The sequence below is a fragment of the Carettochelys insculpta genome, chromosome 32 (assembly GCF_033958435.1).
Source record: "Carettochelys insculpta isolate YL-2023 chromosome 32, ASM3395843v1, whole genome shotgun sequence".
NCBI classification, from domain to species: domain Eukaryota; kingdom Metazoa; phylum Chordata; order Testudines; family Carettochelyidae; genus Carettochelys; species Carettochelys insculpta.
Genome location: NC_134168.1, coordinates 7,150,155 through 7,222,018, shown reverse-complemented (window position 1 = coordinate 7,222,018; position 71,864 = coordinate 7,150,155). Strand labels below are relative to the sequence as shown.

General features: G+C 44.5%; 4 protein-coding genes and 1 pseudogene across 4 annotated transcripts; 2 read left to right on the top strand and 3 right to left on the bottom strand.

Moving 5' to 3' along the window:
- The first annotated feature begins 4,418 nt into the window (after positions 1-4,418).
- Positions 4,419-5,363, top strand: LOC142004857 (olfactory receptor 5V1-like). The gene has a single exon (XM_074982538.1). The coding sequence runs from the start codon at positions 4,419-4,421 to the stop codon at positions 5,361-5,363; it is 945 nt and encodes a 314-aa protein (XP_074838639.1).
- A 21,771-nt stretch (positions 5,364-27,134) lies between these two features.
- LOC142004856 (olfactory receptor 5V1-like) lies at positions 27,135-28,106 on the bottom strand. Its single transcript, XM_074982537.1, has one exon. It carries the CDS (start codon positions 28,104-28,106, stop codon positions 27,135-27,137), a length of 972 nt encoding a protein of 323 aa, XP_074838638.1.
- Positions 28,107-42,487: 14,381 nt separating this feature from the next.
- On the top strand, positions 42,488-44,393 carry LOC142004855 (olfactory receptor 5B21-like). Its single transcript, XM_074982535.1, has 2 exons — positions 42,488-42,532; positions 43,407-44,393. Exons 1-2 carry the CDS (start codon positions 42,488-42,490, stop codon positions 44,391-44,393), a joined length of 1,032 nt encoding a protein of 343 aa, XP_074838636.1.
- Positions 44,394-55,126: 10,733 nt separating this feature from the next.
- Positions 55,127-56,098, bottom strand: LOC142004785 (olfactory receptor 5AP2-like). Its single transcript, XM_074982475.1, has one exon. The coding sequence runs from the start codon at positions 56,093-56,095 to the stop codon at positions 55,127-55,129; it is 969 nt and encodes a 322-aa protein (XP_074838576.1). The 5' UTR covers positions 56,096-56,098.
- An 11,682-nt stretch (positions 56,099-67,780) lies between these two features.
- Positions 67,781-68,759, bottom strand: LOC142004743 (olfactory receptor 5AP2-like; annotated as a pseudogene).
- Between the last annotated feature and the right edge of the window lie 3,105 nt (positions 68,760-71,864).

Here is a 71,864-nt window from a genome sequence, read left to right as displayed (position 1 = left end):
ATGAGGAGGAGTTGCACTCTATGTGAGGGAGCATTTTGAGCGCTCAGTGCTCCAGTATAAGGAGGGAGAAAAGCCCGTTGAATGTCTTTGGAGAATGTTAGGGATAACTTCCTGGCACACGTGCTGATGGAACGGACCAGGGGCTGTGCACAACTTCACTTGCTGTTCACAAACAGAGAAGAACTATTAGGTGAAATAGAAGTGGGTGGCAACCTGGGCTGCAGTGATCATGAGATGGTAGATTTCAGGATCCTTACAAAAGGAAGAAAGGTGAGCGGTAACATAGAGATCCTCAATTTCAAAAGAGCAGACTTTGAATCCCTGAGGGTACTAATGGGCAGAATCCCCTGGGAAACGAAGATGAAAGGGATGGGAATTCAGGGGAACTGGCAGTTTTTTAAAGAAGTCTTGCTGAAGGGACAGGAACAAACAATCCCCCTGAAAATATGACAGGCAACCAGCTTGGCTTAATGGGGAAATCCTTGGTCAGCTAAATCTCAAAAAGGATGCCTATATGAAGTGGAAACTTGGATAGATGCGTAAGGAGGAGTATAAATATACAGCTGGGAAATGCTGGGCAGTAACGAGGACAGCGAAGTCACAATTGGAACTGCAGCTGGCGAGGGACATGAAGGGTAACGAGAAAGGTTTCTACAGACATGTTAACAATAAGAGGGTTATCAGGGAAGTTGTGGGGCCGTTACTTGATGAGATTAGTAATCTATTGACAGGTAATGTAAGAAAAGCTGAAGTACTCAATGTTTTTTTTTTGTCTCAGTCTTCACAGGTGAGGATAGTAAGGTGATAGACAATGCAGCATGGGAAGGTGGAGGGCAGCCCTCAGTGGGGAAGGAATGAGTTAAGAGCAACTTAGAAAAACTAGATGTACACAGATCCATGGGTCTGGATTAAATGCAGCCAAGGGTACTGAGGGAACTGGCAGAAGTCATTGCCAAGACTTTGGCCATAATTTTTGAAGATGCTTGGAGATCAGGAGAGATTCCAGATGGTTGGAAAGAGGTAAATGTAGTGCCCATATTTAAAAAAGGAAAGAAGGACAATCCAGGGAACTATAGACCAGTTGGCCTTACCTTAGTACCTGGGAAAATAATGGAAGGGATCCTCAAATAATCCATTTTGGATCACTTGGAAGAGAGGAAACTGATCAAAAATAGTCAATGTGGATTCACCAAGTGCAAGTCATTCCTGACCAAACTTGTCAGATTCTGGCTATGTCTACACTAGCCCAAAACTTCGAAATGGCCATGCAAATACATATTCAGCGCTTCATTAGCTTGCGGGCGGCCGCGGCACTTCGAAATTGGCAAATCTCGCCACCGCACGGCTCGTCCGGACGGGACTCCTTTTCGAAAGGACCCCGCCTACTTTGAAGTCCCCTTATTCCCATCTGCTCATAGGACTCTTAGGAGTCTATGATTCTATGTGAGAAATCAAACTACCAGGGGTCAACTGTCAATACTTTTACTCCTAATTCTTGTGAAGTGGGACTAACTCACGAAATCTAGTAAAAAAATTGTGAGCCTTTAGAGTGCTAGAGGACTGCAAGAGTTTGGGAGGAGTCCTTGAACAAATGAACTCAGGGACAGATGGACAGACAGGCTCATAGATAGATAGATAGATAGATAGATCCCAGGAGGCATCATGTTGCCATCCACACGGTTGTTTGTGAAGGATCTATATAGGTTAATGAGGCTTTAGGGGAAAAAAAAAGTATGCCTGAAGAGGAGATTATCTCTCACCAGATGACCCTCCATGGGAACTCTCCTCAGAGCCTGTAAGAAGTGGTTGCTATGACACTACAAGCTGAAGTGACCAATCCAAATGTCTCCACACTCCATCTGGGGATTTGTCCACAAATTGGTCTGAGAACCAGGTTTTGAAACAAAGGGTTTTCATCCACTGCATGCACTACATAAGACAAGGCATTGTCACTCCCCACACAAGAGGCCTCCTGAGGTCTTTAGCTGAGGAACAAAGACTGAACTGGGGAAAGTGCTGGAGCTGGGTGTAAGGGCTTTCTAGCCTGTTTATGGAACCCAAGAAATCGAAGCTGTGAAGCAAATGTGGCTTCTGCCTTGAGAATCTGCCAGTTTGCTGGTGTCGTCAGTCAGGGTGAGAAACTGTTTAGTCATCACCAGATCAAACCATTGTGTTATGCTCAGTTGATATTCTTTATTCACCTGCTGGTAATCTGCTCTGATCTGTTTCTGATCCCTTATAATCTTTTAAAATCTATGTGCATTGAACTGAAATGTCCGGGGAAATATCTCATCTTGTCGGCATGGTCCCCTTCACATTGAGAGAAACAGAAGCCAGGTAACAAAACTGTATTGCTCGGGGTTTTGCGCAGAACATGGTGGTAAGCTTATATTGGCTGCAGAGTTTGTGTTTCTCTAGCTGTAGCTTTGGTATTGTTGGTTCATGCAAAGATTGGTTAGACCACCTGTTTAGACCTGCTGCTGGGTGTGTTCCTGCTGTGTGAATGCTGGAGGAAGTGTAGGACTGGTTTCGTAGAATCATAGACTCCCAGAGCTGGAAGAGACCTCAGGAGGTCATCAAGTCAAAGCAGGACCAGCCCAACTAAATCATCCCAGCCAGGACTTTGTCAAGACAGGAATTAAAGACCTCTAGGGATGGAGATTCCACCACCACTTTCGGTAACCCATTCCAGTGCTTCACCGCCCTCCTAGGTTGTGTTTATTCTGCATCTGTGAAACATGCCCGGTATTTCGAAATACTTTTTGAAATACTGGAGATGATGTTTCAGCTTCCCTCTCTACCTCATTGCAGGCAGAGTAAGTGGTGCCTCAAAATAGCCTATTTTGAAATTAACCTCAAATCACGTATCGCAAATTGCGTATCTTTTTTCAAGTTTAGCCATGGCTCTAGTGACATAGCTTTTCCTGATATTGAAACTAGACCCACCCCCCACTGTAACCAGACCATTTTGCCTTGGTCAATATAGGGAGAAAGTGAATAAAATTACACGGGTGTTTGATTTCTTTCTCAGGGTACATTGCTGACAGCTCGAATCAAACCTGAGACCTCTGGAGCATAGTACACAAACCTCTACTGCATGAGCTAACAGCCAGTTACCTATTAGCTAAGGGTGCAGAGCAAGCTTATTCTCTCTGACGTGGTTTCAGTGCTACTGGGGGCAGGGTATCACATCCGAGAAGTGTGGATTTCAGAATCACATCCTCCTTTCTGGATAAATGTGAGTCTCTCATTTCCCTATTGTTGTGGTTTTGGTTATTTTGTGCTTACAGTTCTCTCTATGGGGTTAGAGTCAGGTCAGGAATCATCCTATGGTGTGGGTTTACAGTGTTTTTGTGTCTGTCTGTTGCTCATCTTCATTTATCCTCTTTCCCCCTTTGTCCCTGCAGTGACAGAAAACAGCTGCAGGGGCCTGCCTACAAATGACATCCATCGTGGAGTTTGGCTATGTGCCTGATTAGATATGTCTGTACAACTTCTAGACAATGTAATTCTCCAGTCCAGCGGACCTACACACATAATCTTTGATTGAGCTAATGTGCTAAAACAGTAGAGTGACCTCCACCACGCAGACTTGCTGCCCAAGACAACCTCATTTGAGACACTAGGTATGTACACAAGAAAGAACATAAGAACGGTCATACCGGGTCAGACCAAAAGCCCATCCAGCCCAGTAGCCTATCTGCCGACAGTGGCCCGTGCCAGGTGCCCCAGAGGACACAATCAAGTGATTTGTCTCCTGCCATCCATCTCCAGACTCTGACAATCAGAGGCCAGGGACACCATTCCTACCCTTGGCTAATATCCTTTTATGGACCTAACCTCCTTGAATTTATCTAGCCCTTTCTTATATTCTGTTATAGTCCTAGCCTTCACAGTCTCCTCTGGCAAGGAGTTCCACAGGTTAACTATGTGCTGAATAAAGAACTTTCTTTATTAGTTTTAAACCTATGAACCATTAATTTCACTTGGTGTCCTCTAGTTCTTGTATCATGGGCACAAGTAAGTAACTTCTCCTTATTCACCATCTCCACACCTGTCATAATTTTATATACCTCTATCATGTCCCCTATCAGTCTCCTCTTTTCTAAAATGAAAAGTCCCAATCTTTTTAGCCTAGTATCTGTTCCAAACGAATGACTGTGATGTTGTGGTCTTACTGCTCATTTTACCCTGCAGCCTTGATTAACGATAGTGCATGTACATTTTCCCAAGCTAGAAACTGTAAATCCCAGGCACACAGCTCTGTGCTATTTTGAGGTGCATTTTGTATGTAGCAGCATTATTTTGAAATTAGCTATTCTGGAAAGTCTCTTCTGGACTGGCTTATTTTGAAACAGTGCTGCTGTGTGGACATGCCCCCTCACTGCATCTACTCCATCTTTTTCTAGATACGTATGATGGAGAAAGTGGAAGGAGGAAATCAAACGCCCATCACGGAATTCATCCTCTTAGGGTTTGGGAACGTTGGTGATCTGCAGCCCCTTCTCTTCCTGCTGTTTCTAGTGATCTACATTGTGAGTTTGGGTGGAAACATCCTCATCATAGTGCTAGTTGTGGCTGATGAACAACTTCACACCCCTATGTATTACTTACTGGGGAACTTGGCCTGCTTGGAGACCTGCTTCTCCTCCACCATTGTGCCCAGGCTTATGGTCAGTCTCCTGACTGGGGACAGAATCATTTCTGTTAAGGGCTGCTTGGTGCAAGTATATTTCTTTGGGGTTACTTCAGCGATAGAAAACCTGCTGCTGACGGCGATGTCTTACGATCGGTATGTAGCAATTTGCAATCCCCTGCGTTATGCTGCTCTCATGAACGGCAGGGTTTGTGGCCAGCTGGTGGCAGGGTCCTGGGTAATTAGTTTTCTGGGCTGTGCCATAGTAGATATTTTCTTGTTCCAATTAACGTTCTGTGATTCCAAGGAAATTGACCATTTCTTTTGTGATTTCACACCCATGTTAAAGCTGGCCTGTAGCGACACCCGGCCTTTGAAACTGCTGGCATTTGCTGTCGCTGCTCTTTTGACATTTGTGCCCTGTCTAATGACTCTGGCATCCTACTTTTGTATCATCGCTGCCATCCTGAGAATCCCATCCACTATGGGAAGGAAAAAGGCCTTTTCCACCTGCTCCTCCCACCTCATTGTGCTGGCATTTTACTACGGGATCACAATTACTGTCTATGTTGTTCCAACGGCCAACAGCGCTGAAGTACCAAACAAAATATTCTCTATCTTCTGTACGGTTCTGCCTCCCATGATCAACCCTGTCATCTACAGCCTCAGAAACAAGGAGGTCAAAGAGTCCCTGAGAAAAGCTGTTCAGAAACTGGCTGCTTTGTGAAGAAGGGATAGAATCTGAAAAGACACATTTTAGCATCTAACGAAATAGGGATGGTCTTGTCCAGTTTCATAGAATTGTAGACTGCTACAACGAGAAGGGACCTCAAGCGGTCATCAAGTCCAGTCCCCTGCCCACATGGCAGGACCAAGTACCATCTACATCATCCCCGTTAGATATGTATTCAACTTAAAAATATCACCGATGAGGGAGATGCTAAACAACCTGAGGCAATTTATTCCAGTGATTAACCACCCAGATAGTTAGGAAATGTTTCCTAGGCTACATCCACACTAACCAAAAACTTTGAAATGACCAGGCAAAAGGCCATTTCAAAGTTTACTAATGAAGCACTGAAATACATATTCAGCACCTCATTAGAATGCGGGTGGTTGCGGCACCTCGCAATTGACACGGCTCATCCAGACAGGGCTTCTTTTCGAAAGGACCCCTCCAACTTCGAAATCCCCTTATTCCTATGAGCAGGCCATTTTGAAGTTTTTGGCTACTGTAGACATGGCCCTAAAGTTCAACCTAAACTTCATTTGCTGCAATTTTAAGCTCAAGTTTCTCAGACACATGCACTTAGTATATAGTGTTACCCCTTCCTTCCTTCCGTCCTTTCTTCCTTCCTTTCATACCCTTCATCTTTCACTCACAGGTTGAATCTCTCTAATCTGGCACTCTTGGGACCTGACTGGTGCTGGCTGAGAGAATTTGCCAGACTATGGGAGGTCAGTATTGTCCAGCAGCATCTCCAACGCTTTCACTGCTTACTAAGTTTTTTAAAATACGTTTAGGGCTCAATTAGAGCAAAATAACAGCACAGGACTGGTGGCTGGAAACAAATTTTGTGGGATGGAATCTCAGCTACATCCATGTTAATTGGTAATCTGGCGAAGTAAAATTATACTGGACTGTGGATGTTCCCAGATGAGAGAGTTGCAGATTAGAGAGGTTCAACTTGTATTTGATAAAACTTGATACCATGAGAAGCATTCTTCATCAAAACGGGGATCTTTTTCTGGATAGGTGCTTCAGGGATATGCTCTTATTCATTCACATACACATAGGTACCACAGCCCAAGTTTTGCAAGAGTTTTAGTATTTTTTAAATTATCTAAATCTCTACCACACCCACTGCACCCAGTGATATCTGCCACTGGTTTGGATCCTGATTTAAATTACAGCTCTGATAAGTAGGTGAAAAGAGATCTTCTGCCAAAACTTCTGTTGACAGATCACGTCCATCCACACACTGACATGAATCAGAAGAAAAATCTGCTCCATTAATAGAGAGCAGCCAGGCTGCCTGGCCACTCTCTTGACAGAATGCACAACTGGAAGATAAGCAAGCAGGACTGGCCTGTGAACCAGAAGCCCCCTTTGTCAACAGACGGCCTCCTGGAGTATCTACATGGCTTTTTTGGCAACAGAAACTGTCGACACATGTCCTCTACTAAACTCCCAACCTTATGAGGATTCTCACCAGCAACCACAGGCTATACCACAATAATACCGATCCTGGGATTTTTCCTTGCAACAAGCCCTATTGCCAACCTTGTCCACATGTCTACCCTGGAGATACCATCACTGGACCTTACAAGGTTGTTCACAGAATCACAGGCACATTCTTATGTTCTTCAGCTAACATCATATATGCCATCATGAGCCAACAATGCCCACATGCTTTGTATATAGGACAAACGGTAAACAGGCTTTGACAAAGAAGGAAAGGACACAAAACGGCTCAAAAAGCTCTTAACTCACAAGCCTGTCAGCCAGCACTTTAATGGAGTGGGTCATTCTGTTAATGCCCTGAAAGTCTGTGTTTTTCTGAAAAGGAACTTTAAGAATCGCCTGCAAAGAGAGAATGCCGAGCTCTCTTTATATTCATATTTGACACATTAACATGTGGTTTGAACCTGGATGCCAATTACCTGGGTCATTATCAGGACTCTTTCACATACTTTGTTTTATCTGACACTTGACTCCCCACCACCACCCACGGTCCCTCTACTCTTCAGATTTGACCACCTTGATTACAATTTTGCTGATTTGTCAACCTCGATAACTATTTTTGGTTCTCTGTGCCTTAAATATTGAATCTGTTCTGGTATGGCTATGGTCTGAAGAAGTGGGTTTACCCCATGAAAGCTCACCACCTAATAAATGATTTTGTTAGTCTTTAAAGTGCTACTGTATTGTTTTTTCATTTTGATAGTATATAGACTAACACAGCTATCTCTCTGTTACTATCAACACATATGTTATTCCTCATTGCGGAGAGGTAGAATACTGTTGGGAGAAGTGCCAAGTTTTGTCAACAGATGGTCAACAAAATGCATTTTGTATGTAGATTCTCCATTAGATTTGTCAGCCGAACCTGAGTTTTGTCAACAAAACTCTCGTGTAGACGTAGCCATGGTCAAAATGTTGAAAATGTGTAAGACCTGATTCTCCACTCCCACCCAAATAAAAAAAAAAGGAACGAATTAAAATGAATACAAACCAAACACTCAAAAGCACTGAGATTTTGCAATTCTCAGCCAAAATATTGTCACACTGGCTTCCCCAACCAAAATTTGACACCCAAGTTTGGCCAAAAAGTGAATTAAAGAGTAAAATTTCACTGCCCTGACTGGGTATTTTGTTCTTCCTCCAAATTTTTGGATCCTGTTTGCTACCAATGAATATCAGCATCCACCTGCTGTTTATCACTTGTTGACTGTTCATTTTTTCCCCCTCTTCCTGCCCTCCTGTGGTCCCCTACCATAGAATTCTGAAAGGTACATGGATGGAGGTGTATCCAGTTTCCACAGTAACATAGCTGGAATCAACTTATCTATAACTGACTTACCTGGCTGTCCTCAGTGAGGGCCTTCAACTGGAGAAACTCTTCCATCCATCTTCTATACTCCACATGATAACGAGGAACACAGGGGCTGACTGTTGAGCCCTGATCATTTGATTTCATGTGTCTCCACTAGACGTGCAAAATCAAACCCCACAAGATTGCCACTAGCTCTTGTGGCAAGAGATAGGACAGCAGATAAGAGGAACAAAGCTCTCCTGGAAGCAGCTTAGACTGTGGATAAACAGAATACTTGAGCCAACACTCGTAAGGCTTGTGGGATAAAAATTAACTCACATAGGATATCTCCACACTAGCCAAAAACTTCGAAATGGCCATGAAAATGGCCATTTCGAAGTTTACTAATGAAGCACTGAAATACATATTCAGCGCCTCCTTAGTATGCGGGCAGCCGCGGCACTTTGAAATTGACGTGAATCACCACCACGCGGCTCGTCCAGATGGGCTCCTTTTCGAAAGGACCCCGCCCACTTCGAAGTCCCCTTATTTCTATGAGCATTCCTATGGTCCTATTTGAACCATGTGTTAATGTGCCCAATTTGAATATAAAAGCCAGCTCTCACCGTTAATTATATAATTATAATTATAATATAATTATTAGATAATTATTGCACCGTTCTGGAAAGAGAAGCAGCCGAGCTGGCTTTTATATTCAAATTCAGCACATTAACACATGGTTCAAATCGTGATGGGAACTTTCTGAGTCACTATAGGGGCTCATCTGCATACTTGGTTCAATCTAATTCTTGACCTTCCCCCCCACTCCTCCACTCTCTGATTTGCTCACCTTGATTATCTTTTTCTGATTTGTCCTCCTTGCTTACTGTTTTTGGTTCTCTGTGTCTTAAATATTGAGTCTGTTCTGGTCTGGCTATGGTCTGAAGAAGTGGGTCTGTCCCACGAAAGCTCACCTAATAAACTATTTTGCTAGTCTTTAAAGTGCTACTTCACTGCTTTTTGTTTTAAATGGACAAGTGATCACAGACAAAAGCTGCAGATGTCCAGGTGGGTAGGACACTACTCCAGTCTTTGTTCCCACGAGTGTACAATGCAACCTGAACTTGACAACCTCATTCCAACTCTTCCAGAAATATCTGAGCTCAATGAAGAGCCTGTGGCGAAGGAGCTTCCTCCAGCTCATGCTGCTCTCTCCAATGGAAAAGCACCAGGAAATGACAGAATTCCAGCTGAAGTCCTGAAGGCAAATAAGGCTGTGCTCTTCCCCTTCTTCTATGATTTACTCCTTGGAGAGCTTGGAGAGCAGGTGATGTCCCACATGACATGAAGGATGCAAACATCATCACTCTCTACATAAACAAAGGCGACAAGGGTGACTGCAGCAACTATAGAGGCATCTCATTACTGAGCATCACAGGCAAAGCATTTGTCCATGTCATTCTCAAACCCTTGCAGAAACTTGCAGATTGAGTCAATCCAGAAACACAGTGTGGCTTCAGGGCTGGCGGGTCATTAGTGGACATGAATTTCTTACTTAGACAACTACAGGGAAAAGGCAGACAACAAGGAAAGCTGTTATTTATAGTCTATGCGGACTTAAAGGCATTTGACACAGTCAGTAGATCTGGACTATCCAGAGTATTAACGAAGGTTGGCTGCCCACTGACCCTACTCAAGCTCGTAACATCCTTTCACAAAAACATGAAAGCAACTGTGCAATATGAAGAATCTACACTGGAACCATTTGCAATGAACAGTGGAGTCAAACAAGGGTGTGTTCTTGCCCCTACCCTCTTTGGCATATTCTTCTCAGTTCTACTAAATTGTGCATTTCAAAACTCACACAGTGATGTTTTTCTCCACACAAGATTAGATGGCTCTCTCTGCCACCTGGCAAGACTCGAGGACAAAACTAAGGTCAAGGAAGTCCTCATCAGGGAACTCACCTTCTTAGATGATGCAGCTCTCAACTCTCATAATGAAGACACACTACAGTCACTGATGGATTCTCTATCCACAGTTTGTAAGTTGTTTTCCCTTGACGTAAACATGAAGAAAACTGTTGTATTCACTCAAGGTATACCTCAGTGACCCAATGCCACTCTGGATAAAGCCCATTAGATGTGATTCAACAATTCTGTTATCTTGGATCTAATGTCACCACAAACCTATCCATTGATGAAGAACTGAACATCAGACTCGAGAAGGCAACCACGATTTTTGGCAGACTTACAAAACAAGCATGGAACAATCCTAAGCTGACAGTGAAAACAAAGATACTCATCTACCACTTGTGTGTATTGAGTATCTTGCCATATGGTTCTGAGGCATGGACCACTTAGTAGAATTAGGAGAAAAAAATGGAACCTCTTCCATCTTCACTGCCTCCACAGAATGATGAATATCAACTAGAAGAAAAAGTTCCAAATGCAGATATGCTGTCAAGATCTGGAATACCCAGCCACATAATGATCCTCAACAGCAGAAGACTACGATGGCTTAGTCGTGTGAGAAGAATGGGTGATGAATTTCTTCCCAAAGATACCCTCTTCAGTGAACTATAATGTGGGTTGAGAACTATGGGAAGATTGGGAAGTTTGGGAAGATTAAAGCTAAGGTTCAAGGATACATGCAAAAACATAAACAAATCAATATTGATCCATAATTTTGAGAATCTACATCGTCAAGTTGAAAGACCTGGCAATGATTGCTATGACAGGGCACATCATCCTTTAATAGTATACATGCAAGCCATGAAAAAAAATTCATCTTAGAAGGAAAAATTCTCAGACTCAAGAATTCGGAAACAGACTGACATGCGGTTATTGCAGTTGACTGTGCAAATTCAATATTGGACAGATAAGCCACAAGATAAGCTGTAAACTCAAACACTGTCAATAGATCCTCACCACCACTGCTAACCACCATCTCTCAAGATGAAAACGGGCCATAGGTGCATGTCTATACAGCATCTGGGCTATGTAATCCCCTGTTCTGATGTACCTGCAAATACTACCTTTGCTTCAGCTATTGTGCTAAAAATGACAGGATAGCTGTGGTAGCCCAGACTAGCTGCCCAAGTCACAGACGATGAGAATTGAAAGAGACCTCAGGATGTCAGCCAGTCTAGCTCCCTGCTCAAAGCAACACCAATCCCAACTTAATTGTCCTTGTCAGGGCTTTCTCAGGGCTGGCCTTAAACATTTTTACGGATGGAGATTACACCAACTACCTAAGTAACACATTTTTGTGCTTCTCCACCCTCTTAGGCTACATGTACTTTTTGTGTAGACAAAACACCCTGAAAACACACAATAAAAACACATTCTGTCAACAGAAATTGTCACTTTTGTCCATAGCCTTCTACCGCTCCCCCCTACAAGGCAGAATGCCTTTCCCAACAGAATCAGTTGACGAAGAAAGGCACGTGGGTGCTCTGGGTACGAGGGGGCCTCTGTGAACAGACAGGACTTCCAGGTCACCAGGCAGCCCTGTGAACTGTGCTTTTAGTCAGACATTTGGTCAGTATGTCCAGCCAAGCTTTTAATACCTACTCTTTGCAACCTCTTGATTATTTTATATCATCTACATGTGTTAATTTGACATTGATATGATGCAGCTGTCTCCATATTCGAGCCTAAAACTCTTTTTTTACAGTTCAGTAGAGCTCAGGGGCTTTAGAAGGAAAATGTCTCCAATTCAACAGGGGTACTGAACTTCTGGTTCTCTGACATTGGAAGCTCAGCCTCTTAATTACATGAGTCTTTATCATTTTATTGACAACTTCATTTTCCCAGTGGGGAGATGTAGTCATAAAAGGTTACCTATTCCATTTTCCACCAGTGAAAAAGACAACCAAACTGTGTTCCCTCCTCAATATTTAATGATCTTCTTTTTCTAGGTAAATGTTATGGAGAAAGTAGAAGGAAGAAACCAAACACTCATCACAGAATTCATCATCCCAGGCTTTGCAGAAGTCCCAGATCTGCAGCCCCTTCTCTTCCTTGTGTTTCTTGTGATCTACATTGTGACTTTAGCCAGAACATCCTCATCATTGCTCTGGTTGTGGCTGATCAGCAATTTCACCCCCCAAGTACTTCTTATGGGGAATTTAGCCTGCTTGGAGACCTGCTTCTCCTCTGCAATTCTGCCCAGCTTGCTGACCAGTCTCCTAACAGGGGACAGAACTGTTTCTATTAACAGCTGCAGGGTGCAATTATATTTCTTTGGAGTCCTGTCAATCGTAGAAAATACGATCCTTGCAGCCATGTCTTACGATCGGTATTTGGCAATATGCCACCCCTTCCATTATGTTGCTCTGATGAATGGCATAGTTTGTGGCCACTTAGTGGCAGGGTCCCGGATAAGTGGCTTTCTGAGTTGTGCCATAGCAAATGCTTTCGTGTGGCAGCTAACGTTCTGTGATTCCAAGGAAATTGACCATTACTTCTGTGAGTTTGTGCCAATGTTAAAGCTGGCTTGTAGTGACACCCAGACTTTGCAACTGGTGGCATTTGCTGTCACTGAAATTGTGACACTTCTACCCTGTCTACTCACTCTGGCATCCTACGTTTGTATCATTGCCACCGTCCTGAAAATCCCTTCCACCGCTGGAAGGAAAAAGGCCTTTTCCACATGCTCCTCTCACCTCACTGTAGTAACTGTCTACTACGTGATAGTGTTTGCTGTCTATGTGGTTCCAATAGTCAACCCTTCCAAGGCACCACAAAACATATTCTCCGTCTTCTGCACAGTCCTGAATCCCATGATTAACCCTGTCATTGACTGCCTGAGAAACAAGGAGGTCAAAGAGTGCCTGAGAAAAGATGTTCATAAACTGCTTTCTGAAACAGGGGTAGAACCAGAAAGCCAAACGTTAGCATATAGTAAAACAGAGATGAACTCATTTAGTTTCTTAGACATAGTCCTTAAGAACTGGAAATGCCATGAGAAGTCCAGTCCTAACCAATTTTTTGGAGAATAAGCTTTTGTTGACAAAGATCCACTTTGTCAGATACAGTTTATTAGGTGTAACAGGACTTTTCATTGTTCTTTTTGTGCATACGGACTAACATGGCTACCACTCTGAAGCTTGAGAACTTTCTTTCTTTCTTTCTTAGCTTAGCAGGCTCATAAAAGTCCAATATTTCATCAATAGAGAATAATATGCCAAAGACATGGTAGTTTTTAAGGTGCTACAAGATGGCTTGTTTTTTGTGAAACTAGAGACTAGCACGGCTTCCACTCTGAGGCTATTGTGGCCCCAAGTTATCCCTTCTTCCTTCTTTGTTTCCTCCCTTCCTACCTCCCTCCCTCCCTTCCTTTCTGTCACTCTACGACCTTTGAGGTATTCGTTTTTCATAAATTGAACACACATTTCTTTCTTCAAATCTCAGTATTGTAAGAAACACATTTTTTCACAAAACTAGTCTTCATATTCCAGACTCACTTTTCCATCTGCTCCATTTATGTGCCCAACCTCTGCAGGGACTTAAATACATCTAGAGCATTGTTAATCTCTTCATCTCCTGGTGAACCCAATGGCTTTCATTCCCATCCTGTGTTGTCAGTTACACCTCTGAAAACCTGGTGACAAACCTCGCAGCAATAGTTAGTGGACAACTTCAATTAGAAGGATACCTTGCAGGTCTGTAACTAGGTTAATAACATGAGAAAGCCTGTGGAGGGTCAGGAGTCTCACAGTCCTGACACATTAAATTTTGTGCCTATCCAAGCATCTTTTCAGGGTCAAGGTAACATGCAAAGTTTTATATCTCTGTCATTTCAGAGAGCAATATAGCATTTGATACTGCTAGACACATGAAAACAAAATATGTAATGGCAAATGAGAATGGGAAGTGATTGTCTATGAAGGAGTACTGCAGAAAGGGATCTAAGGGTCACAGTCAGCCACAATCTAGCTATGAGTCAATGGTGTGATGCTATTGAAAATAAAGCAAACATCATTCTGGGATGCATTAAGAAGAGTGTTGTGAGCATGACATGAGAAATCATTCTTCTGCCCTATTCCGTGAGCATTAGTTCTCAGCTCGACTATGCTGTTCTGGGCATGACATTTCGTGAAAGATGTGGAGAAATTGGAGATGGTCCAGAGAAGAGCAACAAGAATGGTGAAAAGTCTAGAAAACACAATCTATGAAGGAAGACCAAAAGAACTGGGCTTGCTTAGTTTAGAAAAGAGAAAACTGAGAGGGGCTGTGATAGCAGTTTCCAAGTACCTAAAAGAATGTTACAAGGGAATGTTAGCCTTGGAAAGTAGAACAAGAGGCTATGGGCTTAAATTACAGCATGGGAGGTCTAGGTGGGACACTAGTAAAAACTTCCTAAGAGTCAGGATGATAAAACGTTGCTGTGGAATTTGTATCACTGGAGATATTTAAGCACTCTTTAGATAGACCTTTATTTGGAATGGTCTAGACAGTGCTTGGTCCTGCTGAGAGGGCAAGGGAATTTATTTGATGATATCTTGAGGTCACTTCCAGTTCTAGGCTGTGTCTACACTAGAAAGCTCTTTCAAAAGATTTTTGGAAAGAAGGGGGCTCTTTTGAAAGAACCCGCAAACCATCTACACACACAAAGCATTCTTTCGAAAGACTGAAAGAATGCGGTGCTCTTTTCAAATCACACTTCCTTTCCTCTTTCAGAAAGACCACCCACTTTTGAAAGCTTCTTTTGAAATAAAACGTGTAGACTCTCCACAGGGCCTTGGTTTTGAAATAAAAGTCTTCATTTTTTATCCTAGGCCCATTCTTTTGAAATGGGGTGGGGGGGGGCTATATGGACTCTCTCTTTCAAAATAGCCGATCATTCTTCTGATCCACTTTTTCGCATGTGGATGCACTCTTTTGAAAAAAGCTCTTTCAGAAAAGAACTTCTGGAAGAGCTTCTTTCAAAAGATCTCTGTAGAGTAGACATACCCCTTGTGGTCTATCATTCTGTGGATTGGCACAATTTTTGAAGCTGTTCCATTCTGATCTCCCTTCCTAACCCAACTAAAAATAAATGAATGCGTTAACATGAATATGAAAGGACCACTAGCACTCAAAAGCATGGAGCAACTTTACAAATCGCAGGGTTGATATTGTTACTGGGGCCTCATTCTGACTGGACATAAATGCACTATGCACTTAAAGTTATTTAGAGGGGGGTCTTGAGATACATCACGGATAGGAGTCTTAAAGTTGTGCTTTAAAGCAAAATAATTTATAATGAGGAATTTCCCACCTCCAGAAGAAACCATGTAAATAGGGAGGGACAGGTAAGTGTGTAATTTTGCCTATGTAACCATTTAAGCCATAATGTATGACTCACTTACCAAACCAGACACTTAAAGCATTTAAAGCAACCTTTAGAGAAATGATCCTGAAACAAAATATGTTTTAAATCATTTTTTTCCCTATGAGAAAGGAGAGTTGCAGAGGATGCTGGGAGGGTACGCTAATTTTCTGTTTTCCAAATGATGTAACGACTTAAGTGAGAGGAAATATGGCATTATGTTCCCCAATGTTACAATGGTGTAAGTGAAAAATGACTTATATAGGGGTGACTTGTAACAAGGACTGAGTGTACAACCAAAGTTTGACCAAGAATTGAATTAAAGAACACAATCTCACAGAGTCTTTGGGGCATTTTTTGTTCATCGACTTCTTCAATTCTTTTTTGAGCTCAAAAAGTCCATCATTCCATTGCTCTCTTTTTATCTCCTGTTGCCGCTGTCCCTCAGATGCAGGGTCATGTGGCTTCATAGCTGAAGATATATAAATTGAGTGACCTTCTGTAGTGGGCACTTTTGAGATAAAAGGTTGATTTGTTCAGCCTGAACTGAAGCTTGAATTTAACTCAAGTTTGCTCAATATTTTCAATGAAAAACTGTCATGACTTAAATGCTGGAAAGTGAGATGCCCCCATGGTGAAATTTAACCTGCTGGTTACAGAGTGTATGGGTGTGGGGGGGACCCACATTCAATGACCTTCACTCCTCCATATTGGAAACTAGTCCACTGCTCTATGGAATCCTTTCTTCAAGAAATGCTCTCCTTGTCATTCTCTCTGTCTCTCTCTCTCTCTTCTTGGATTGGTTCCATGTGGTATAAATTTATTAGCTATTAATAAGGTCTTATCTCTGGCTGCCAAAGGGTGCATATTAGCTTCCTCCCTATGGAGTCATCTTGCGTATCCTTTCTGGCTGAATGAGTATTCGCTCTCCTCATGAATCGTGATGAGAAGTCATTTGAGTAAGAATTGCAAATGAAAAAGTCACTGGCAGAAAATATCCTAAGGTCCCTCAGATAATTCATCAGCATCCAGTGGATAAGGAAGGTTGTACACCAGGTTTCTCGGAGAAAAAAACAAAAAATGTTCCAGGAAAACAGACCTTTAAAGATGCTGGTGAAGTATAACTCTGGTGGAAAGGCAGATGGTGATAAACATCTAAAATGGGAGTTGTGGTGCAGTGAGCAGGGCAGGGCAGCATTCAGATATTTTCTCTAGCTTTCTACAGTTAGCAAGGCCAAGTCTGCATCTTCCAGGAACAGCACAATGCTAGGGCAGGCAGGAAGCGGGATGGTGGGCTGTTTTAAATCATCTTGATCCCTCGGCAATAACCTTCATGCTCTCATGCATTATCTCTGTTAGAGTACACAGACTCACAAAATAAATGAGACAGGGGCCACACCTGAGCCTTTTCTGGGCTAGGAGATGGCCAGAAGTGAGGGATACTTCTTTTGTGTCTACAGCTTCCACATAGATTCTATATTCAAGTAAGGAAAGGCAAAACTCTATGCCAGCGGTGGCCAACCCATAGCTCTTGAGCTGTGTGCGTATCTTTGAACAATGAAATGTGACTCCTTCCTAACTCATAGGAATAAGGACCCCGGCATAGACGAGCTGCACAGCAGCAAAACGCAAAGCTTTTCGAAGTGCCGTGGCCACCATCATTTCAGCACCTCATTAGTATTCTTCAATTTGGCCATTAGTGTGGCCATTTTGAAATTTTACTAAGTGTAGACACAACCACTGTGTGGAATAAGTCCCAGACACATCATTGTGGAACAGTTTATTTTGGAATAATAACTCTGGAATGAGTGATTCTGGAATAACTTTTCTGTGCAGACCTACACTTTGTGATAGAGGTGCATGTGTGTCTTTCCACCATGTGTGAGCCCTAAAGCTGTGACAGCAAGAATGTCAATTAAATCATCAGCTCTGGATTACTTCTCTTTAAGAAGGGTGCAGACAACCTGAAGTTAATTTGAATATTTCTACTGCTCAGTTCTTATGCATGGCCACTGCATTCTCTTGGTCTTTGTCGACACAACATCCCCCTTCCAGAAGGAGAATGCAAATGAGCGAGAGCAAAAATTCAAATGAAGGGTGGATTTACATACCTCACACCTCATTTGCATATTCTCACATGACTGCAGTTCCGGAGACACTTTTCCAGAAACATAAATGGATGTCTAGATGAGGTTCCCTCAGAAGAATCCCCTGCCCCTGTTTCTGGAAGAACCTACATACCTCATTTTTGTCAGGAATTAGGGTTCTTCGAGAAATGGGAGGTTCTTCTGAGGGAATCATAACTACACAGATATATTTCTTTCTGGAAAAGTCTGTTCTGAACTTACAATTGCAGAAGAATATGCAAATGAGGTCCAAGTTTTGTAAATCCATGTTTCATTTGAATCTTTGCTCTCACTTATTTGCATTCCACTTCCATAAGGGGACTGCTGTGTAGACACTGCCTTGAATACAAGGAATTTTACCCAATGTTTTATGTTCACCATAGGGAAATATGGTCATGCTGTCATAGGCGCATATAAGCAGGAGGCACCCAACTCTCTTTGACATTAGAAGGCAGATGGGAGACCAAGAAAGTCCCTTAGGTTCCTTTTAAAATCACAGCCAATGTCAACAAACAGATTTAAACTTTGCTCCCATGACTGCTTAAGGATCTTCATTTGAAGTTCTAGGTCCAGGGGTCAATTTGACCTCAGAGCTTCAGCCAAGATATTTTTTTTAATTTGAGAGCAATTAATTTTCTTTTTTCTACAAAATAGAATTGATAAGGATTCCTTCCACTTTTCTCCTTTTCTGAAAGATCTCAACAAATTCAATATCTTTATTAATGACCTGGATGTGGGGGTGGATTGCATTTTCTGCAAATTTAGAAAGGCTGATGGATATGAGCTTATTTAGTTTTCAGAAGAGAAGAGTGAGAGGTGATTTGATAGCAGCCTTCAACTTTCTAAAGTGGGATTCTGAAACAGTTGGAGAAAGGCTGTTCTTAGTGGTGATGGATGGCAAAAAAAAAAAAAAAAAAAAGAGCAATGGTCTCCAGTTACAGAGGGGAAGGTCTAGGTCGGATATTAGAAAATGTTATTTCATCCGGAGGGTGGTGAAGAACTGGAATGTGCTACCAAGAGATGTGGTGGAATCTCCATCTCTAGAGGTTTTGGCTACCTCTACACTTACCAAAAACTTCAAAATGACCATGCTAATGGCCAGATCAAAGAATACTAACAAGGCTCTGAAATACATCTTCAGCGCGTTCTTATTATGCCACCGGCTGCATCACTTTCAAATTGCTGTGTTTCGCCCTCACGTGGCTCGTGTACATGGGTGTCCTTTTTGAACGGACCCCACCAACACTGAAATCCCCTCACTGAGCCCCCTCATCAAAATAATTCCGTAGGGTCTGTTGGACCCAGACCCCCTCATTGTAGGCCTGAAAGCTAAGATTTTCAAAAGAGCATAGATCTTTTAGGTGCCTAGCACCCTTAGACTTTCAAATGCAGTTGGTTGCCCAGCTCCCATAGGTTCCTATAAAATGTACAACCCATGTGAACAAGGGATTTTAAGTTTGGTTCACATGGTGGTTTAGGCATCTTCTGGGCCTGCCTTTAGAGTTCTGGATTCACAGATCTGACTTACCTGGGGGCTTTAGCTGAGAATTTTTTTATGTTCTTGGCATTTCATTTTCTTCTTGCTATAAAGCAGAGGTCATTGAATCCATTTCCCTGGTCTTTCATCAGGATCAATTGGTTCTCCAGGTCTTTCTTTCCACTGAAGGTCTATCCCTTGGCATTAGGAATAATTTATCATCTGACACTGAATGAGAGGTGATTGGAAAATGAAATGTCTCTCTTTTGGGACATTTAAACAATTGTTTTCCTCTAGAACTGGGATGTTTTGAAAGTTGCACTAAATGGATATTCTGAAAAGATACTCACACCAGATACATTGAAATCACATTACTCAAATGTTTCGGTTTGCTAATGTTGGAATGATTCATTTCAATAATTGCAAACCATTACAATTATCAGCTAAGTCTCTGAGGTACAGCATTGTTAGCTGTGCCTACTAGATTTTATTCCCCGCCCTTGATTCTATATTTTCATTCCAAATCCCATCTGAAGAAGTTCGTTTTATCTATGAAAGCTCATGACCTAATAAATGTGTTAGTCTCTAAATTGTCACAGAACTGCTTGTTATTTATAGTAATTGTGGAAGTATAACATTGTATAAGTATAACGTTGTATAAGGGGACATGCTGGATACATGGTATATGAGAGGGCATGCCAAAACATGTTACAAAGTATCTGAGGGAGCACACGTAGGGACAATTAGCTTTTGAATGGAGAAGCAATTAAGATGGAGCCAGCACGTCTAAGAAGCAGGCATCAGAATGGAAGGTGTGAAGGGCAATTAGTTAAGTTAACTGGAAGCTGTTATAGGAGATTGTTAAGGGTGGCAGGTAATTAAAGATACCTGACTGGTCTCAGGGATCTCGAAGGGTGGTGACTAAAATCTTTTTCTTCTTTTGTCTGTAACTTGTCTGTAACTTGTTCTCCAAAAAACTGTATAAATTAAGAGACACAAGCCCCACTCGGGGGGCTCACTTCTAAATGTATTAGCAGAGCGGCTTTGCTAATAAAACAGAGTGGTCTGATAAATTGTGAGTCTGAGTCAAACTTTGACAATTTGGAGGTCCCACCGAGATGGCAAGCGGCTTCGCTGAGGCTGTGTGATCCCTGACTGCCTTGCAGGACGATCGTGGCAGCCGGCGCCTGGACGCTTAGTCCAAGCGATCCTCCACAAGACAGAAAGATACACAGCAGCAGCACAGTCTACGCCATTGAACTTGTTGGTTCCCACTCTGTTCTGGTAGGGGTCTTTGGATCCAGCTTCTGGAATCAGACGTCTCAGGTAATTATTATTTTTGTGCTTTAACCGGTTTGAGGACTGTCTTGTCTTTGTGTCTATCCGTCTTCCCTGTGGTGTGTGTGTGAATCTGGGAGCCATCTCTGTCCGGAGACTGGCTGACCAAAGGGTCCCCGTCCCCACGGTCTGAATAAGTGGAATCTGCACAGCTGCAGCCGCACCACGCCTTGGGTATAACCCCTGGTGTGAAAGCAAGGGCAGTTGAGGCAGTAGCCTGTGGGCTCCTTTCTGTGTGTTGCACCGGGTACCGCTCTGCCGAGCCCGAATTTCCTTCTTGTGTGAGTGCTCTGTGAAGTCCTCCTGGATGGGTAATCAGAAGTCTAAGGTAGAACAGTTCCCTAAGGGAACTCTGGCTTATTTTATGTATTTTAGGAGGGGTCCGGACTCTTGTAGGTTTCTTAAAAAAATGGTCCAAATTAGCTGTAGAGAACCCCAAATTACAGTGGCCACTGTTAGGTTCTTGGGACAAGGATCGAGTGGACGCTTTAAAAAGCAAACTCGTCCTCCCAAAAACCAAATTGGAGAGAGGAGAAGTAGACTGCTTCATGCAGTGGTGGGAAGAGGCAAATCGTAGATGGACTGAGTCAAAACTCACCTCTCTTAAAAAAATTCTATCAAAAAACTAAAAGTTCAATTGGATGCAGTCTCTCCCACCACTAGTCCGAGCGCTCCCCTTTGCCCAGTCCTGTGCAATGATCTGGATCAAACCCGACCCCCACCATACTCCTGCGCAAATAAGAAATCAGAAAAAAAAAAATCTTCAGTGACTACAGATAATGAAAGTGAAGAAAATACCCTCATTGGCCTCGCAGCTCTGCAAAATATTATGAAGAAGAAATCCAAAGCAGACTGCAAAAATTCTCTTGACATCTCTTCTTGAAAAAGAGAACCTGATGGGAGGTTAATGAGAGACTCTGATCAAACTGTTGTGGCACCCTTACGAGTCCTTAAAATGGGAGAAAGTGAGTCCATATGGGATTATAAGCCCTGGACTCGTACGGAACTTTTATCTATAGTTAAAGGTTTTCCCAAACTACAGGAAAACTCTGTCAAATTTGCTGAGGAGTTTCTGTTAATCTGTGAAACCTATGAACCCTCTGAGACAGATCTCCTCCAACTGTGTAAATTGTTAGCTCCTGCCAGTTATTATGAAAAATGGTTGGCTGCCGCAGACTGGCCAGCTGAGGCACGCCACTCAACCATAAAAAGTACTGGCCCAGATTCGGCGTACAGAGACCGGTGTATGGCTCTTTGGAAGCGCCTGCATCAAGCCATTCCCAAAGTGTGGGCTCCTAAAACAAACTGGACAGCAATATGTTGCTGTAAGCAAGGGCAAGGAGAAAGCCCAGGCGACTATAGGTCCCAGCTAGCTGATATTTTCCTACAACATTCAGGAATACAAGAGCCCGATGTAAATGGGCAGGGGGCCTTGGCACATGCATTTGTTGATGGTCTTCTCCCTGCCACAGGCAGCATGTTAAAACGAATAAGTGTGGGATGGGAGACTGAAACCATGGACAAATTGCTGGCAGTAGCAGAGCATTGCCACCGCACTTTAAAAGGAAAGGAGGAACAGTCCTCCCAAAAGTTAATGGCTCTGCAGATACAGCATTATTCAGGGCTAAGCAGACCACACCGGGGACAGGGACGGGGTTGCGGAAGGGGGCAGGGGGCTGGATTAACTGGGGTTTGTAACTACTGTAAACAGCCTGGACACTGGAAAGGAGAGTGTCCAAGACGACCTAATAATTGTATGAAAAATCAAGTGAACCCCCCGCTGGTTCCTCCAGCTGATCCCCAACCCTATTTTTCACCCCCTTGCCTACGTGCTGTAGCTGCTGCAGCGCGCCTGGTCGAAATGTCTGAGTCCCTTGTCCTCCGCTCTCCCCTCCTGTATGCAGTTTTACTACCGTCTGCCTTGGCAATTGTTTAGTGTACTGGCCACTCAGCGGCAGACACCAAGGTGGCAAAAGGTAATGCACTTGCTGATGCTGCTGCAAAACATGCCGCCACTATAAAACCTTCACCAGAAGCGTTTCTTGGTCCCCTCTCTGTCTCTGTAATGCCACCATCCCTGTCTCATCTCGCTCAGCTCCAGGATTCTGCCCCAGAAACAAAAAAAAACTCCTGGAGTGCTTTGGGTTGCTCTTTGCATTCTAATTCCCTTTGGCAATCGCCCACCGGTACCTTTGTAGCCCCCCTCTCACTCTACCCGTCTCTAGCCGCCCTGCTACATGGTGTTTCGCATGTCGGCAAGGAGGGGATGGTCTCTGCTATAAGTAAGGTGGGGTGGTGGGCTCCCCATTTCAGCTCCTTTGCAACCCGCCACTGTGCCGCTTGTGTTACTTGTCAAAGCCACAATGTAGGCAAATCTGTAAAAGTAACACAAGGGTTCCGGGGTTTGCCTCAAGCACCTTTCCTACACTGGCAACTTGATTTTGTACAAATGCCAAAGTGTCAGAAATATGAATTCATTTTAGTTATAATATGTCTATTTTCGGGTTGAATTGAAGCCTTTCCCTGTCGCAAAGCTGATTCATTGTCTGTTGCAAAATGTCTGTTAAACCACATTATCCCTACCAAGGAAATTCCTGCCACTTTGTCTAGTGACCGGGGAACACATTTTACTGGAAAAATTGTTCAACATCTAAACCAGGTATTACATGTCACCCACCTGTTGCACTGCCCTTACCATCCACAGAGTGCGGGGGCAGTTGAAAGGCGAAATGGTGTGCTTAAAAATAAGATGGCAAAAATCTGTAGTTCCACAGGGTTAAACTGGCCAGCTGCTTTACCACTGGCCCTTATGGAAATTCGGTCATCCCCATCCCAGAGACACAAATTGAGTCCATTTGAAATCATCATGGGACGCCCTATGCGAACAATGGCTACTATTACCCCCGTTCCAGACCTAAACCTAACTCACAGCACGCTCCTCCAGTACTGCAAAGGGTTAATGCAAGCTGTGAGCTCCTTCCATTCGCAGGTGCGAGCAGCTTGGCCAACGGAACCCACCTCTGCTGCCTGTCACGCTCTTGAGCCTGGTGATTGGGTCTACCTGCGGCACCACCTTCGGAAGCGCGCCTTGGAACCCCGGTGGAAGGGTCCATAGCAGGTACTGCTCACCACCCAGACAGCAGTGAAATTATCCGGCATCGCTGCATGGATCCACGCCTCACAGTGTAAGCCAGCGCCACCTCCAGGGGACCAAGCACCTCTGCAAGACCACGCAGAACCAGCTTCAACCCCAGAAGACAAAGAGGAACAGCCTGCAATACCTTACAATCTGCGCTCTCGTAAGGGTTGCCAGAAGCAGAGGGTAAGCAGACAGCAGGACCCAACAAACAAGAAGCAGTAGTGAGCCTAGCGCCTGCTGCCTGGTGGACGTAAAATCGTGACTGCGGTTCCCTCGAAAGGGGTTGTCAGAACCAGAAAGGGTCCTTCTTCCAACATGTGTCCTTTAAGAAGCTTAATCCTCAGCTACTGTGTCCTGAGGGTCTGGGGAATCCAGAGTGACAGTGACAATTCTTTCATCCAACAACAGGTGCAAATAGCCCAGATCCTGAATATTTCTAATTGCTGGGTCTGCAGCCACATCCCAGCTCACTCACAAGCTAGTATCCCCACCATGGCAATCCCTTTGAATTCCTCAGAGCTTGCTGGAGAACCCTATCCACTTAAAAGGACATGGAAGGAAAATGACACTTGGGGGCTGGGAAAAACATATGTTCCTAAACTTATAAGTGTGGTGAAAGAAAAGGGCCACTGGTGCTGGGTGTGTAATGGGACAGGGCTGAACCTAGGCAGGAGCAGCTGTCTCCAATACATCATGTCCCATGGTGTATGGGACTATTCAAACAAGGTTGGAGAATGGCGAACCGGGTATGGAAAAATAAACTTCCTCTCAACCTGGGATCAAACCAGAAATTCAATCTCTTGCTCCCCCTACAGCCTCCCTGAGAAAAACAGCACCATCTACAAATGTCATGTAAATGCTACCTCTTCTCCCAGTGAAAATCATCCTGTGCCCTTTGGGGGATACTATTCCTCCTTCGTAAATTCTTACATGTCAAAGGGTTGCAGTCAACCCTTCCCAGCTTTAATGGAACATCATTGGGTTTGTGGAGAAAATGCTTACCTTCCCCACAAAGAACCAAGTTCCTTGTGGAAATGGATAAGTAACTTATTCAATTTCTCTAGTCTGGGAAACTGGTTGTTTCAAGGAATCCTGACTATCCTATTTGGAATTCTAATAATCTTTGTGTGTTTTCAATTAATTTCTTGTTGTATCCAAAACTGCACAAGACACACCATCCATCAGGTTACCCCTAACCAGAGTGCTGATCTAATGTTGTTAAATGTCACCAGTGAAAGTAATGAAAAAGAACGATTGATGTATGGAATCCAGTAAGTCGTTGGTCATGGGCGTAGCCTTGACCAAAAGGGGGGATTGTGGAAGTATAACATTGTATAAGTATAACGTTGTATAAGGGGACATGCTGGATACATTGTATATGAGAGGGCATGTCAGAACATGTTACAAAGTATCTGAGGGAGCACACCTAGGGACAATTAGCTTTTGAATGGAGAAGCAATTAAGATGGAGCCAGCACGTCTAAGAAGCAGGCATCAGAATGGAAGGTGTGAAGGGCAATTAGTTAAGTTAACTGGAAGCTGTTATAGGAGATTGTTAAGGGTGGCAGGTAATTAAAGATACCTGACTGGTCTCAGGGATCTCGAAGGGTGGTGACTAAAATCTTTTTCTTCTTTTGTCTGTAACTTCTCTGTAACTTGTTCTCCAAAAAACTGTATAAATTAAGAGACACAAGCCCCACTCGGGGGGCTCACTTCTAAATGTATAAGCAGAGCGGCTTTGCTAATAAAACAGAGTGGTCTGATAAATTGTGAGTCTGAGTCAAACTTTGACATAATATAATATAATATAATATAATATAGGGCTGGAAAGGACCTCAGGAGGTCACCTAGTTCAGCCCCCTGCTTCAAGCAGGATCAACCCCAGCTAAGTCATCCCAGTTTGGATCTTGTCAAACTAGGACTTAAAAAACTCTAGGCTGGAGAATCCACCACCTCTCTAGGCAATGCATTCCAATGCTTCACCACCCTTCTGGTGAAGTAGTTTTTCCTAACATCCAACCTGCTTCTTTCCTTCTGTAACTTCAGACCATTGCTCCGTGTTCTGCTATCTGTCACCACTGAGAATAGTTTCTCTCCTTAGAATAGTTTCTCTCTTTAGAGCTCCCCTTCAGGAAATTGATGGATGCTATCAAATCACCTTCAGTCTTCTGTAAACTAAACAAGCCCAAATCCCTCAGCCTATCCTCACAGGTCATGTGCTCCAGCCCCTTCATCATTTTTGTTGCCCATTTTTATATAATATAATATAATATGGTGTTGTGTATAATGTATAAAGTCAAAATTCTGTTTAATCATAGACTCATAGCATCATAGAGTGCTAGGACTGGAAGGGACCTTGAGAGGTCATCATGTCCAGCCCCCTACCCTCATGGCAGGAGCAACTACTGTCTAGACCATCACTGATAGGTGTCTATCTAACCTGCTTTTAAAAATATCCAGTAATGGATATTCCACAACATCCCTAGGTCATTTATTCCAGTGTTTAACCATCCTGACAGTTAGGAAGTTTTTCCTAATATCCAACTAAACCTCCCTTGCTGCAGTTTTAGCCCATTGCTTCTTGTCCTATCCTCCGAGGCCAAGGAGAGCAATTTTTCTCCTTCTTCCTTTTAACATCTTCATGGTACTTGAAAACCACTAGCTTGTCCCCTCTATGTCTTCTCTTTTCTAAATTAAACAAATCGAGACTTTTTGTTGACAGATCTCTGCTGACAAAGGTATTCTTCCTCATGGCGAGCGAGGTACAGCTGTAGACAAAAGTGTTGGGTTCTGTTGACTTACTGTCAACAAAACGCTCTTGGGAATCTTGATGCTCCATCGGCTTTGTATGCAAAACAGCTGTTTTGCCAACAAGATTCTCTCTTCTAGACATAGCCTCAGAGAGAAAGATTGTAATTTCAACACTTTTCAAAATGCCACAGTCTGGAAAGGCATAAATTAGTTCAGCATAACGTTTCTGGCTTCTACTGAGCAGGTGGCTGATCTTGGAAGAGCAACAAAGAGTCGTGATTCTCACACATGTGACAACCACAAGACATGCAACTTTGGATGGAAAAAAAATCACGTATATTTCTGTCTGCAGCAGAAGAAGATGATTAGAGCTCACTGAACCACTGTTTGTTTCGCTTTTCTGGTACATCTGGAAAACAAAAGCCTTTTCACCAGGCGATGAAGTCAGACATATTTACTTTTACAAGCCCACTGGTGAGTCATTTTCATTTCTGATGAGAACCAGTAGCCATGGGGCCAGAAAGTCCAAGGATGACACGGTAGTCTAGAAACTGAAACACACACTTTGGTTGTTGGAAATCCAAGTTCAAATCCCTGTTTCAATGACTATTTAATTATATATACCAGATGGAACAACATTAACAGTACATACTATTCCATAAGCCAGTGAAATTGTTTCCCGTGTGCAATACTGAGGATTTCCCCACCAAGAACACAATGAAGGAACAAAGGTGCATAAGTGGTAATCATGTTCCCCAGGACTCAAGAAACTATGTCAATTCATCTCTATTTTACTATTTCCTAAAAATGTCCTTTCATGTTCTGTATTTGTTTGTGAGATCAGTCAGATTAAGACTAGCTTTTCTCAAGGATTTATTGACTTCCTTGTTTCTCAGGCAGTAGATGATAGGGTTGATCATGGGAGTCAGGATTGTGTAGAAGACAGAGAATATTTTGTGTACGACCTGAGAACTGTTGGCTATTGGAACAACATACACATTAATCACAAGCCCATAGTAAAAAGTCACCACAATGAGGTGAGAGGAGCAGGTGGAAAAGGCCTTTTTCCTCCCAGTGGAGGAAGGGATTTGCAGGATAGCAGTGATAATACAAACATAGGATGCCAGAGTTAGTAGACAGGGTACAAGTGTCCCTATGGCAGCAAGGGTATATGCAAGAATTTGCAGAGACTGAGTGTCATCACAGGACAGCTTTAGCATGGGTGAAAGGTCACAAAAGAAATGGTTAATTTCATTGAAATCACAATAGCTTAATTGGAACAAGAAATTATTTACTATGGCGCAGCCCAGAAAGCTACTTATCCAGCACCCTGCCACTAGTTTGATACAAACCCTTCCATTCATCAGAGCAGCATAACGGAGGGGATGGCATATCGCTAAATATCGATCGTAAGACATTGCCGCGAGCAGCAGATTTTCTGTAGCTGATATGACCGCGAAGAAATATAATTGTACAACACAGCCCTTAATAGAAACAGTTCTGTTCCTTGTCAAGAGACTGGCCAGCAGCCTGGGCAGGATGGTAGAGCTGTAGCAGGTCTCTAAAAAGGCCAAGTTCCCTAATAAAAAGTACATGGGGGTGTGAAGTTGCTGGTCAGTCACAACTAACAAGATAACGAGGACGTTCCCAGCCAAAGTCACAATGTAGATTGCTAGAAACACAAGGAAGAGAAGGGGCTGCAATTCACCGACATCCCCAAATCCTAGGAGGATGAATTCCATGATAGGCGTTTGGTTTCTTTCTTCCGCTCTCTCTATAATGGTCATCTAGAAAAAGAAATCCACAAAATACAGATGGATAAATGTAATCTGATGGTGCATTCACATAAAAAAAGCATTAATCTGGAGTAGGCATCCTCATCTGAGTGCATTCCTCAATGAGAAAAATGACATTATCAGCTTTGAGAGGAAGACTCCTCTAATTAAGGTGTTGAGCTTCTACTAAGCTGAGCCAAGATCATAGAACTCTACTGAATTCGAGAAATGTCCCATGTAACCCCTAAGATCTCTTGAAGTTAAAATAAACACTTTTGGGGGGGATTTGGAATTCCCTTTCTCATCTCAAAGGCAAAAGACGTAAGAAACATCAATGGATTGGAAAGGAAAGCTCCATAGAGTTAAGCCATGGATGCACCTCCCATGAACCTGGGAGGAGAAATTCCCCAGTTGGGTAGACACATATGCAATTGCTTAGAAGAAACTAAAAGAATAAAATTAACTCTGTGTATATGGCAGCACAGCAGTGGCATAGAGCATCTCAGACGGGATTCAGCTTGGGCAGCTAGTCCTGTGTTGCCCAGGCTATGCTGGTATTTCTTGGCAAAAATCTCAGTCAGAGACTGTGCACCTTGCATCAGACGTGCACAGATTGTGATCAGACTGTGCATCAGAGGGAGGAGTCACAACGCTCAGATATTGTGCAGACATAGCATGCAAGGCTTATACTGGAAGTTTGCATAAAGGTCTCTCCAGTTGTCCTCTATCACAGCAGAGTCAAAGAAAAAAGCCGTCATGATTTGATAGATGGAGTTAAGAAACAAACACACACAAAAAGATCTTAGTTTAAATTGGAATTCAAAGAATCAAAGAATTTTAGGGCTGGAAGAGATTATCAGGAGATTATCTAGTCCAACCCCCTGCCCAAAGCAGGATCAACTCCATCTAAATCATGCTAGCCAGGACTGTGTCAAGCCGGGACTTAAGAACTTCTAGAGATCTATATTCCATCACCTCTCACAGTAACACATTTCTGTGCTTCACCACCCTCTGAGTAAAAAAAATTACATGTACAGAGAGCCTATAAAGTAGAAAAATTAGTGCAGGATAGTTCCATCTCTGACGATTTGGGAGGAAGGTCAGGTAGGGTATCTTCAAGATGGAAACAGGTGACAGGAAATGGCTAATTTGATGATCCCCTGTTCTGTTCATTGCCTCTGAAGCACCTGGTGTTGGCCACTGCCAGAAAACAAGATACTGAGCATATGACTTCACTGCATGGAAGAATGACCCTACTGTGACCAATCTGTTGAACTCTGATTTAGTGCGCCAAGTGTGAATGCGCTAAACTGAACTTACAGGGTACGATTTGTCAGCACAGGTATTCTTGCCCCACATTAGGAATAGGGGAAGTCAACGGGAGTGACTGTTCCCATCAACCTGGGATGATTTAGTTGAGGTTGGTCCTGCTTTGGGCAGGGGGCAGGACTCAATGACCTTCTGAGGTCCCTTCCAGCAGTAGAAGTCTATGATGCTATGACCTTCCTTAGTGGGTATGGTGTGGAAGCCTGAATTAAGGCTCATCATCTCTAGCTACTGTCATGTTCATGAGGGTTAGCCAGCAGCCTGGGAGTAAAAGGGTTAACCTCCTTAGCCAGGTGGTGTTGGCCTATAGGAATGTAGGTAAGAATTGAATTTTTTGGATCCTCCCTTTTTCTGTTCAATGTTGCTGCTTCTTTTTCCAGCCATGATGGAGACAGACACAGAATATCTCCCTCCAAGAGCAGTCCCTCCAACCTTCTGTAAATAGGGTAAAGTTTGGATAAATCCATTAGACTTTATTGTTTTATGGTTTGGGAAGTGGGGTCTGATGTCTGTGCACTTTTTAGAAATGTTCTTTTACTCTCCTTGTAACTAAGTTCTAGGCCCATGGTGGAGACTCCCCATGTGTTTTACTTTGTGACTCTTCCATCTAGTCATGAGGCTTGCAACATGAATATTGTTGTAATAATAAATGTTCTCCCTTTTTCTTTTTCTTAACCTGGTATTGGTTAATGTTTGTGTCTGGTTTTTTACTTTTGGGGCTGAGATTTCCCAAGTCGTCTCTCACTGGTTTCCTTATTATTACTTGGGTGGTGGCAGCAAATTTTATCCCCAAAATCTAAGGTTTTTAGGATTTCTGGGGGGAAATTTATACCAAAACCTGGTAGATAAGGTTTTGGAGGTACTTCTGCTGACCCCCGCTTCTGCATTTGTCTTGCTAGAGTGGGGAAGGAGCCATGTATTTAACATAGCTGGAATTGTGTTCTTTAAATTGACCTTTGGCTGTAGCATAGGCCTGCCCCAAGCTACATAGATCTTCGATCAGACCCATTCAAAATGTTTTTTATGATCTAAACTGAGACCAACTCATTGCTCTTTCTTTGGCCTGTTTTGCTAAAATTTATCTTCTGCGTGCTTTCTGTCCTTATTGACAGAACAATCCTTTCTGCCGTTCTCTGCCTAGAAGGTATTCTTCTGTATTAAATCAAATGAGTTCACTTTAACTTTGCTACTTTTCCATTTACGCTGATGATCTAATGGTGGGGGGCGGGGTGATGCGCTTTCTGGGGATGAGAGACATGCCAGATTTTTTTGAAGGAAAATCATCAAAAACACAAATTAAGCACAGGGATGTAAGGACAACTACTTTGTTTCATCAAACCTAGGAATTCATTAACATTATACATTTTTTAACAATTACTGTAATTCCTTGGACAGGAAAACTCTGCAACATCTCTGGGTATTACTTGTATATTTTTGTATGCCTAGAATAACATTATTTGTAGTGAGTAATAACACAGAACTATTTTACACATATTTAATATGCATTTAAAAGTGTGTAGGTCCCCCATCTCCCTTTTTGAGTCTTGATAAGGGGGGTGAGAACATATTTGATTTTTGATAAGTTGGTGCAAGAACATATTTATAGAACCAAAGTGGTACAGGCTGTGGTAAAGTGTAAGCACCATTGATCTTACGCTAGCTGCATCCTAAAGCTTCTTTCAGATTTTTAGTGGTAAGATTATGTCGTTTACAATATATTTTCTCATGTCTCCTATTATGGACTTTGGACTTACAATCAGCCTAAAGAAGACAAATGTACTCGGTCAGGATGTTGCTGAATCTCCATCAATCAGCATTGACAACTATACGTTAGAGGTCGTCCACGAGTTCGTTTACCTCGGGTCCACCATCACTGACACCCTGTCGTTGGACACTGAGCTAAATAGGAGGATCTGAAAAGCGGCCACAGCTCTGTCCAGACTCAGCAAGAGAGTGTGGAATAACAACAAGCTGAAAACTCACGCCAAAATGCAAGTCTACAGAGCCTGCATCCTCAGCACCCTCCTTTATGGCAGTGAGACTTGGACCCTGTATGCCCGCCAGGAAAACAGGCTGAACGTCTTCCACTTGCGCTGCTTCAGGCGCATCCTTGGAATATCATGGAAGGACAGAGTGACCAACACCGCTGTCCTCAAGCAAGCTGGAATCCCAACCATACACACCCTTCTCACGCAGCGTCGGCTCCGCTGTCTTGGCCACGTCCACAGGATGAATGATGGAAGGATTCCAAAAGACATCCTGTATGGTGAACTAGCCTCTGACAAAAGACCTCCAGGACGCCCCCAGCTGCGCTACAAAGATATCTGCAAGAGAGACCTCAGAGAGGTAGACATGGAGCTGGACAACTGGGAAGATCTAGCAGACGACCGCAGCAGATGGAGGCAGGGGTTACACAAGGGCCTTCAGAAGAGCGAGATGAAGATCAGACAGCTGGCAGAGGAGAAGCGAGCACGCAGAAAGCACAATAAGGACTTGCCAGACACCCACGACATCTGCAAGAGATGCAGCAAGGACTGTCACTCTCGTGTCGGTCTTCATAGTCACAGTAGACGCTGTAAATGAAGTCCTCAATTGAAACTATAAAAGGCACGATCCATAGTCTATGCAGACTGAAGGATGCCTACTACCTATTATGGATAGTCTTCAGTTACTTCAACACACTGAGCTTTGAGTTCCTATCCAGACATCTGCATAATACAGAATTTCTTCGTGTGTTTATTTGTTGTTCACATTCAGATAAATTAATGCCTCTTCTGGTTGTTAATTTCTCCTTTCTACGAGATGATGTAATAATCTCCCTTGATGTTTCTGCTGGTGAGAATTTGAAATTATTGCTTATAGGAAAGTTCATATTTCTTTTAGTAAGGACATATTGCAATAATAACCTCCAAGGGGAAATTCTGGAATGCGACTCATTCCAAAGGTTAAAATAACAGAAAAAACCTAAAAGTTGACCAAAAGTCAAGGCGCTAAAAGGAATGTCTCATTGCAAAGGCAATTAATGCAAACACTTCTGAACTCAGTGAAAATCATTGTTCATTGTTGCCTTAGCTGAGTAGATATACTAGAATAATATTAAGATACTCTAATTTCTGTGGCCATTCCTACCTTTTAACTTTGAGAGCCATTTCTTGCACTTTCTTTAGCATGTTTTGCTATCATCCATCTGTTCTGTATTTCCCTGGGGTGCTAACTTCCACTGTGGTTTACAAGGAAGCTGCTGCCTATGTGTCCAATCTACATTGCTGTTACTAGCTGCAGACCTGCTCCCAGTCCTTCAGTGCCTCCAGTGATAAGACAGACAGGGATACAACCAGCTGCATTTACATCAAAGTCCTCCAACCAGCTTCTCCATGAGCCAACAATACAGAAGTGACGGTCAAGATGACCATCCTAGGTCCCAAGAGCTGTTGTACCTTGCCCTGGTCAAAACACCAAGCAGTAGAGTTTTTTTAGCTGGTTCCTTTCTCTCTAAATGTGGAAGGGAATATGTACACTTGTACTAACCAAGCTGAGATTTTTTTTTTCACCTGGGCACTTCACTTTGAAGCACACTGATTTAGGTTCAACTAGAAACTAGTTTATTAATTGCAAAAGATTTAAGCGAACATAAGTGATAGAAAAGAGAGAACAGATTATCAGCAAATACTCAAAAGCTGATTTGCTGCTTGGGTTTCCATACTCACACTAGAAATTGCTTTAGCCTATGTCCGGTGCTTCTGCTGGTTTTCTCTTTGGTTTTCTCTTATTCTCAGGTCTTTGCAGGAGTCCTCTTGGTGAGAAGGAAAGAAGAATTGAACAGATCATTCCCCACTTTTTATACATTTAGCAGGGGACAGGAGCCCAGTCTTTATTCTCAGACCAGCATGTGGAAAAACACAGACATCCTAAGGCAGACTCTTGAGACACAGGGCCTGGTCACCCATCCCTGGAGAGTAACAACAACCATTCATTACAGTCCTTCTGGAGTGTTCTCAAGAAGACTCATGAGAAGCGAGATAGCTCTTTCCAAGGACTGTTGCTTTCCCTAATGCCCCATTAGACTAAATAGACCCTCCCCTGGAGGACAGGTCCAAGAGTAATTGTATGAGGTTCAGCCAGGACAACTGTAGAGTCCTTCACTTTAGATAGAAGTAACCCAAGCATAGTTACAAGCTGGAGATTGATTGGCTAAAAGAAAACCAAGTCCAGCCCCCTGCCCAAAGCAAGACCAACTATTACTAAATCATCCTAGCTGGGACTTTGTCAAGCTGGGACATAAATGCTGTGTCTATACTTACCAAAAAATTCAAAATTGCCATGCTAATGGCCAGATCGAAGAAAACTAATGAGGTGCTGAAATGCTTATTCAGCACCTCATTAGCATGCCACCAGCTGCGGGACTTCCAAATTGTCATGTTTCACTCCCACACGGCTCGTCTACATGAAGGTCCTTTTTGAAATCACCTTATTCCTATAACTGAAACGTGGCAATTTGGATGTGCCACAACTGGTGGTATTCTAAGGAGATACTGAATATGCGTTTCAGAGCTTCCTTAGTATTCTTCTATCTCAGAATTAGCATGGCCATTCTGAAGTTTTTGGTAAGTGTAGACGTAGCCAAAACTTCTAGAGATGGAGATTTCACCACCTCTCCAGGTAGCACGTTCCAGTGTTTCACCACCATCCTGGTGAAATTGTTTTTTTCCTAATATCCATCCTAGACCTTCCCTAGTGTAACCTGAGACCATTGCTCCTTTTTTTGCCATCCATTACCACTCAGAACAGCCCTTCTCCAACCGCTTTAGAATCCCCCTTTAGAAAGTTGAAGGCTGCTATCAAATCACCTCTCACTCTTCTCTTCTGCAGACTAAATAAGCTCATATCCATCAGCCTTTCCAAATTTTCAGAAGATGCAATCCACCCCCACATCCAGGCCATTAATAAAGATGTTGAATTTGTTGAGGAGATCTTTCAGAAAAGGGGAGAATGGAATCCATATCAATTTTATTTTGTAGAAAGAAGAAAATTAATTGCTCTCAAATTGAAAAAAAAAAGCTTGGTTCTGAGCTCACTTTGATCCCTGGACCTGGAACTCCAAACAAAGATCCTTAAGCAGTCATGGGAGCAAAGTTTAAATCTGTTTGTTGACATTGGCTGTGATTTTGAAAGGAACCTAAGGGACTTTCCTGGTCACCCATCTGCCTTCTGATGTCAAAGAGAGTTGGGTGCCTCATGCTTGTATGCGCCTTTGATAGTATGACCTCTCTCCATTCTCTTTAGAGCCCCCTTCACAAAGTTGAAGGCTGCTATCAAATCACCACTCACTCTTCTCTTCTGCAAACTAAATAAGCCCAAATCCCTCAGCCTCTCCTTGTAGCTTATGTGCTCCATCCCCTGAATCATTTTTGTTGCCCTCCGCTGGACCCGCTCCCATGCATCCACATCTTTTCTGTACTGGGGAGCCCAGAACTGGATGCAATACTCCAGATGTGGCCTCACCAGTGCTGAATAGAGGGGAATAATAGCCTCTCTAGATCAGCTGGAAATGCTCCTCCTAATGCACCCCAATATGCCGTTAGCCTTCTTGGCTACAAGGACCCACTGTTGAATCATATACATCCTCTCATTCACTGTAATCCCCAGGTCCTTTTCTGCTGCATCGTACTAGTCCTTCATGCAGTCTAACTGGGTGTGGGCTCCACATGCTGCTCTCTTCTGAGTGATCACAGCTCCTGGAGGGGTTTGCTGCAAGCAAAGCATTCAAGTCTGGAACATTAAGGGGTTTCAATAATATCCCAGTTGTACCTTGTGGAACCCATCACACCATGTTAAAGAGAAAAATGTCTAGGAAGGAGTATGGCAGAAAGGGATCTAGGGTTTATAGTGGACCACAAGTTAAATCTGAGTCAACAGTGTGATGCTGTTGAAAAAAAAGCATACGTGATTCTGAGATGCATCAAGAGGTGTGTTGTGAACAGGACACAAGAAGTCATTCTTCCTCTCTGCTCTGTGCTGGTTAGGCCTCAGTTGGAGTACTGTGTACAGTTCTGGGTGCTGCATTTCAAGAAAGGTGTGGAGAAATTGGAAAGGGACCAGAAAAGAGCAACAAGTATGAGGAAAGGTCTAGAGAACGTGACCTATGAAGAAAGGCTGAAAGAATTGAGCTTGTTTAGTTTGGAAAAGGGAAGACTGAGGGGGGGGGACATGATAGTGATTTTCAGGTATCTAAAAGGGTGTCATAAGGAGGAGGGAGAAAACTGGTTCTTCTTGGCCTCTGAGGGTAGAACAAGAAGCAATGAACTTAAACTGTAGCAAGGGAGGTTTAGGTTGGACATTAGCAAAAAGTTCCTAACTGTCAGGGTGGTCAAACGTGGAATAAATTGCCTAAGGAGGTGGTGGAATCTCCATCTATGGAGATATTTAAGAACAGGTTAGATAAGTGTGTATCAGGGATGGTCTAAACAGTACTTGGTCCTGCCATGAGGGCAGGAGGCTGGACTCGATGACCTCTCAAGGTCTCTTCCAGTCCTGGCATTCTATGATTCTGTGATTCTATGAGTGGAGGCAATCTGTGTGGAGTTACTGAGTTAGTGTTTTTAAGATCCCACACTGGGCCCATGCAACACATCATATAGGACTGGGAGTTTGTGGACAGTTCTAGCAACCTCTCTTGTCTGGCAGTGATACATACAGGATGCTGGAATTTTTCACCTTGGTGTGGGTGAAACCTTTTGCTTGGATGAGGCACGTGTATCACACACAATAACACGCAGAGGAGTCATGTTGTGCAAGACTCAAGCTCCACTTGGTAGCCAAGCAAATCCCCCCGTACAGCCCCTGTTGAGCCTTTGTTCTTTGTGTTAGACAATAACATCCATTAATCACATTTCAATAGCCTCATGCAAATCAAATGCAATGGGTGACAGCGTGAGAAGGTTTGTTCCTTCAGTGTCTCGTGCTCCCCAAAGGGTGACTAGATGAACCGATTTTATAGGAACAATTTCAACATTTAGGCATGTGGCTTATATAGGTTCCTGTGACCCCCCCGAGCCCCACCCCATCAGTGTTCCCTCGAAGATGAATGCTTGGATGGCCACCCCCAGGAGATTCAGATGCTTCCAAGGTGCTTAGCAGAGTTCTCACAGCCAGCAGCATGTTTTCCTTTCCATGGTGCACATCTGCAAATGCCTTGGTGTAAATAGCAAAATTTATTCTACCCATGGATAGAAAAAAATAGGGGGAACACTTATCCCTGTCCAGATTTTCACTCTTCTCTGGGCACCCTAGACTCCAAGGACACAGCGTAGAATCCAACCAGAGACCAGGTCACCGTTGTCCATCTAAGTGAAAGAAGCAGAGGCCACAACCATATTTCCATCACGGAGGTTTTAAGGGGATCCTGGGAGGAGTGAAGAGAAATGTTTCGTTAATTACTGTCCCATAAAAAATAAATGCATGGGAAATGAAAATGCAAACTCCCAGGACAGCACCTGCAGAGATAAGCCTGGGAAATCTGCCACCTGGTAATGGTATCTATTACCACCCCAACCTTATTCCCCTATGAAACAGCCACCTCCAAGGCATTCCCACAGCCCAGGATGGAAACAGGCAGGAATCAGCTGTGTCTTCTGGACACATAAGCAAGAACAACTTCTGAGCTTTTATCCGGGCGGAGTCCAGGTGTGATCAGCTTGGGCAAAGGAACAGCAATGGGACAGTGAGGCTGGGCAACCTCGAGGAAGCAGCCTGAGAGATCAGGTAATTTTGGTCCAGCCAGGGGTTGCTAGCAGAGATGCCCATAAAGAATGGGGTCTGTTCCCTGCCTGGAAGTCCCTGGAGATTGGGCTTAGACTATGACTCTCCATGAAAGAAGGTGCTTTTCTGAAGCCAAGTGCACCCAAGCAGACACAATGGTGTTGTGAATGGTTCGCACCTGGGCCCCGGTGGCCTAGTGGCCAGGCCCCCAGGCCAGGGCCTGTTGGGTTGAGTTTGGGGTGTGGCCCCGAGAATCTACTTCCCCCTTTTGGTAGGAGAGGGGTTCTCCGGGGAGGATCTGTGCAGATGTACACCATGGAAAGAAACACATGCTGCTGGCCATGGGCACTCTGCTAAGCACCTCAGAGATGTCTGAATCTCCTCTAGGTGGCCATCCAAGCATTCATCTTAGAGGCAACACTGACAGGGGTGGGGCTGGTAGGTCATAGGAACCTATATAAGCCACATGCCTAAATGTTGAGATTGTTCCTATAAAATCGGTTCATCTAGTCACGCTATTGGGAGCACGAGACGCTGTTTGAAGGGACAAACATTCTCACGCTGTCACCCATTGCATTTTATTCGCATGAGGCTATTGGAATGTGATTAACAGATATTATTGTCTAACACAAAGAACGAAGGCTCAACAGGGGCTGTACGGGAGGATTTGCTTGACTACCAAGTGGAGCTTGAGTCTTGCACAACATGACTTCTCTGTGTGTTATTGTGTGTGATACACGTGCCTCATCCAGGCTAAATGTTTCACCCACACCAAGGTGAAAAATTCCAGCATCCTGTATGTGTCAGTGCCAGACATGAGAGGCTGCTGGAGCTGTCCACAAACTCAGTGCCTGGGGGAGGGTCCTGGGCTGCGCCCTCCAGCGGCTGAGCGGGGGCCTCCTGCCTCAGGGCCAGCTCCTGACTCCTGGCTGGTCAGCCCTCAGCTGGGCTGGCTTCCCTCCCTTTATACTCCTCCAGGCCTGACACTGGCTGCAGGTGAACCGGGGTGGGGCTGATTGGGCCAACAGGCCTTGTTTAACGCCTGCCTTCCCTGGCTTCTCTCTCACACTCCTACAGGTGTCAAGTCAGACCTGGTGCCCCAGAATGCTCTCCTCCTCAGGGAGAGAGGCAACCAACAGCCAAAGGAAGAGGCTATAGCCTACCACCTGATAGAACTCTTAAGATGCCAAACACGGCAGTGCTGGGTCAGTCACTGAGAGCACACGTGGGCTTCATCAGAGAAGGTGGCCATCAATGAGAACTGTAGGGGCTCAAATCTGCGGAAATGAGTCCGCACAGAGCCTAGTGGATTTAGGCACCCAAATTCCTTTGAAACAGTAGTTTAACACTGAACCCCCCTTGGAGCCCTCTAAGAATTTCAGACCAGATATCCACCAATATCTATTACAGCATTTCCTTCCGCCACAAAGACCCCACCTAAACATCAGCGTGAAGGACTTGTGGGAGACCCCCACTGGAGGTGTGAGTCCTGTTACTGTGGTTGTGTCTGCTGTTGCAGCCACAGATGTTGTGGTTGTGGCCAGCAGGCCAATGGGTAGCCACTGAAATGGGAGTGGGAGAGTGGGGTGTGAATCTGCCAAAAAACACACAGAGGGAGAGAAAAGGGGTGTGAATGGCTTTAAACAGAGAGAAATGGACCCAGAAGGGACAAGGACCTCCTTGTTGTGAAAATGTGGAGATCAGCAGACTTAAGTAAAGAAAAATTGGCTGCTATACTGAGGGCTTGTCTACACTTACCGGCAGATCAACCCAGAGGTCAACCCCCATACTCCATGTGATCAGGGGGAGTAAGAGAAATTGTCTGGAGTGTCTCTCCCATTGATCCACCTGTAGTGGGAATTCTGGGAATGCTGAAGGAAGTTACGTCAACCCCAGTTATGCTATTAATGAGGCTGGAGTTGCATAACTAAGGCACATCTACCCTATTAGGTCAGAATCGATCTCCCAGGGTTTAATCTTGCATGTCTCATCAGGATGCACAAAAGGGAAGGATCAGGGTGAACAGTCAAACCCTGTAGTCCTCAATCTTGCAAGGAGTAATGGAGGGCAATGGGAGAGTTTCTCCCATCGACCTCCCTCTATGAAGAACATAAGAACATAAGAATGGCCATACTGGGTCAGACCAAAGGTCCATCCAGCCCAGCATCCCATCTGCCGACAGTGGCCAATGCCAGGTGCCCCAGAGAAGGAGAACAGAAGACAATGATCAAGTGATTTATCTCCTGCCATCCATCTCCTGCCTTTGTTCTGAAGGCTAGGGCACCATACTTTATCCCTGGCTAATAGCCATTTATGGACCTAACCTGCAAAAATTTATCAAGCTCTTTTTTAAACCCTAATAGAGTCCTGGCCTTCACAGCCTCCTCGGGCAAGGAGTTCCACAGGTTGACTGTGCGCTGTGTGAAGAAAAAATTCCTTTTATTAGTTTTGAACCTACTACCCATCAATTTCATTTGGTGTCCCCTAGTTTCATTTGGTGTCCCCTAGACAACCAGGTAAGTCAGTTGTAGATAAGTCAATTCTAGCCATGCAATCGTAATCCAAATTATTTCCCCATGGGCTCCTGAGACTTAAAAAAAAATAAAATCCAATTATACAAGACATTAAGCAAGTCACATGGGGCATTGTTAGCTCCAAAGCTTTGGAGACACAGTATAAGCCAAGTGGGAGAAAGGCTAAATTGGAGCTATATTAAAAACCATGAAGACACCGGAGGGTGAAAATATCATTTGCTCTTTGTAAATGAAGCAACAATCCAGAGTAAGTTGCTGGCCGCAGCTTGTTTCTTAAGGTAGATGCAGGCCTCTTTATTTCCTTTTGAACAGAAACTGGTATTTCCTGCTTACTAGCCTCTGTTGAGAATATTTTGTGGGTGTTTGTATCTGTTATTTCTTTGTTTGTTTTCATAGAGGTGCAGGGGTGCCGGTTAAGAAAAAATGGATCTCCTTGCCAGGAATCAAGCTTTTTCCATCATGGAAATACAGGAGCAGAGCCAGTGCTCCTTGTAAGCTGAGCACTTGGGCAGTCATCCAGGAGAGATTCAGGTGCCACCCAGCTGATTAGCAGAGTGCCAAAAGCTGCCCGAAGCAGGCATCCCTGCTGTATAAATAACGTGAACTTCTAGCTAAGAAAATGGCATTGGCCCATGCCTCCATTGAGACCTGGAATACTTATGGAGAGACTCCTACTTCAGAGGAGAACTGAAAGATTACACTGAGCTGTGAGACCTTCATCCTCATCACCAAACCATGGCTATGTCTACACTAGAGCAATCTGTCAACAGACCCTACTGTCGGAAGATGTCTTCTGATAAAACTTCTGTTGGCAGATTGAGGCCAGACTGCAAAGCGGAGCGAAAAAGCGATCCGGTCTGTTAACAGGGTCGTTGGACTGCCCAGCCACTCTCTCAACAAAAAAGCCAACCAGAAGCACAATAGACAGGGTTGCTCAGTGTACTGGAAGCCCTGTGTGTGTAGAGGGGGCTTCCCAGAACATCCAGTCTGGCTTTCTGTCTACAGATCTCTGTTGACAGAGGTGTCCTGCCTCATGGGAGAATTGGCAGAATGCTGTCAACCCAAGTGCCTCGGTCTATTGATTTACCCTTGACAGAAACCCTTGGGAATGTGGTCACTTCATGGGTTTTGTCAGTAAAAGGGCAGACTGTTAACAAAACTCTCTTGTGTGGCCATAGCTCATGTGAAATCAGAGGTAATCACTTCATATGGCAAACACTGCAGAGGTAATGACTTCATCAGTCTGCTGTGGCTCAGCATTAATTTCCTCCTTCCTTTCGGAGTTATTAATCACTATTCTTTCTTTTTTCTTATTAACTTAGATTTTTCATTTGTCTCATCCATGTCATATTTTGCATTAAGCAACCTTCTGTAGTCTAGATCTTATGCTACATGGCTTGTAACACTACACTGTTGTGTCTATTCAAAGTTGGCACGCGATTCTCCACTGCTGTCCGATAAACGTACTCATCTTCACATGGGTAAAGTGATGTTGTTCTCCCTTCTTCCCTTCATGCTCGAGATCATTGTTCAAGCTGAAATCACTGACCTGAGTACCTCTCTTCCAATACTCTCCTCGATTGTCTCATGGTCGTTGGAGATGACTGTCTTCTCTCCCTGTCATCCCACTGAAAACCCACTTGCCAAAGGCTGTAATGACCTTTTCGTAGCCACGTCTCACAATTAGTATATCGTCCTCATGTTCTTTGACCTGTGAGCCACTTGCAAAAGCATTGACTGTGCTTTTCTTCAAATCATGTTCTCCCTTGGCTTCGACGACCCTCTCCTCTCGTAGTCACTCTCCTATGTCTCTAATAGCTCTTCCTGCACATTCTCCAACAGATCTCCCTCATCCTCACTCCAATTTTTTGGGAGTGTCCTTGGCCCACTTCTGTCCCTGCCTTCCACCTTACATTTGGCTGATGTCTTCCACAGGCATACATTTATCTACCTTCGCTATGCTGACAATTTATAAACCCGCCTCTCTCCCAAAATTCTCTCCTCTGGTCCAAACTATGGTGAGATGCTTGTCTGTTATTCCTCTTTCTTTGGCACTGGTGAGGCCACATCTGGAATATTGTGTCCAGTTTTGGGCCCCCCAGTATAAAAAGGATGTGGATTTGCTGGAGCAGGTTCAGCAAAGAGCAACAAAAATGATTAAGGGTCTGCAGCACAAGACCTATGAGGACAGGCTGAGGGATTTGGGCTTGTTTAGTTTACAGAAGAGAAGACTTGGAGGTGATTTAATAGCAGCCTTCAACTTCCTGAAGGGGAGCTCTAAAAAGGAGGGCGAGAAACTGTTCTCAGTGGTGTCAGATGACAGAACAAGGAGTAATGGTCTGAAGTTGAAGAGGGAAAGGTATAGGTTAGATATTAGGAAAAACTACTTCACCAGGCAGGTGGTGAAGCATTGGAATGCGTTGCCTAGACAGGTGATGGATTCTCCATCCCTTGAGGTTTTTAAGTCCCGGCTTGACAAGGTCCTGGCTGGGATGACTTAATGGGGGTTCATCCTGCTTGAAGCAGGGGCTGGACTAGATGACCTCCTGAGGTCCCTTCCAGCCCTGTGATTCTGTTTGTGTTTCAGGCTGTCTTCCTACTCAAAAAATTAAAATCTCTGCCTGTGTCTGACATGCTCTTGTATCTGTGCAGCCACCACCTCAACATGATTCTTGACAACAACTCCTCGACTAGGACATCACATCACAGAGAATTCACCATTTATTCTATTTCATACCTGCAAATGATGCTTGCCCCCTGTGGCAGAGGAAGGCAATGGTCCTGACACCCAAATATGGCAATCAGATAGATCCTGAGAATGTAGGCACGACCCAAAAATCAGACACCTGGGAGAGAGTTCTCCCTTGTAACCCAGAGCCCTCCAAATCTAATGTCGCATCATCAGCTACTGGACATATTTGCTAATAGCTGTCACTTATGGTTTATCTGCCATTGAAGGCAGTTTCATTGTGCCATCCCCTCTATAACCATATCAAGCTCAATCTTGAAACAATTCAGAACTTTTTTCCCTGCTACCCTGATTGGAAGGCTATTCCAGAATTTCACTGCTCACGTGACTTAAACCTTTGTTTAATTCGAAGCCGAAACTTATTGGTGGCCAGTTGTTCTTGTGACAACAAGGGCCCATAATTTAATTAGTTGTTTGCTCCCTCTGTTATTTGTCCCCCTGACATCTTGATAGGCCTTGTCTACACTTATCTGTAGTGTCGGTCAACTTCAGCTACACAAATTGTGGAAATAACTAATTTAGTGGCATCCGTGTGGTAAGGTCCATGGGGGCTGCTCTTGCATCAATGACGACTACACTTCTGGTTTTTCTGGAGTACCTGAATTGACAGGAGCATATTAGGAGATTGATTTATTACATCATCAAGGATATGATAGATCAATGTCCTATAGATCGATTTCTGCTGGGATCTATAGAGAAAAATTATACAATCACTCAGACTTTGATTCCTTGGGAAAAACAAGCCAAGACCAGTAATACTTCCATTTTAAGATAGGTTCCCCATTCCTTGGATTTTTCTTGTTCCTGTGACCGGGGCTTTGCAATTTGACTTCTGGATGTCTATGTCTATCGGCATGCATTGAAAAGTCCAGACTCGGGAAATAGCATTACATTAATGTTTAACACTATGGCACTCACATTAGATTTTCCTGTTTGTTTAACTAGATACATCCTGTGCCTGAAGGAGACTGGGGAAACCAAACGTCTGTCACAGAGTTTATCCTCCTGGGATTTGGGAATGTCACTCACCTGGAGCCCCTTCTTTTTCTGCTGTTTTTGGGGATCTACATTACAACCATGCTGGGGAACATCCTCATCATTCTGTTAGTCGTGGCTGATGAGCACCTTCACACTCCCATGTACTTTTTCCTGGGGAACTTGTCCTGCTTAGAGATCTGCTACAGCTCTACCATCCTTCCCAGGTTGCTGGCCAGTCTCCTGACTGGGGATAGAACTATTTTATTTAATGGATGTTTCATGCAATTTTATTTCTTTGCCTGCTTGGCTGGTACTGAATGTTACCTCCTCTCTGTGATGTCTTATGACCGGTATTTAGCCATATGTAAGCCTCTGCGTTACAGAGCCCATATGAATGGCATGCTCTGTCTTCAGCTAGCAGGCGGATCGTGGCTAAGTGGATTTTTGGCTAACTCCATAACAATATTTTTTATGTCGCGATTAACTTTTTGTGGTCCCAGTGAAATTGACCACTTCTTTTGTGATTTCACCCCCATAATCAAACTTTCCTGCAGTGACGCTAATTTCATGAAACTTACGGCTTTCTCTTTGGCTGTCATATTTTCACTGCCCCCTTTTATGTTAACGCTGATGTCCTATGTTCACATCTTGATCACCATCCTGAGAATCCATTCCCGCAGAGAGAGGCAGAAGGTGTTTTCCGCCTGTTCCTCTCACCTAATTGTGGTGACAATTTTCTATGGAACCCTGATCATTGTCTACATATTGCCAGACACCACCATCCTGGGAGACTTACGCAAACTCTTCTCTGTGTTCTACACGGTCCTGACGCCCCTGGCCAATCCCCTCGTCTACAGCTTGAGGAACAGATCAGTCAAGGAGGCCCTGAGGAAAGCTCTTAGGAAATGCGTGGCTTCACGGAATCATGATGTTGCAAGCATTTTCTTAAAATAAAACAGCGTGACTGATTGGTTTCGGAGCAGTAACTGGTGAGTTCTAGAGGCTGCTGTGGGTGTGTCTTTTTGCTTGGTCCTGGAAATCAGGGAGCTCATTTTGGGCTTACAATCATAAAATTGTAGACGCCTAGGGCTGGAAGGGACCTCAGGAGGTCATCGAGTCCAGGCCCCCTGCCTAAAGCAGGATGACCCCCAACTAAATCGTCCAAGCCAGGACTTAGTCAAGGGAAGACTTAAAAACCTCTAAGGATGGAGATCCCACCACCTACCTAGGTAACACATCCCAATGCTTCAACACCCTCCTAGGGAAATAGTTTTTCTTAATATCCAAACTACACCTCCCCCTCTGTAACATTGCTCCTTGTTCTGCCATCTGTCACTACTGAGAACAGATTCTCTCCATCCTCTTGAGAACCCACCATCATGAAGTTGAAGGCTGCTATCAAATCCCTCCTTCCTTTTCTCTTTTGCAAAATAAATAAGACAAAATTTCTCATGTGCTCCAGCCCCTCAAACATTTTGTTGCCATCCACTGGACCCTCTCCAATGTATCCACATCATTTCTCTGCTGAGGAGCCCAGAAGTGGACACAATATTCCAGATGTGGCCTCACCATACCAAATAAAGGAGCATTTTTCTAGGTCTGCTGCAAATGCTCCTCCTAATGCAACCCAATATACCAATAACCTTCTTGGTTACAAGGGCGCCCTGTTAACTCATATCCAGACTCTCCTCCAGTCTAACCCCAGGTCCTTTCTTGCTGCACTGCTACTTAGCCAAAAAAAAAAAAACAGCAGAAATGTAGCACTTTATAGACTAACAGAATGATTTATTCGGTGATGAGCTTTCATGGGACAGCGCCACTTCTTCAGGTATATTTCATAGACTCATAGAAGAGTCATAGAATCATAGAAGAGTAGGACTGGAAGGGACCTCGAGAGGCCATCGAGTCCAGCCCCCTGCCCTCATGGCAGGAACAAGCACTTTCTAGACCATCCCTGAAAGCCATCTGTCTAACCTCTTCTTAAATAGCTCCAGTGATGGAGATTCTACCACCTCCCTTGGCAATTCGTTCCAGTGTTTGATCACCCTGACAGTTAGGAACTTTTTCCTAATGTCCAACCTGAACCTCCCCTGCTGCAATTTCAGTCCTTTGCCTCTTGTTGTATCCTCAGAGGCAAGGAAGAACAAGTTCCCTCCCTCTGCCTTATGACTCCCTTTTAGATACCTGAAAACTGCCATCATGTCACCCCTCAATCTTCTCTTTTCCAAACTAAACAAGCCCAATTCTTTCAGCCTTTCTTCATAGGTCATGTTCTCTACACCTTTGATCATTCTCGTTGCTCTCCTCTGGACCCTCTCCAATTTCTCCACATCCTTCCTGAACTGCGGTGCCCAGAAATGGACACAATACTCCAGCTGAGGCCTAACCAGCGCAGAGTAGAGCGGGAGAATGACTTCTCGTGTCTTGTTCACAACACACCTGTTAATGCATCCTAGAATCACGTTTGCCTTTTTCGCAACAGCATCACACTGTTGACTCATATTTAGCTTGTGGTCCACTACAACCCCTAGATCCCTGCATTTCCAATGCAGACTGACATACATAAGTACAGAGCACCAAAAGGAAAAAAAATTGCAATAAAAACAGAATGTATCTTTGATCATGGTTAGGTCCAGTGATGGTAGTTAGTTACAAGACCAAAGGTACATCCTTGTGCACTTCCAGAATCATTATATATGTTCTTATATGCCAACAATGCCCTGACACTACGTATGTTGGACGGACTAGGCAAAACCTCTGCCAAAGAATATATGGATACATAGCAGACATCAAGAAACTGAATACACATAAGCCGGTCAGTGGATACTTCAGTGGAGTGGGCCATTCAGTTAAAGACCTGGGAATCTGTGTCTTGCATCACAGAGAATTTAACACCAGATTAGAAGGAGAGATTTGGGAGTTAGAGTACACATTTAAATTTGACACATTAACACATGCGCTGAACAGAGACGTCAATTACCTCATGCATTGCAAAGATTGCTTCTTTTTCTTTGACACTCATAATTATCTCAGACAGGACAATTAACATCCCCTCACCTCTCACCCCCTTCCTTTTACCATATTTGATTTGGCAGTTTTTATTGCAATTTTTTTTTCTTTTTGGTCCCCTGTGCTCAGGGGTCTCCTTGATCAAAATGGGCCCACAGGGCCTCACAGACCCATACCCCCTCGCGGTGGGTTTGGTGACTGGGTGCAGTGGCTGGCTGGGGGAAGCCCGTGCCGGTGTCAACTGCCCACCCCTGCACAAAGGCCCCCCCTTGCTCTCAACAATGTTGTAGAGTGCGCAGCACATGCCCACAACCTGGGGGACGTCCAGGGGGGCAAGGAGGCACTGCCAGTGGCCCTTCTGGCAGCCAAAGGTCCTCTCCACCACCCGGCAGGCATGGTTCAGTCAGGCGTTGAACGGCTTCTGGCTGGTGGTGAGGTGGCCGGTGTATGGGCACATGAGCCAGGGCTGGAGGGAGTAGGCCGCATCCACCATGAGGCAGAAGGGCACGGTGGTGTCCCCCAGAGAGATCTCCCTCTGGGGGTTGTAGGTCCCTGCCTCCAGCCAGCGGCACAGGCCCGAGTTCCAGAAGATGCGGGCATTGTGTGTACAGCCAGGCCAGCCTATGTAGACATCCTGGAAGCGGCCCCAGCTGTCCACCATGGCCTGAAGGACCACGGAGCGGTAGCCCCTCCGGTTGATGTATCTTCCCCTGCTGTGGTCCAGGGCGCTACCAGGGATGTGGGTCCCATACACAGCCCCGAAGCAATTCGGGAACCCTGTGGCGGCAAATCTGGCAACAGCTGCGTCCAGGTCCCTGACTCGGACAACCCTCTGGAGCAGCATGGCATTGAGCGCACAGACCACCTGTGGGGAGGGACCACAAGCACACCTGAGGGTGTGCTGGGTGCCCCAGGCCCCTCCCCCAAGGTCCCCCTCCCGGGCATCTCCCCAAGCACCCCCCACCCAGCCCCTCCCTCCCCAGCCCCACACCTGGCCCCCTCCCCCCAGTGGGTGTGTGCCCAGGCCTCCTTACCTCCATGACGATGGCCCCCACCATGGCCTTTCCCACTCCAAACTGCTGTCCCACAGAGCGGTAGCTGTCTGGAGTGGCCAGCTTCCAGGCAGCTATTGCGACCCTCTTCTCGATAGGGAGGGCACACCGCATCCGGGTATCCTGGTGCCTCAGTGAGGGACTGAGCCACTGGCAGAGCTCCAGGAAGGTCTGCCAGAGCATCCAGAAGTTCTGTAGCCACATGTTGTCGTCCCACTCTCCCATGACCAGCTGCTCCCAGCTGGTGGGTAGCTCCAGAGTCAGTGAAGCACCCAGCTGGGGAGGAACAGGGAAACCCGGTGGTCAGGGGCATCCCCATCTGCCCCCTGGGAGGCCCTCGCTGCCAGGAGCTGCTAGGTGGCCTCCCATGCAGCACCTAGCAGGATGCTTGCTCCCTGGGTGACCACCTGGAAGGCTTCCAGGTGCTGCTGCTGCTGGGGATCCATAGCTGCTGTATGTCAGTCTGTGAGAGTGTGGCTAGCGCTCTACAGGCCTTGTGCTGTGCAGGCCGGGTGCGTCTGGCAGGGACCCTGTAAAGGAGCGGGTTGCTATTGCTCCAGAAGTGTTAGTCTGCCCTGTGACCCCATCCGTGGGCTTTCTTGGCCCCTTATTTCGAAGGGGGGTGCTTGTGTGTGTGGACGCTTCACTTTTCCTTCCAGGGTGGCCCCTTTTGACATTCCCCATCACTACTCCAACGTTGAACATCGACGGCACCAGCCCTGGAGGATGTGTGGACGATACCCATCCAAGTAGCCTATTTTGATGTTGTTACTTCGAAATAGGCTGCTTCAATGTAGCGTCCTAGTGTAGACGTGGCCTCTGTGGGCAGAGTACTGTCGACAGAAGTGTAGCACAGCCGCTTCAGTTGTCGACATAGGGGGCTTCCGATTGCAGGGCAATGCTCTTTGCAGAGCTGCTGTTCCGCTTTGGGGCACCAGAGGGCAGTGCAGTCTGGAAGTGCTCTGTCGACAGAGCAAGTCCTGTGTAGACGTAATCTCTTGCCCAAGGTTCTGTGGAGATTTCCCTGTCAATTGTAACTTCTGTCGACAGATGCTGCTAGTGTAGACCTAGCCCTTATGTGGTATCAATATTTATTAAGGTCTGCAACTAGCAAAGGAGTTCCTTTTGTGTGCTTTTCACTTGTAGGGAGATTCAAATTCTACCCGAGTACCCACAGCACTCAGTGTCAGGAGCATGTGTACCTAGGGTGGTGCACATCAGCATATAAGTTGGTGGACAAAATAAAATTTATTCCGCACACAGAGGCGTAAAAAATAGAGGCTTGGTTGCTGTGCAGTGTTCCACTGGGGTAGTAAGTCCTGCGTGAATCTGATGAAGCAGGTCTTTGCCCAAGAAAGTTGATGCTCCAATATATCTGTTAGTCTATAAGGTGGGACAGGAGTTCTTGTTGTTTTTGAAGACACAGACTAACTCGACTACCCCTCTGACACTGGGATAATGTCATAAGCATAAAACAATGGGCGTGCTTGGAATCAGGCAGAGTTTGCTGTTTGGGTCAGCCTTCACGAAGAGAAAGGAATCCCAGGATAAGCCTCTGTAATTGTATGAGAAGCGACAAGATTTCATCCTTCGTCTTGAAAGGAAACGGACATGCAAAATGGATTTAGGCTCAAATTGCTAACAGTGCATCGGTACATTAATACAATGTGAGTTTATAGATGTTGCTACAGACACACGCCCTCTCAGGGGTGTCCTCTTTCTTGAAAGGCCAACTATGGTATTGTTATTGGTGAGAAAAATTTCTCCAGACAGAAGGAAGTGATACTTATATTGAGACACCAGAATATGTGCAATCATTTTGTTTTAGAAGTAGCCATTTGTGGAACCCTGCAAATCCATGGATATCCACTTAATAGCGGTGTGTATCCCCATCCACACATTTGGTGGCGGGGATATTCATGATTCATATTCACAGAGATGGGTGTGGACGCATATACAGGTTGCACTTCTTTACCCTGGCACCCTCACGGCCTGACTCTGCAAATTTGCGAGAACACAGATGATCAATATTGTCTCGTAGCATTACCAATGTTTCCATGGCTCTTAGAAGACGTTTCATACCATATATGGAGATATACCCCATCTCACAGAGGTACAATGGGCCTAAAGGCATCATTAAATCCAGTCCCCTGCCCTCCTAATATGGCCAAGCACCATCTCAGACAGATTTTTTGTAATCTATTCGGTCTAGCCCTGTAAATAACCTCCTCAAAGACTATACTCCCAACTCTGGGTTGACAAGGTCAGTGCTCACACCACTGAGTTATCTTACCTGTAAACAACAACTAAATAACAGCACAGAAGACTGAGAACCCAGACTGGCGGCTGTAAACAAACTTCATGGGACCATGGGTCATTTGGTCATGCCCATGTTAAGTGGTCATCTGGCTAAGTAAAATCATGCCAGATTACAGCTGCTGCTTGATGAGAGAGTTCAGGATTAGAGAGGTTCGACCTGCACAAATCCTGGCCCAAGAACCATTCAAAATTGCTGATGTCTCCTTTATAATCATGGATATTCATAGATAATGTTTGTAGATGTAGACGCAGATAACAATGGTGCATCCATTCACAGCTATAGCCACTTGCGCCAAGCTTGTCTCCTAGATTTTCTGTTCTTTCTGACATAAAGTGCCTTGAGATTTGCAATTAAACACAAGTGTCACATGATGTGTTATGGGAAATTGAAGGCAAACCTGGTGGGCATTATCCCTTTGCCAGAGAGGTTTCCAGCAGATCTAAAGAACTTATGATTCCCCTCTATTTGGCGCTAGTGAGGCCTGTTAGCTGACGGCCGGGTAATGCGTGGTGTGTGTGTTATCACATCCAAGTCTTTAACTGCTAGGACTGCTTGGCCCTTCTCAGTGGGCAACCAAAACTGACTGACGGACACCCCCAAGATCCACCCAAGACTTTAACTGCTAGGACAGACTGTCCCTTCGCAGTGGCAGCCAGTGTGGCTGACGGCTCCCCCAAGGGTTGGTGCAGAGAGCTTATTCCACCCGAGACTTTGACTGCTAGGACAGATTGTCCCTTCGCAGTGGCAGCCAGTGAGGCTGACGGGTGCCCCAAGAGTCTGCTCCGTGGAGGCAGCACGACTCTGCGCCCAGCTTTTACTGCACCTTACCACTGACCAGGCTGAATAGAGCCAAACCGGCTAAGGTTCTTTCTTTGTGTTCGGCCGAGTTACAGCAACTAGAAGGAGTCAGGCTGAAGTTTAACATGGATACGATTTATTACAAAGCAGAAATGAAAATCTTAAAGGTTACAGAATTATACAAAGTCTTAATGGTTACAGTTGCAGAAAAAGTTAGATAAAATCTTAATGGTTACACTGTTATTGCCCTATCTGCTTAGCGACTATAGTACGATGATACAAATGACATGTCAATTAGAGAAAGTTACCCAGTTGAGGACCAGACGCCTCAGCCTAAAGAGCTCTTACTATTAAATGTGCACAAAAGTACATTGCAGGTATAATTCTCACCCCTGCATCCTTCGACTCCTGGCATAGCCAACGTCATTCACCGAATCCCTTGGGAAGAACTGTACGAGGAGGGTGTCCCCTGCGTCCTCGGGAAGCAATAACCTTACCCAACTGGCAAGTACAGGAAATTGGAGCTCAGTTAGAGTGGGCTGCCAGGCCCTTCTTTATACCCCTTGGGTCACGCACATTCTTCCTTATCTAAAGGTACCAATTGTTCTGGGTCGTCTTTGTGAAGCCAGTTCTTACGAGGCAGTTGCAATTTAATTTACACTTGTAAGATAGAGATAATTAAATCATTAAAACAGGACATTCTTTTCCTATGGGCAGGAGACTCCCCTTCTGGGATGAAAATATGGGCGTATCAATTATCAGTACCAGCTAAGGGCAGTTAGAGGCCCTGTGGTCAACAGCTGGCCTGTTAGCCCCCTTGTCTGTATTCTTCAGTCCAGGGTCCTGCTGACAAAGCACATCTGTGTTTTGAAGCATCAGAACTGTGCTTGAGATAAGCACATCTGTGCTTTCAAACATTGTACGACTGGGCTGTTTCTCTGTACTTTGTGCTGGTCTGAGGCACCTAAGAGGGGCAGGCAAGATGGAGTAGAGCAAGGGGGATTCTGTCTGGCTACAAGGCCACATCTGGAATGTTGCATCTGATTCTGGGCCCCCAGTACAGAAAAGTTGTGGATGCATTGGGGTGGGTCCACTGAAGGGCAATGAAAATGGTTAGTGGGCTGGAGCACATGACCTCTGAGGAGAGGATGAAGAACTTGGGCTTATTTGGTGTGCAAAGGAGAAGAGGGAGGGGGAATTTGCTGTCAGCCTTCAACTTCCTTACGGGGGGCTTTAAAGAGGATGAAAAAATGTTGTTCTTTCAAGTGTCAGATGGCAGAACAAGGAGCAATGGTCTGAAGTTACAGTGAGGGAGTTGTAGGTTGGATATTAGGAAAAACTATGTCACCAGAAGGGTGGTGAAGCGCCGGAGTGCTTTACCTAAAGAGGTGGTGGACTCTCCATCCCTGGAGGTTTTTAAGTCCCACCTTGACAAGGTCCTGGCTGGGATGATTTAGTTGGGGTTCATCCTGCTTTGGGCAGTGGACTGGACCTGATGACCTCCTCAGGTCTCTTCCAGGCCTAGGATTCTATGAGAGGTGGTGAGATCTCGGTAGGCATCAAGTCATTGGGGCTGAACATCAGAGGACACTTTGAAGGGACTTGAGGGTTCTGTTGTCCACCTGGAAGGGTCATCTTTCCCAAAGAACTGTGCCCGAGTGTCAGACAGGTTTGGTTGTGATACACATCTAATGCCCAGCTGGGAGAGAAAAGAGTCCCATGTGCTGGAGACAGGGGAAAACAAGGTGACACAACCCAGAGATCCCTAAAAAGCCTCTCACCAAGGGCCCTTCTCTAATTGAGGGAATAGCTCAGTGGTTAGAGCTTTAGCCTTGTTAACCCACATTTGTGAGGGCCTGTCAAGGGTCTGGGGTGAGTTAGATTAGTGTTAATTAGCCTTTTCCAGGAGGAGTGGTAGCTCAGTGGTTTGAGCATTGGCCTGGTAGACCCAGTGTAGGGCATTCAATCCTTGAGGGGGTTCTTTCAAGATCTAGGTCCTTCTGTAAGTGTGGCAGACTGGACTTGATGACCTCTGAGGGGCCCTCTCAGCTCTGTGAGGTAGGTGTGATTAGGTGCAACTTGGATTAATTAAGTTTGTTTTTACTGGCAAATGTAGCCTTGTAGGGAGCAGGGGCCCACCTGCATCCCCACCACAGACTTCTTTAGGGTCGTATACTGTCCTTCTCCCTCCTGGCAAATGCCCAAGGGAGTTCTTGTAGCAAAGAAAGAAAAGAAAAGTCCTCCCTCCTGCTTTTCTTATGGGGCAGGGGAATCCATGGCAGAATAAAGACAAAAAAGAGTAAGGAGCAACTCATGCAGTCCTCCTGTAACAGTTCCTGGGGTTTAGTCTAAATCAGATCTACCCCATTCATGTGTGGCTCTGAGGTCGGATCACAGAGCTTCATGAGGGGTGAGATTGCTTGCTGTCTCCCTCTCTGCAGTTACAAGATCACACGGGATAAAGCCAAGAGAAGCAACACATTTTTCCATTCCCCAAAAGTCTCATATTTCATTATTTTATTCTCAGAAACCAATGAATATATTTGCTGTCAAGCTCCTGGAAAAATCATCCACAATCATGCATAGGGCCCTACCAAATGCGTGGTCCATTCTGGTCAGTTTCATGGTCATAGGATCATTAAAATGATACATTTCATGATTTCAGCTATTGAAATCTAAAATTACACGGGGGTGTATTTGTAGAGATCCTGACAACAAAGGAATTGGATGGGGGTTGCAAGGTTATTGTGGACAGGAAGGAGTTAAAGAACTGCTACTTTCACTTCTTTTCTGATGGTGCTGCTGGTGCTGCCTTCAGAGCTGGGCAGCTGGAGAACAGCGGCTGCTGGCCAAGAATCCAGCTCTGATGGCAAAATTACCACCTGCCGCAGTGTGGAAGGAAGAATGGCCTGGAATGGTATTGCCACTCTTACTTCTACACTGCTGCCTTCAGTGCTGGGCTCTTGGTCAGCCACTGCCCCTCTGTTCATTCCCAGCTCTGAAAGCAGCAGAAGAGAAGTAGGGGCAACACGGCTGTGGAGAAACTGAAACTGATTGTTCTTGGTTGCTTGTGTGTAAAATGGACCAGGGATGTTTAGGCTGGACAGGAGAAAAGATTTGATATGTAATTGGAGATGCACATATCCTGGAGCAGGAAGGGACTTGGGGAGGTCATCTAGTCCAGTCCTCTGCTTGGCAGGAGCCAGACCCACCCCAAAATCTATTTGCCCCAATAGCTAAATGATCTCCTGAAGGACTGAACTCACAAACCTGGCTTTATTAGGCTACAACTCCAGCTACTGAGCTACCCTGTCCCACCACCAGAGTGCTTAAATTCTGGAATAAATTGCTAAGGGAGGTTGTATCATCCACACTGGCAACATTTAAGAACAGGTTGGATAAATATGTGATATGGGTGATCTAGCTAGTGGTTGGCCCTGCTGTGAGGGCAGGGGACTGGACTTGATGATCTTTTGAGGTTCCTTCCAGTTCTAGCAACAAAGGGTCCTGTGGCACCTTATAGACTAACAGAAAAGTTTTGAGCATGAGCTTTCGTGAGCACAGACTCACTTCATCAGATGTGATGTGATCTTTTGATGTGATGATCTTTTGAAGTTCCTTCCAGTTCTAGCAACAAAGGGTCCTGTGGCACCTTATAGACTAACAGAAAAGTTAGTCTTTCACACTTAGCACTTTCACAACCTAACTGGTGCCAAACCAGAGAATTTTTTGAACCACAGAAAGTCCATATCATCCAGTTCTGATGAAGTGAGTCTGTGCTCACGAAAGCTCATGCTCAAAACTTTTCTGTTAGTCAATAAGGTGCCACAGGACCCTTTGTTGCTGTTACAGATCCAAACTAACATGGCTACCCCTCTGATACTTCCAGTTCTAGTGTTCTAAGTTCCTTTGGCATTGCCACCATCACTTCTACACTTTTGACGTCACTTCTACACATCACTGACAGAGCTGACCACCCAGCCAGTATTACAACCAACAATCTTCTGCTGCCCACCTCAGAAGGCAGCATAGAAGCAACAGTGGTAATACCGTGACACTCCTAAAATAGCCTTCTGATCCCACTGCAACTCCCTGTTGGGTCAGGACTTCTAGTTTGAGGAATGCTGGTGTGCTCCATCATATAGGGTAAAAGCACAGAAAAGGCCAGATTTTACCACAGGACACCAGATTTCATGCATTTTGCATGACTGTGAATTTGGTAGGGCTCTACACATACGATAAGTTTGGTGCATGGTGGTGGAGGGAATACGTTATATTCTTCACACGTTATGGTGGAAGCAGGGGAGTCACGCAAGCCCCAGGCACTTCTTTCCAAAATAAGTCACAGGACCAGAGGTAGGCCACACAGGGACTCTGCCCTGGGTTCATGAACTCCTGACCCTACAATCCTGAAGTTTCACCAGTCCCTTAAGGTAAGTTAGGGCTATTCACACAAGTCAGCTTTGGGGGTTTCCAGCCCAATGATGGCCCCATTTAATATATGCCTGTTACCTTGAAATATCTGTACTTTTGTCAAAGACAAAAACTCCAAGGACAGCTTTTTTCAAGGCTTCCTTTACCGCCTTGTTTTTCAGGCTATATATCAGAGGGTTGGCCAAAGGTGTTAGGGCTCCATAGACAACAGAAAAGACTTTGTTCAGGTCCTTTGGTGCCTCAGAACCTGACAGCAGATACACCGTGACCAGAGCCCCATAGAAAATTGTCACCACAGTGAGGTGGGAGGAGCAGGTGGAAAAGGCCTTTTGCCTCCCGGTGGTGGATGGGATCTTCAGGATGGTGGAGATGATGCAGACATAGGATGACACAGTCAGTAGAAACAGAGGTAGGGTGAATATACAGGAATGGAGGGAAGCAGTAACTTTCACCATGCAAGTGTCACTGCAGGACAGTTTTAGGAGTGGGCTAAAATCACAAAAGAAATGGTCAATTTCCTTGGGGCCACAGAATTTTAACTGCAACATCATAAATAATATGATGGCAACAGAGGCAAATCCACTGATCCAAGACCAGGCCACTAGCTGGCGGCAGAACTTCTCATTCAAGATGACCGCATAATGCAGCGGTTTCAGTATTGCCAAGTACCTGTCGTAGGCCATGACACATAAGAGAGAACATTCGGTGGTCAACAGAGATCCAAAGAAATATAATTGTGTGAGACAGCCGCTAACAGAAATGGATCTGTCCCAGGTCAGGAGACTCACCAGCAGCCTGGGTAGGAGGGTGCAGCTGTAGCAGGTTTCCAAGAAGGACAAGTTCCCCAGGAAGAAGTACATGGGGGAGTGGAGGTTCTGATCAGCCAAGACAATCACAACAATGATGATGTTCCCAGCCATGGTGACAATATAGGTCACGAGAAACAACAGAAAGAGAAAGATCTGCAGGTGAGAGGTATTCCCAAATCCCAGGAGGATGAATTCTGTGATGGGCGTTTCATTGCCCTGTTGTTTTCTTTCCATAGGATTAATCTAAAGAAAATAAATCAAAATCCTATTTACAGTGTAACTCCCATTTCAACACATTCAGCTTTTCAATTCTGACTTCCCATTGCTGTTTGTAAAGTCAATAATTGGGTCAAACCTTCAGATGGAAGTGGACTTCGGAAAAAAAAATTTGCAAGTGCCCACATTAAATCACGATGGAAATGTGATCTTATTGTTGAGTGTGTCAATGGCTCCATGTCTTTCAACTTCCTGAACACCCTTGTGTGTTACCCTATATTTACACCAGGGAGTCCAGCAGATTTCAATTGAGTGGACACTGGAATTGGATCCGTGAGAAATGGATTTTGAGGTTATCACTTCCACTCTATATCTTTGCACTAGTCCCTTCCTCCCTCCCTTTTCTTATTGTGATTTGAGATTTGTGGAACTAGAGCACTGCAAAATCTTACTCTTGTGAAACATGGACTAAATAGGACAGTTTACCAAGTCCTTTAACACTATGATAATGGCTTCAATGTGAGTTGAACTTCTCTAATCCGGCACTTTCACAACCTAACTGGTGCCAAACCAGAGAATTTTTTGAACCACAGAAAGTCCATATCATCAAGCAACATTCCAACACTACCACAGCTTAGAATCATAGAATCATAGAATCACAGAGCTGGAAGGGACCTCAAGAGGTCTTCAAGTCCAGCCCCAGCCAGGATCAACACCAACTAAGTCACCCAGCCATGACTATATCAAGCTAGGACTTAAAAACATTTAGGGATGGAGATTCCACAACCTCCCTAGGCAACACAATCCAGTGCTTCACCACCCTCCTGGTGAAGTAGTTTTTCCTAATATCCAACCTACTCCTGTAACTTCAGGCCATTGCTCCTTGTTCTGCCATCTGTCACCTCTGAGGACTGTTTCTGTCCAACCCTTTAGAGCACTCCTTCAGGAAGTTGAAGGCTGCTATTAAATCACCCCTCAGTTTTCCCTTCTGCAAAGTAAATAAGCCCAAATCCCTCAGCCTCTCCTCATAGGTCATGTGCTCCAGCCCCTTAATCATTTTTGTTGCCATCCGCTGAACTCGCTCCAGCACACCCACATCCTTTCTATTCTGGGGGGCCCAAAACTGGACACAATACTCCAGGGGCTTGTCTACACTACCACCTTCCTTCAAAAGAAGGATGGTAATTAGGGTGTTGGGAGTTTACCATGCATAGGCAGTACTTCATTAAGCAAATTCCCCCCCGTCTCCTTCGGAGGCAACTCCAAAGTTTTCCTCTAAAGGAGAAAGGGGTCTTCACAATTGCCCCATCACTTCGAAGTACCGGCAGGTGAGCCATGGCTAGATGCTTGCTGGTACTTCAAAGTTTAAAACTTCGGAGTTGGCACAGGGGGAATTTGCTTAAGGAAGTGCTGCCTATGCATGGTAGACCTTCATCAGTAAACTCCCAACACCCTAATTACCATCCTTCCTTCAAAGGAAGCTGGCAATGTAGACAAGCCCCAGATGTGGCCTCACCAGTGCCGAATAGAGGAGAACAACAACCATTCTAGATCTGCTCTAAATGCTCCTTCTAATGCACCCCAATATGCCATTGGCCTTCTTGGCTACAAGGGCACACTGTTTACTCATATCCAGCCTTTCATCCTCTATAATCCCTAGGTTCCTTTCTGCTGTACTGCTGCTTAGCCAGTTTGTCTCCAGCTTATAAAAATGCTTGGGATTCTTCAGTCCCAGATGCAGGACTCTACAATTCTCCTTGTTGAACCACACCAGATTTCTTTTGACCCAACCCTTCAATTTGTGCGGGTCACTGTAGGTCATATCTCTACCCTCCAACTATCTACCTCTCCCCTTTGCTTGGTGTCATCTGTAAACTTGCTGAGGGTGCAATCCAGTCCTTCATCCAGCCAATGTTGGAGGGTAGAGTTAGGATCTAGGGTGACCTGGATAAATAGGAGGAGTGGTCCAAAAAAAATCTGAACCTTTTCAACAAAGAGAAGTGTAGAGTCCTGCACATGGTATGGAAGAATCCCAAGCATTGTTATAGGCTGGGGACCAACTGTCTAGATGAGGGACTGGATGGCACCCTCAACAAGCTTATTGGGCTCTTAGAAGACATTTAGGGGTAAATTACATGTAAATCACATCACAGAACACTGAGAGCCAGGACTGCTGGTGGGAAACAAATATTATGGGGCCAAGTGAAACTTTGCCTGATAGCCACTTATTATGAGTGTGGGCTAACTAAAATCATGCTGGACAACAGGCTTGGCCAGACAAAAGAGGTTCAACCTCTCATATCTTATCTCTTACCTTTCACTATCACTGGGAGTATGCACATCCCTGACTGCACTCTAGGAAGCGAAATCAAGCATAACTCACAGACTCACAAACTTCCGAACAGTCAGGGTGATTAAACACTGGAATAAATTGCCGAGGGAGGTTGTGGAATCTCCATCACTGGAGCTATTTAAGAGCAGGTTAGATAGACACCCATCGGGCATGATCTAGATGGTACTTGGTCCTGCTGTAAGGGCAGATGACTAGACTTGATGACCTCCTTAGGTCCCTTCCAGTTCTAATATTCTATGCTTCAACAAACTTTTATACTTTCACCTTAGATATTGCACATTACTTTTATAGATTTCTTTTCCCCTCCCCATATTGTCGATCTATCTCTGAAATCTACCCTAAAGGAAATCACACAGTATGTTCATTTCTCTGCAAGGATGTTCACCCTTCTTTCTGACAGTTGTTCAACACCTAAAATTTACTGTTGACATTTTCAAAAAATGCAGAAGAGCTGGGTTTTGAGATGCATTCATTCCCCTTAAATTGTGGGTAACGCAGTTTCATGCTTTAAAAATGAAACAGAGCATAATCAGTATAACTGGATTAAGGTCTGCCAATGCCTGCTTGGTTAGATATTTGGAAAACTATTTCACCAGGAGGGTGGTGAAGCACTGGAAAGTGATGCCAAGAGAGGTGGTGGAATCTCCATCCCTAGAGGTTTTTAAGTCCTTCCTTGACAAAGTCCTAGCTGTTAGGATTTCATCAGGGTGGATCCTGCTTTCAGCAGGGGGCTGGACTCAATTAACTCCTTACGGTCTCTTCTAACCCTATCATTCTATGATTAATCATTTTTAATACAGCTAATTTTGTGAAATTTCTCTGAAATGCTTCTACTCTGAAAAGTTACCTGCCCATTCCATTACCTGGCAGGTCAGATGAGTCACTCTCCCAAGCAAACTATGAAATCCTTCCTCAGTCTTCTCTTCTGTAGACTGAATAATCCTAAACCCCTCAGCCTCTCTAAATAGGTCATGTGCTCCAGCCACCTAATCATTTTTGTTGCCCTCCACTGGAGTTTCTTTGACGTGTCTATATCCATTTTGTACCGGGACGCCGGGGAGGGGCACAGTTGGATGAAATATTACAGATGTGGCCTCACCCTAGAGGATGGACTATGAATGTTACCTTCCATTTACCTCCCTTTCCGTCTTCTTTTACTTCTGTAACTTTCAGTTCTTCTGCTTTATTGTTTGATGTATTTTGTTCTCTACTTTTTTTTTTTTGGTGAGGAAAAAGAAAAAAAAACAAACAAGTGCATAAGAAATGTAGCTACTCAGAGATGTACTACACCTACTTCCTTCACATTAAAATGAGGAAGGATCAGACATATAAAGGACTTACTTAAGGAAAAAAATGTCCTCTTACTTACCCTGGTGTAAGCCAGGAATAATTTCCCAGAAGCTAATACAGATGCACTTGTGTAAGTGAAAGGAGAATGATGTCAAAACAGAGGTGTCTCTTCTTCCCACTTCTGTTGCGCACTGTCCCTATGGCAAGACTTTGTCACAAATGAGGAGCTTTGGACCAGAGCGGGACAAGAACCACTTGATGTTCAAATCAAGAGAAGAAAGTGGAGCTGGCAATACCATAATCTTAGAAAACCATCATCCAGCATAGTCTGTCAAGCTCTCCCATGGAACCCGCAAGGAAAGTGCAAGGAAGATGAAGACCTCAGAGAACCTGGAGAAGACCTACTGAGACTGAAGGACAACAACCGGAGTACTCTTGGAGTCATCTGAAGTTTTGTCATGAGACAGAGTGAAGTGGAGACTTGTAGAAGACCTGTGTCCCACTCAGAGGACGAGGATGTAAGTCAAGTAAGTCCTGTGCAAATTCTTGCTTGACACAGACACAATCACATTCACTGCACTGTTGCCTTGAGTTAAGTAACAACCACCCATATTCGTTCTGGTGACCCTGTGGGAACTTTCCCCAAAGAGGATCCGCTTTGCTATTGCCAGGCAACCTTTCATTAAAAATGATGAGAGAGGTTAACAATTCAGAACAATGTAATATTTTCTCATACAGGTTAAACCTCTCTTGTGTCATCATTTAGCAAAGGCCCTTAAATAAAATAGACTAACAGATATTTTGGAGCATAAGCTTTTGTGGGTAAAGACCTGCTTTGTCAGAACTCATGCATATGATGAAGCAGGTCTTTGCCCACGAAAGCTTGTGCTCCAAAATATCTGTTAGTCTATAAGGTGCCACAGGACTTCTTGTTGTTCTCGAAGATACAGACTAACATGGTTGTCTCTCTGATGCTTAAAAACTAGCTAAAAGTCAGAAAACAAAGGGTAGGAATAAATGGTCAGTCTTCAGAATGGAGAAAGGTAGTTAGTGATGTCCACCAAGGGTCTGTACTGGGACCATTGCTTTTCAACCTGGTTATAAATGTTTTGTAAAAAGCGGTAAACCGTGAGTTGGCAAAATTTGCCAATGATACTAAACTGCTCAAGATAGTTAAGAACAAAGCAGACTGAAGAGCTTCAGAAAGATCTCACGAAATGAAATGATTGGGCAACAAAATGGCAAATGACTGTTAACATTGATAAATGTAAAATAAAGCACATTGGGAAAATAATCCCAACTATACATGCAACGTTATGAGGACTAGTTTAGCTGTAACCACTCCAGGGAGAGATCTTGGAGTCATTGTACATAGTTCTCTGAAAACATCTACTCAATGTGCTGCAGCAGCCAAAAAGACAAACAGAATTCTAGAAATCATTAAAAAAGGGATAGCGTATAAGATTGAGGATGTTTAATTGTCTCTATAGAAATCCATGGTACACCCACATCTTGGGCGCATCTGCACTAGCCGGCTACTTCGAAGTAGCCAGCACAACATCAAAATAGAATGCGTTGTGTCTACAGGCGCCATATGCTATTTCAACAATGAAATTAACATTAGGCAGTGAGACATCGAAATCGCCATGACAGCCATCAGCGGAGGGGTTGATACTGGGCAGGACAGACCTTTGATCTGACTGAGTATGGCTGTTTCTATGTTCTTTTGCAAGAATTTGCTGGACTGCAGAAAGTCAATATTTCCTAACACATGACCAACCCTTCCCCTGATTACGAGGCTCTTAGAAAACGTTTGGGAGTCAATGACAGCTACATAACACCACAGAACACTGAGAGCCAGGACAGGTGGCTGTAAACAAATTTCATGGGACAAAGAGAAACTTGGCCACTCCCATGATAATTGGTTATCCAGCTAACTAAAATCATGGTGAGTTACCGATGTTGCCAGATGAGAGCGTTCCAAATTAGAGAGGTTCAACCTGTACATTCCATGCACAGAAACAGTGGCATTCACATTGTGAAGAGAGATGGATAAGAATGGGATTTTTTCGGGGTAGGGGGTATGAAAGCTGTCTCCATAATCATGACCGATAAGGGAAAAGTGAATAGAGTTTTTTTTTTTTACTTCTTCCCATAAAACAAAAACGAAGGGTCCCCAGATGAAATTAACTTGTGGCAGGTTTAAAACAAACAAAACTTGTCATATTGGAACACAGGGCACAGTCAACCTGTGGAACTCCTTGACAGAGGAGGCTGTGAAGGCGAAGTCTCTAATTGGGGTTCAAAAAAGAGCTAGATAAATGAAGGATGTGTCCATCAATGGCTCTTAGCTAGGAGGGGTAGGAATGGTCCCTTGCCCCTGTTTGTTAGAGGCTGGAAGTAGGCAACAGCAGTAGATCACTTGAGATTTACCCATTCTGCTCATTCCCTCTGGACCACCTGGTGCTGGCTACTTTCAGAAGACAGAATAATGGGTGAGATGGACCTTTGGACTGACCCAGTGTGGCCGTTATTATTTTCTTATGTTCTTCCGATACAGGGATGTCTTACTGAAGGGACAGCTTCAAGCCAGAGGGGTGGAAGAGGTGAAGTGGTAGAGGTGCTTGGCAATCAGACCAAGTGGAAGGAAGGTGCAGAATTATCATAATTCCCTACAAGTTGCTTTGCAGTGACTGTGCCATGGATGGGCGCTATATTGCTGTGATGTCCTGGTGAGATACCATCACTAAAATTGAGTTAGACCATTATTATCTGTTACTTCTTTTCTTTAGCATTTCAAGGTCTCTCTGAGTCTTCCTGCATCTTGGAGGGAAGGGTGATGGCTCCTTTCTATTTCTTTTGCCACTCATCCCCTTATGGGGTGACAGCCTCTACTAAAATGTGTAGAAGGAACTGCCTCTTGATGGAACTGGAGAAGGACACAGCTACTGGAGGAGCTACTCAGCTACTCATTCCTAAGCTCCACCTGTCCATTCTCATGCTTCTCCTAACAAGCCAGCCCTTACTCTTCCTCAGCTGTGCCATAGCTTGGAAAGGAGTATCTCAAAATGTGCTGCCCTGGGCAGCCACATATGGCTATTAACAAATCTCTTTAACAGTCAATGGCAGACTTTGGAGAACTTAATGAATTCTTATTCAGACAGAACTCCACTGGTTAATGGGCTACTGATATGGACCAGGCTGAAAAACTGGAAATCAGAGAGTTGAGATATGACTTCATGTCCTAAGATGTGTATCCTATAATTTGATAGCCAAGATTTGCCATCCATCAAATCTGGAAACTCCTCCAGCAGCTGAGTACAATGGAAAATACTCAGTATGATGCAACATAATGGACTCTGGTCTTTCCCTCTTGCTGTATAGCTACGTCTACACTATAACAATCTTTCAAAAGAAGTTCTTCCAGAAGAATGTCTTTCAAAAAAACTTCTTTCAAAAGATCTCATCCATGCATAAAAAAGCGGATCAAACAATTCAATCCGCTCTTTTGATAAACAATGTTCACACAGCCCCTGCTCTTTTGAAAGAACGGGCCAGGGATTGAAAAATCCAGCGCCACGAGGACTGCTCTTTTGGAAAAGCAACCATGGACCATCCACATGTCCTTTTTTTTTTTTTTTTTTGAAAGAAGCTTTCAATAGAAGGTGCTTTTCCTGATCTGGGAGTGGAAGAGGGCTTCCCAATGACGAAACGCATTCTTTTGACTTCTGTTTGAAAGAGCCCATTTTGTATGCAAACACTCCATGTGTTCTTTCAAAAAAGGGCTGCAATTTTTGAAATAACTTGCTCATGTAGACACACCCTATAACTCCATTTGTATCCATTTGCAAAAAATCATACCCAAATGTAGGTAGGTGCTATTTATGTGCACAAGATCATGGATGATGCATATAAGTGCCTGCTACTGATTCATGTGAAAAGCTGATATTCCTTCAAATCAAAGGAATAAGATTTTCGGTTCAGGGTTCAATAACTTTTGTAGGCCATCTGCTAGCTTGCTAGGAGGCATAGACCCCATATGTACATCCATGTTACATGTCTATGGTTATAACATTTTCAGGTGACAGCAAATTAAAAAGAGTTATCAGCGCTTGGGAGAACAAGACTGGAATTCCAAACAAATGTCAGACATTTGGAAAATGGTGTGCAAAAATACAAGAAGAAATTCAGTACCAGTTGAACCTCTGTATTCTGGCACTCTCTAGGCTGCCAACATCGGTGGTCCAGCATGATCTTAGTTAGCCAGATGTGAACTTATCATGGGCAAGGCCAAGGTTCACTTGGTCCCATGAAGCTTGTTTCCAGACACCAGCCCTGGGTCTCTGTTTTGTTATTTAGCTGCAATTTACCCATGAGTAAGAGCCCAGTAGGCAGTGGAAGTGTTGATAATGCTTCCAGACAATATGGATTTCTGATGATTTGGCAAATTCTTTGGTTCAAAACTGGGAAGGTCCCAAGGCTGCCATGCTAGAGAGGTATACCGGGTATAGATCAGAGCAAAATATTTCAAGATGGAAGGAAAAATCAAATGAACCATAAAAACTAAATGGGAGCCCACTGACCAGGCAGAGATCTCTAGCACTGGTCATCATATTGGATCAAAAATCAAAGATGAGGAGCAAAATGTTATGCAATTGAGGGAAAAGGTTCATATAATGTGGGATTTTGGTAATTGGAGTGTCATATGTTTTCTAAGATGAGCCCTGGTGAGGATTCAGCCACAGCTTTGTGTCCAGGTCTGAGTGCCACAGGTAGGCTGTCATGAATGTGATCCAGGAAAGAGAATCATAGAATCATAGGGCTGGAAGGGACCTCAGGAGGTCATCTAGTCCAGCTCCCTGCTTCAAGCAGAATCAGCCCCAACTTCATGTCCCAGCCAGGACTTTGTCAAGCCATAATTTAAAAACCTCTAGGGATGGAGAATTAAGCAGTTTCAGACAAGCAAAGGAGAATGGCTGGGCATCGGAATGCAGCAAGAGACAAGGGAGTGAAGCTAACAATATTCACAACTGAAAACTGATTATTCCCCTTTATTCAGCAGTGGTGAGGCCACATCTGGAGTATTGTGATCAGTTCTGGGCTCCACAGTAGAGAAAGGATGTGGATGCATTGACGACGACCCAGTGGAGGGCAAGTAAAATAATTAGGGGACTGGAGCACATGACCTATAGCTGATGGATTTGGGCTTATTTAGTTTGCAGAAGAGAAAAGTGAGGGGGGATTTGATAGCCACCTTCAACTTCCTGAAGGCAGATTTTAGGAAGGATGGGGAGAGGCTGTTCTCACTGGTGATGGATGGCAGAAGAAGGAGCAATGGCCTGAAGTTACAGTGGATATTAGGTTGGATATTAGGAAAAAAAACAATTTTCCCAGGAGGGTGCTGGAGCACTGGAATGTGTTACCTAGAGAGGTGGTAGAATCTCCATCCCTAGAGTTTTTTTAAGTCCAGGCCTTGAAAAAGTCCTGGCTGGGATGACTGAGTTGGGGTTGGTCCTGGTTTGGGCAGAGAGCTGGACTCAATGACTTCCTGAGGTCCCTTCCAGCCCTGGGATTCTATAACTCTATGTCACAGCTGGCAGGGTCCTTTTGTGTGAGAGATACAGCGCTATCCTGAGTGTATGGGGGGATGTAAGTCCCCTGGGAAAAACTCCCACATGATCACCCCAATTCTGTAAGTTGGGAAATGTAGTTACGTAGATGCAATAGGGAGTTTGTGGCTCATTTTGATCAGTTGAACCCATTATGGCTTTCATACACTGGAATTCCGCTTCTTCACCCAGGAATTACAATCTCTGTGATAGGCCAATCCATTAATGGTGTCTGTTTCTTCTAATAAAGGCCCTTTTCTTTGTTCTCTGCTGTGCTGTAATCCACAGGTTCATGTGGAACGAGAAAGAGGTCTCCAGCTGGTGTGCTTAGCTCTTCCAACTCACTCTCACACATCATTGTCTCCTTAGTTTACCCTCTCCTTGGGGGAAGGAGTTTGCGGTGCCCTCAGGAAAGAGATGCCCAGCTGATTTCTTTTCTGGAAAGGCATATTTGCACTTGGATAGTGACATTCTGGACTGACTCCAGGGAAACTGGAATCCGGGAGACTTTTCTATCTGTGTGGGATGTTCAGAGGTAAGGTGTGGCTGTTTTATTAGGAAAGCCAGCCCCAGTTATCTGCCCTCAGGTGCCCGGGTGAGAAATCAGCCATGACAGAGGTCTTGCTGGAGTTCTAGACATAACTAACCATACGAACCCACATAAAAGCATAAGAATGCCCATACTAGGTAAGACCAAAGATCCGTCCAGCGCATTGTCCTGTCTGCCGACAGTGGCCAAAGCCAGGTGCCCGAGAAGGAGTGGACCAAACGGGTAACAATCAAGCAATCTCTCCTGCCATCCCTCTCCAGTCTCTGACAAACAGAGGGTAGGGGCACTATTCCTTACCCATCCTGGCTAATAGCCATTAATGGAGCTAACCTCCATGAATTTGCCCACATATTAGAGAGGTAGCTGTGTTAGTCACACTTCTCTTCAGCAGGCACACTACGATAAGTTAGGGTCACTCAGATGAGTGGGACTGAGTTTACAGAAGAGAAGACTTAGAGGTGATTTAATAGCAGCCTTCATGTTCCTGAAGGGGAGCTCTAAAAAGGAGGGTGAGAAACTGTTCTCAGTGGTGTCAGATGGCAGAACAAGGAGCAATGGTCAGAAGTTGAAGAGGGAGAGGTGTAGGTTACATATTAGGAAAAACTACTTCACCAGGCAGGTGGTGAAGCATTGGAATGTGTTGCCTAGACAGGTGGTGGATTCTACATCCCTTGAGGTTTTTAAGTCCCGGCTGGACGAGGTCCTGGCTGGGATGACTTAATGGGCGTTGATCCTGCTTGAAGCAGGGGGCTGGACTAGATGACCTCCTGAGGTCCCTTCCAGCCCTGGGATTCTGTGATTCTGTGGCTGCATGTGGGTCATATCCCAGTGACTGCCTGATTCTATACAGCCACTCCTGGAGTAGCAAATATATGAAGGGTGGTTAAACACTGGAATAAATTGCCGAGGGAGGTTGTGGAATCTTCATTGGAGGAGATATTTAAGAGCAGGTTAGATAGACATCTATTGGGGATGGTCTAGATGGTGCTTGGTCCAGCTGTGAGGGCAGGGGACTAGACTCGATGACCTCTCAAGGTCCCTTCCAGTTCTAGTGTTCTATGATTCCCATTCTGTTCCCCATCCAACAGAGGGGGAGCTTAAACCAGGGATCCCTGGCATCCTAACTGAGCACCCCAAACACTGGGCTAAAAGTGACAAGGGATCCCCTCTTCCCACCTCAAGTGTGAGCTCGCCTACCAGATTGGGCCCTACAGGTGAGCTGGGTGGAGGAACTCTGGCATTGGTATATCTGGACATTTGGGTGGAGGCTTCACTGCAGAGTTCTCAGCCTTGAGGAGTATTAGAAAACAGAAAGGGTCCCTCCAGTTCGAGTGTTTTACCCTGCAACCTCAAGGAAGCAGACAAGAAGTATATGCAGGGGACGGCAAGCAGCATGCTGGCCAGAGGACTCCAGAGGAGCAGGCTGTGGTTGCAAAAAGAAGCAGTGCTTTGAAGGGCAAACTGTCACTTCTCTCCAGCTGCTAGCTGCACAGCAGCCCCCTGCTCCTCCAGAGTCCTCCGGCCTGTGTTCACACTGATAGCCAGCCTTCAGGTAAACAGGGACTGGGTGCGGTCTGCAGAAGGTGGGGATGGCCAGGAGATGCCCAGAAGTCCCCTTTGGAATCTTCATGCATCTCCTCATTCTCCCTTAATTAAACCCACCTTTGCTCAAGCACCACACCATAGAAGCATACATTAAAACCCCCTATCTCTACATTTCTTCATTGCGATGGTACGGTACTTCAGCTACCTTAGAAGTTGAACTGGTGGGCTAGCCTTGGAACCTAACTCCTGTTTGTAAATTTATTTCTATTGGAAAAGACATTCCAAGTTCCAAATAACCAACTTGAAAATGAACTTTTGAAATACAAGTTGTACATAAGTTACGGCCCTTCCATAGGTTATCTTGAAACACCTGTATTCTTGTCAAAGACGTAAAAATCTAAAGACAGACTTCCTCAAGGCTTCCTTGACCACCTTGTTTCTTAGGCTGTAAATGAGAGGGTTCACCAGTGGGGTCAGGACTCCGTAGAAGACAGAGAACAATTTGTTCAAGTCCCTCAGAGCCTCAGAGCCTGACATCAGATACACAATGACTAGAGTCCCATAGAAAATTGTCACAACAGTGAGGTGGGAGGAGCAGGTTGAAAAGGCCTTTTGCCTCCCGGTGGTGGAAGAAATCTTCAGGATGGTGGAGATGATGCAAATGTAGGATAGCAGAGTTAATAGAAATGGAGGCAAGGTGAACATGAACGAATGTACAAAAGCTGTAACATCTAACACGTGGGTGTCGCTGCAGGAGAGTTTTATGATTGGGGTTAAATCACAAAAGAAATGATCAATTACATTTGGACCACAGAAGGTCAGTTGGGACATCATAAATATTAAGACGGCAATGGATATAAATCCCCCTATCCAAGAGCAAGCCGTGAGCTTGAAGCAAAATTTGCTATTCATGAGGGCTGCATAATGGAGGGGTTTGCAGATCGCTAGATACCGGTCATAAGACATCACAGACAAGAGACAACACTCAGTCGTTGCCAGAGACCCAAAGAAATAAAATTGGGTGAGGCAGCCGCTAACAGAAATGGTTCTGTCCTCAGTCAGGAGACTGTCTAACAGCTTGATCAGGATGGTGGAGCTGTAGCAGGTCTCCAAGCAGGCCAAGTTCCCCACGAAGAAGTACATGGGCGTGTGAAGGTGTTGAACAGCCACCACTAGTGTCAAGATGAGGATGTTCCCCACCATGGTCACAATGTAGATTACCAGAAACAGCAAGAAGAGGAAGAGCTGAAGTTGTGTGAGATCCCCGAATCCCAGGAGGATGAATTCTGTGATGATGGTTTCATTTCCCTGTTGTCCGTTTGCAGCAGGTTTCATCTAAGGGAAATACAAACAGGTTCTGCAATTTATAGTATTCACTTTCAAAGAGTAACAGAGAGATAGCTGTGTTAGTCTATAGTCTATCAAAACAAAAAAGCAGTCCAGTAGCACTTTAAAGACTAACAAAATATTTTTTTTAGGTGATGAGTTTTCGTGGGACAGACCCACTTCGTCAGACCATAGCCATACCATACCATACCTGTTCTGGTATGGATCTGCCCTGAAGAAGTGGGTCTGTCCCATGAAAGCTCATCACCTGGGCTATGTCTACACTAGCCCAAAACTTCAAAATAGCCATGCAAATGGCCATTTCAAAGTTTACTAATGAAGCGCTGAAATACATATTGATACTAATGAAGTGTTGAAATACATACATGAAATACTTCAAAATCGCCACAGCTCACTGCCGTGCGGCTCGTCCAGACAGGGCTCCTTTTCTAAAGGACCCCTCCAACTTCCTATCAGCAGAGAGGAATAAGGCGATTTTGAAGTTGGTGGGGTCCTTTCTGAAAAGGACCCCCATCTGGATGAACTGCACAGCTGCGTGCCGTGTCAATTTCAAAGTGCTGCAGCTGCTGGCATCCTAATGAGGCGCTGAATGTCTATTTCCGTACTTCATTAGCAAACTTTGAAGTGGCCATTTGCATGGCCATTCCGAAGTTTTGGGATAGTGTAGACACAGCCCTAATAAATTATTTTTTGTCTTTGAAGTGCTACTGAGCTGCTTTTCCACTTTCAAAGAGTGGGTATTTTCATGCCCTGTTGGTTGCCATCCCAATGAAAGTGTCAAGACCAGTGTTCCCTGTAAGCTTTGTGGTAGGGCAGTTGCTCAGGGGATACTAAAATGTCACCTGGCTGGTTAGCAGGTTTTGTCTCTACTGGGGATGCACATTCGCACATACGTCAGTGCACATAAAAATATTCCGCACATTGATGGAAAAACTCTGCACGTGGATGCAAAAGATTAGAGGGAACATCAGTCAAGGTTCCAGATGGTAGAGGCATGCTGGGTAATGGTTTTAAAAGGGCCTGTATTAAATTACACTTAACATGTTGCTATTGACTGATACCTCTACAGCTGAATACATGTCATCTCTGGCTTCCAGATCTTTCTTGTGTCTTACCTTTCAAGGTCTGTAGTTATAAGTGGATACTGAAGAATTAAGTCCCACTCTCTTGGCTTCGTATGAGAACCCCAGACCTCATGGTTGGGTCCAGACCTCATTTCTCCATCTTTATACTGTAGACTCCAGCTGATTCCAGAGGAATAAACACTAGAATTCTCGTCCAGAAACATGTATTTTAAACATGGTTCATTCTCACCTAGCTATTCTTTTTATGACTTCCTCTCTCTGTGTCCTTCTTCCCTCCACTGTGATACAGTAGATGCTATTACCACCTGTGGTTCTCTCAATGTAAGGTCAGGCTGATAGAACAAGAGTGGTCTACGTAGGCTCTGTTGAACTTGGAGATAACTTTCCAAGATCATTGCCATCAATAGCAATGATTGCTAAATTTAGAGACCTGCTATGAGGCCACGCCTAACTTTCAATATACTCTAGGGCTGTGTTGTGCACTACGCCTTTAACTTGAAATAAGATAAGCAATTTGCACTGTGTAAATTGAGTATCCTATTTTGAGTTAATTTCAAAATAGGCTATTACGGCATTTGGTTCTGTCTACCGAGTGCCGAATGTCATAATACTACTCTCTGTCAAGGCATCCCTTACTCTTTTTGCAACGAGGTGTAGAAAGACATGAAAAAAGCACACCCGGTATTTTGAAATACCAGGTGTGTTTCATGGACACGGGGTAGCTATTTCAGGATACCTTCATATTCCAAAGTAGCTCTTCAGTGCAAACATAGCCTAGAAGCAGAAACTAAACATAACCCACACACCTAACTGGGTGTGGGTCACTGTCCCATGTGGTGGCACCTAGACTATTTACAGAGAGCAAGAATGAGTGCCTTCTACAGCCTTAGCAGTAGGCAAGGTGGCTTTTAGAGTAAACTGTAGAGGAGCCTGCGCTGAACTCTAGGGATCCCAGGTTCAAATCTACTTGTGGGCGGTTATATAAACATGCTTGTTAGAGTAGGAAGGGAGGCTGGGACGTAAGCTCTTGTATCAGTAGCCTGGCATAAGGCAGGAGCTACTCCCAGGGTATAGCAATCAGAGGGCTATTGCAAAACAAGAGATATATTACAACAAATACACGTTTCTCAGAAGTCCTAGTCACAGAGCACTCCAACTGAGAGCATTTTGTGAAAGATGTGTACAATTTGTAAAGAGTTCAGAGAGCAGTGGAAACATGATGCAAGGTTTCGAAAACCTGATTTATGAAGAAAGGTTAAGCATAAATGGTCAGTCGTTGATTTGAGTCACGGTCTCCTATTGTCCAACTCTTATGATCTCAACCGTTTGGCTTTATAAACTAATCTGTGCAGTATGGGTCATTGTCCCATGTAGTGGCACTTATGGAAAAAAATGAGTCTCCTCCAGAGCCTTAGCTGAAAGGCAGGTGGCTCTTTAGTTCAAGTGGTAAAGGCTCCTTCTCCCCATGTTCTGTTCCACCTGTTGGTGTGAAATGGACTTACAGTAAGGCTGTACCTCTACCATGCCCAAAGTCCTAGACCTTTGTGACTTACCACTGTTACTCTCCAGTGTTCCTTACAACAACATCATTAACTGAGTAAGGGAAGTTGATTGTACACTACTTCTCCCAGCTGCCTCCATCACAAAAGTAACACAACCGCCCCTTACAGACCCATACCAAAATCACCTCCAGAGCACAACCAGCGACCCCAAACTCACATTGTCCCTTACCACAGCACACAACTACACAAATCAACCTCCACCCAAATCAGCACCACCACCTGCACAACACAAATAAACCCAAACAGCTCTCTGTAGCCTTAAATGTTGATGCAACATGCCTTCATGCAGAATGATAGTAATGCTAAACACTTATGTATCACTGGGTTTCACACAGTTTACAATAGTACAATTTGTAGTCTATCCACCATTTTGGGGCTTTCTAACACCTATGACTGTACAAGTCACAGCCATGCAATAACTACATGGATGCAACAATGAGGCCACC

Coding starts and splice junctions, on each gene's coding strand:
- LOC142004785 (XM_074982475.1), bottom strand. CDS start 56,095: ATGGAAAGAAAACAACAGGGCAATGAAACGCCCATCACAGAATTCATC.
- LOC142004856 (XM_074982537.1), bottom strand. CDS start 28,106: ATGACCATTATAGAGAGAGCGGAAGAAAGAAACCAAACGCCTATCATG.
- LOC142004857 (XM_074982538.1), top strand. CDS start 4,419: ATGGAGAAAGTGGAAGGAGGAAATCAAACGCCCATCACGGAATTCATC.
- LOC142004855 (XM_074982535.1), top strand. CDS start 42,488: ATGGTCCTGACACCCAAATATGGCAATCAGATAGATCCTGAGAAT. Junction 42,533..43,406: donor ATCAGATAGATCCTGAGAAT/GTAGGCACGACC, acceptor TTGTTTAACTAG/ATACATCCTGTGCCTGAAGG.